The 72,089-nt window shown below is 41.6% G+C and overlaps 1 protein-coding gene across 2 annotated transcripts; it reads left to right on the top strand.

Moving 5' to 3' along the window:
• Positions 1-27,759: 27,759 nt before the first annotated feature.
• Positions 27,760-71,537, top strand: LOC139554861 (CMP-N-acetylneuraminate-beta-galactosamide-alpha-2,3-sialyltransferase 1-like). 2 transcript variants are annotated; one of them, XM_071368075.1, is made up of 8 exons: positions 27,760-28,038; positions 47,330-47,478; positions 47,648-48,154; positions 50,882-51,075; positions 61,948-62,127; positions 63,793-63,838; positions 64,057-64,176; positions 69,380-71,537. In XM_071368075.1, exons 3-8 carry the CDS (start codon positions 47,864-47,866, stop codon positions 69,551-69,553), a joined length of 1,005 nt encoding a protein of 334 aa, XP_071224176.1. In that variant the 5' UTR covers positions 27,760-28,038; positions 47,330-47,478; positions 47,648-47,863; the 3' UTR covers positions 69,554-71,537. The 2 variants fall into 2 exon arrangements, with proteins under 2 accessions (XP_071224176.1, XP_071224175.1); XM_071368074.1 differs by having other exon boundaries at positions 47,330-48,154.
• Positions 71,538-72,089: the final 552 nt, after the last annotated feature.

The following is a 72,089-nucleotide window of genomic DNA, read 5'->3' as shown; positions in this document are numbered from 1 at the left end:
TTGCCTGTGAATTAATTACTTATTCATTTGTGTAATCTTATATTCAAGTATTCTTCATACATCCTACCTCCACTCATATCTAAAAATAAAAAAAACATATTGAGCTTTCACAGTGAATTTCACACAGTGGATGCCCATTGTGAAAGCACCATGAAATGTAGAAAGAGGGGATTGAAAAGAAAATGCTTGAATAGACAAGGATGAAGTAAAGACAAGATTTAGAGAACGCTGCTCGCTGGTAGACTGAGAATCCGTCTCAAATAGGGTTTCTAAAGTAGGGTTTCATTTTGGGACATAAACTAACAGATTGAAAGCCCTATGGTCTGCTGGCTACCCATGTATTGTGAAAGTAGTGGAGGTGAAGTGGAGGTGGTCATGGAAGGTTACCTTTTCAACATTCACCACAGCTCAGAAAGACACGACAACCAAGTAATCACAGAGTCAAATATATTCCACACATCACACATAAAACCAAACAGTGCAAATACTGTAGGCTACAATACATTTTTAGTTATACTAAAAATACTATAGAACTGCTCATTAAAACATACAATAATCAAATTTCTTATGCAAAAAAACATGACTCAATATGTGAAGCCTACAAACCCTATAACTAGCAGGAAGTGTGTCTGTACCGCAGCAGTCATCCTTACAGAGTAACCTACATTCAACCCTGTCTCATCCTACATTATACAGAGCTGTTGTGACAGACAGCGATGACACATATTTAATTCAAACAGGCCGTGTAAGAGCGAAGTGGAGTGCTTGCTCCTTTGAATGTTAATGGTGTAGAAACACCTTAACCAGTATTTGTGCATTAGGGAGCGGTCGACATTTAGTCAATTGTTACCCGGAGGAAAATGGGGGAGGGTCATACTTTTTCAATTTCAGTCAGGGGGAGGGTTTAGTATATTTTTATTTAGTTCAGGGAGGGTAATGTAATTAGTAATTCATGAAATGTCTATACTGCTTAGTGTTTGATAATTAGTTGCCTATTATATCTCAATGTGTGCCCGACGCTGCCCCTCATTCCTGATTCTCTGCTGGGCGTGCAATATCAAGTGCGCTTGTAGCGGTCTCAGTAAAATTATCCCTTATAGGCGTAGGCTATACGAAGCGCATGCTCGCAGAAGCACAGCGCAAAGTTATATTTCAAAAATGTTTTACTTCCTTCCTTTTTGTGTTGCTCGGATGGTGTGTATATAAAACTAGGCTGAAATTGATAGGCTATCCCAATCATGAGCCCTGGCCTGCCCTGCTCTTGCTGATGTAAATGCATTTTGTGATGCCTAACCATGGCTGTGCTGTGTACGGTGACACTTCAGTAGGCGAGTCAAAGGCTTCTACCAGAATGTTTCATTTATTTGTAAAAAATATTTTTTTAAAGAGCAATATCAGTGTGCACAGATTAGGCCAACTGATGTCCTGTTCAGTTTGAGAAAGAGAGTGTGTGAAGATGAGAAGGAGGACCGAAGGTAAGCTTGCTACTGCTATAATTGATTTTAATAAAAACAATATGTTTTGTTGCCCGTAATAAATCTATTTATCATAGTTACTGACCTCACAATAAGCCATATTTGAGTAACCTACATAACTTCCATTACTATGAAGCGGCGGTAGCCGCGGAGATGGACAGCACATGGGTGCTAAAAGTATGCAAATTTGAGAAGGCCTACTTCATTTAAACAGTCTTCATTTTAATTTTAATTTAGGCAACTAACTACAAGAGGGCTTCCTGTTGGAGCCTATTTCTTCCTATTCAAGAACTAAAAGGTAGGTCTACCTGTTTGAAAGACAAAATTATAGTATTGTCAATAGATTTTGTCAGCCAATTCCTTCAGTCACCGTGCACTCCTTAAATAGCTCAGTGTCAGTGAAGGGCTTGGTGTGTTAAGTTAAAACCGGGGCTTGAATTGAATGAGTATGTGAGGGTATTGTGGCTTTCGTTAAAGAAAACAGCTAAACATGTTATCAAACAACATTCTAACTCAGTCAAGAGAAAGCCAGTAGCCTAAGAAGGATCAAAAATGAAGTATTTAGGCTATGAAATAATAATAATAATAATGCCATTTAAGAAATACATTGTGAAGCATGTGTGACACGCTACAGTCAACAACAGCACTTCATCAACATGCCTATACATTCCACATTTAGGCTGTATAAAATCTAATAAAAATACAAATTAATTCTTAGAGTCATATAATAACTAAACGATGCCTTATTAGGCTATACAATCATTCTACAGTGCCTTTGAATTCACTTTTAGAAATGTGTGTGGCCAGTCTTTGGTTTAAGGATCTTGTGGTGAGCTATGCATGCCTAGTTTTTTAAATTTTGCCTAATATATGCTCTTATATTCCCATGTCGTCATCACAGTCAACACATCTATTTTGCAACAACAAAATAATTTTATTAAATAGAATAAATTAGAAAATGATAGTATCCCAAATGAAAAAAAGTTGCAAGTGCATTCGGAAAGTATTCAGACCCCTTGACATATTACAGCCTTATTTTAAAATTGATTAAATAGTACTTTTTCCTCATAAATCTACACACAATACCCCATAATGACAAAGCAAATAAAAGGTTTTCTATTTTTTTTCCAAAGTTATTCAAAATAAAAAAACATATCACATTTACATAAGTATTCAGATGCTTTACTCAGTACTTTTCTGAAGCACCTTTGTCAGCGATTACAGCTTCGATTCTTCATAGATTTGATGCTAAAAACTTGGCATACCTTTATTTTGGGAATGTCTCCCATTCTTCTCTGTAGATCCTCTCAAGCTCTGTCAGGTTAGATGGGGAGCTTCACTGCACAGCTATTTTCAGGTCTCTGCAGAGATGTTCGATCGGGTTCAAGTCCGGGCTCTAGCTGGGCCACTCAAGGACATTCAGAGACTTGTCCCAAGCCACTCCTGCGTTGCCTTGGCTGTGTGCTTAGGGTCATGGTCCTGTTGTTAGGTGAACCTTCGCACCCAGTCTGAGGTCCTGAGCACTATGGAGCAGGTTTTCATCAAGGATCTCTCTGTACTTTGCTCCGTTCATCTTTCCCTCGATCCTAACTAGTCTCCCAGTCCTTGCCGCTGAAAAATATCCCCACAGCATGATGCTGCCACCCATTCTTCACCATAGGGATGGTGCCATGTTTCCTACGAACATGACAGTTGGCATTCAGGCCAACAAATTCTATCTTGGTTTCATCAGACCAGAGAATCTTGTTTCTCATGGTCTGAGAGTCCTTTAGGTGCCTTTTGGCAAACTCCAAACGGGCTGTCATGTGCCTTTTACTGAGGAGCAACTTCCATCTGGCCACTCTACCATAAAGACCTGATTGGTGGAGTGCTGCAGAGATGGTTGTCCTTCTGGGAGGTTCTCCCATCTCCACAGAGGAACTCTGGAGCTCTGTCATAGTGACCATCGGGTTCTTGGTCACCTCCCTGGTGTGGGCGGCCCACTATAGGAAGAGTCTTGGCTGTTCCAAATTTCTTCCATTTAAGAATGATGGAGGTTTTTTAGGGGACCTTCAATGCTGCAGAAATGTTTTGATACCCTTCCCCAGATCTGTGCTTTGACACAATCCTGTCTTGGAGCTCTACGGAAAATTTCTTCGACCTCATGGCTTTTGCATTGACATGCACTGTCAACTGTGGGACCTTATATAGACAGGTGTGTGCCTTTCCAAATCATGTCTAATTGAATTTACCACAGATGGACTCCAATCAAGTTGTAGAAACATCTCAAGGATGATCAATGAAACAGGATGCACCTGAGCTCAATTTCAAGTCTCATAGCAAAGGGTCTGAATACTTATGTAAATACGTTTTTTTATATATTTTTTTATGTGCAACAATTTAAAAAAAATCTGTTTTCACTTTGTCATATGGGGTATTGTGTACTATAGATTGATAAGGACAATTATTTATTCAATCCATTTTAGAATAAGGCTGTAACCTAACAAAATGTGGAAAAAGTAAAGTTGTCTGAATACTTTCCGAATGCACTGTAGGCCTATTATATGTGGTTGCTGTGTTAAAAAACGAATGGCTTTTTCTCTAATTCATTGATGATCAGATACTTCAGTTGTAGCTGATTCTGTTGTAATCCATTTTGACAGTTGATAGACAACTTTAGCACTGTTTCAAACTTAGTCTACCGTAAAACTTGAATTAAGCGCAGTCTCAAATAGCCGCCTGTCCCTTTTAACAGCACACATTTCAGCAAATAAACACCTGTTTCAAATAAATGCCAGGTCGAAAAAAAATGTTTTGGGAGGTTACAATGAATCACCATGAATTGTTTAGAAAGTTTAATGTTCGATTTGTCATTCGTTTTTATATCCAGTACGAGACTGCTAGCCATTGTCTGCTAACAGCTGAGAACTGCTAGCTAACTGGCAAGCATAAAATCAGTCAACAACTTAGGGAGTACAGACCCCTAGAAATCAACCGATCACCTTCTAGTGGCAAAAGTAAGAATTGCCGGGGACCTCCTGAGTGGTGCAGCAGTCTAAGGTACTGCATCGCAGTGCTAGTTGCATCACTACAGATCCTGGTTTGATCCCAGGCTATGTCGCAGCTGGCCGTGACCAGGAGACCCATGAGGCGGCGCACGATTGGCCCAGCCGGTTTGGCCGGGTTGTCCTTTTCCCATTGTGCGCTAGCGACTCCTGTGGCGGGACTCTAACTACCAAATGGATATCACGAAATTTAGGAGAAAAGGGGTAAAAAAATGCAGTCAAAGAGGAGAATATTTTTTCTGTCAAGGACGTTTAAAAATAAATTGAGTCATACTAAGACAAAAGAAACATGACACAGTGTGTAAATGATAACACATTAGGGCAAGAAATGAAGAAATTGATTAAAATGCTGGAGTTGAATGCTGGAATTAAACAATTAACTGTGCAAATGAGCAAAAGCCATGTGCATTAAAGAAATAGATGCCTGGCTCAAATAGAAGCCTGTCTTTAATAAGCGCCTGATGTGTTCAGTGATTTAAGCAAATAAATGCCCGGGTTATTAATTGAAATTTTACAGTATCCTCCTATTTAACAATAGCCTGTATAGAAATCAAAACGTCTCTGGTGCTGCAGCATGCGCTCGTTCGTTGTCATGCTCTGTTGTCTCCAATCATGTCAAATTACAGAGAATTGCATGAAATGCATTTATAAAAATGCATTTTTTTTCTCTGACCCGCAAAGAAGATGATAATATAATGGAGATATTTTCATGCCTACCCTAGTCTACGGTAATCTGCGAATCCACAACCTTCTGGCTACTTTGCCATGTACAAAACGAAGAACAGTTTCTGAAACTGCATATCTAAGGCTCTGGTCTGTCATAGGAGTGAAGGGAAACGGTAGGCATGTTCTCTGCTATCCACATTATGTTTGACTTTTGAAAAAATTTCTAGCATTCTGGGAGGGTCAGGTAAAAATTGATTTTACTGAAGGGAGGGCCGTCCTTTTTCATTTCAGAGAGGTCTGATTTTCTCTAGGTATCCCTCATCATAATTTAACTTACAGTCCCTTAGGGACCTCAAACGCCCAGGAAGCGCAGCTTCAATTCCCATTCATCAGTTCTGCAAGTGTTATAATTTATAAATATCTTCATTTACTCCCATTACGGCCGGTATGTACTTCCAAAAAAGGTATAAATAAAAGTTTACAACCCACTGAAAGAAATAACTCTTTGGCACCAATTTAAATGACTAATTACTGCCATGCGTAGGTCGGAAGTCTACAGTGCTTTCAGAAAGTATTCACACCCCTGGACTTTTTCCACATTTTGTTGTGTTACAGCCTGAACTTAAAATGTATTAAATAGAGATTTTGTGTCACTGGCCTACACACAATACCCCATAATGTCAAAGTGGAATTATGGTTTTAGAAAAGTTTACAAATGAATTAAAAATGAAAAGCTGAAATGTCTTGAGTCAATAAGTATTCGACCCCTTTGTTATGGCAAGCCTAAATCAGTTCAGTAGTACAAATGTCCTTAACAAGTCGCATAATAAGTTGCATGGACTCTGTGTACAATAATAGTGTTTAAAATTATTTTTAAATGACTACCCCATCTCTGCACCCCACACATACAATTATCTCTAAGATCCCTCAGTCAAGCAGGGAATTTCAAACACAGATTCCACCTCAAAGACCAGGGGAGTTTTCCAATGCCTCGCAAAGAAGGGTACATATGGTTAGAAGGTGAGAAGGTTTTTAGAAGGTTTTTAAAAAGCAGACATTGAATATCCCTTTGAGCATGGGGAAGTTATTCATTTTACTTTGGATGGTGTATCAATACACCCAGTCACTCCAAAGATACAGACATCCTTCCTAACTCAGTTGCAGGAGAGGAAAGAAACAGCTCAGGGATTTCCCCATTAGGCCAATGGTGACTTTAAAACAGTTACAGAGTTCAAAAGCTGTGATAGGAGAAAACTGAGGATGGATCAACAACATTGTAGTTACTCCACAATACTAAACTAATTGACAGAGTGAAAAGAAGGAAGCTTGTACAAAATAAAAAATATTCCAAAACATGCATCCTGTTTGCAACAAGGTACTAAGTAATACTGCAAAAGATATGGCATAGAAATGAACTGTATGTCTTGAATACAATGTGTTATGTTTGGGGCTTATCCAACACATCACATAACTGGGTACCAATCAAGCGTGGTGGTGGCTTGTCAAAACCTGGTTCAGACGTGGCCCGCTACCAAAGACTGTGGGCTCTCTTTCTCCTTGGCCGACGTGAGTAAAACATTTAAACGTGTTAACCCTCGCAAGGCTGCCGGCCTTGACGGCATCCCTAGCCGCGTCCTCAGAGCATGCGCAGACCAGCTGGCTGGTGTGTTGACGGACATATTCAATCAATCCCTATCCCAGTCTGCTGTCCCCACATGCTTCAACATAGCCACCAATGTTTCTGTTCCCAAGAACGCAAAGGTAAGTGAACTAAATGACTATCACCCCGTAACACTCACTTCTGTCATCATGAAGTGCTTTGAGAGACTAGTCAAGCATCATATCACCTCCACCCTACCTGTCACCCTAGACCCACTTCAATTTGCTGACCCTCAATACTGGGGTCCCACAAGGGTGCGTTCTCAGCCCTCTCCTGTACTCCCTTTCACCCACGACTGTGTGGCCATGCACGCCTCCAACTCAATCATCAAATTTGCAGATGACATAACAGTGATAGGCTTGATTACCAACAACGACGAGACAGCCTTCAGGGAGGAGGTGAGGGCCCTCGGAGTGTGGTGTCAGGAAAATAACCTCTCACTCAATGTCAGCAAAACAAAAGAGATGATCATGGACTTCAAGAAACAGCAAAGGGAGCACCCCCCTATCCACATCGACGGGACAGCAGTGGAGAAGGTGGAAAGTTTTAAGTTCCTCTGTGTACATATCACGGACAAACTGAAATGGTCCACGCACACAGACAGTGTGGTGAAGAAGGCGCAACAGCACCTCTTCAACCTCAGGAGGCTGAAAAAATGTGGCTTGTCACCAAAAAGCCTCACTAATCTTTACAGGTGCACAATTGAGAGCATCCTGTCGGGCTGTATCACCACCTGGTACGGCAACTGCACCGCCTCGAACAGCAAGGCTCTCCAGAGGGTGGTGCGGTCTGCACAACGCATCACCGGGGGCAAACTACCTGACCTCCAGGACACCTACAACACCCGATGTCACAGGAAGTCAAAAAAGCTCATCAAGGACAATAACCACCCGAGCCACTGCCTGTTCACCCTGCTTCCATACAGAAGGCGAGGTCAGTACAGGTGCATCAAGGCTGGGACAGATAGATTGAAAAACAGCGTCTATCTCAAGGCCATCAGACTGTTAAACAGCCATCACTAACATAGAGAGGCGGCTGCCTACCTACAGACTTGATATCATAGTCCACTTTAATAAATGGAACACTAGTCACTTTAATAATGCCACTTTAAGAATGTTTACATATCTCGCATTTCTCATCTCATATTTACATACTGTATCCTTCACTATCTATTCTTTACTATCTATTGCATCTTAGCCACTCTGTCACTGCTCATCCATATATTTTTAACTTATATATTCTTATCCCATTCCTTTATAGATTGTGTGTATTAGGTTTTGTTGTGGAATTGTTAGATATTACCTGTTAGATACTGCTGCACTGTCAGATCTAGAAGCATAAGCATTTAGCTACACTCGCAATAACATCTGCTCACCATGTGTATGTGACCAATACAATTTGATTTGATTTCCAACAGACATTGGGAGACAATGTACCTTTCAGTATGTCAATAACCTAAAACACAAGGCCAAATATTCACTGTTGCTTACTAAGATCAAATCAAATGTATTTATAGAGCCCTTCTTACATCAGCTGATATCTCAAAGTGCTGTTCAGAAACCCAGCCTAAAACCCCAAACAGCAAGCAATGCAGGTGTAGAAGCACAGTGGCTAGGAAAAACTCCCTAGAAAGGCAAAAACCTAGGAAGAAACCTAGAGAGGAACCAAGCTATGAGGGGTGGACAGTCCTCTCATGGCTGTGCCGGGTGGAGATTATAACAGAACATGGCCAAGATTTTCAAATGTTCATAAATTACCAGCATGGTCAAGTAATAGTAATCACAGTGAACAGGTCAGGGTTCCATAGCCGAGGGCAGAACAGTTGAAACTGGAGCAGCAGCACGGCCAGGTGGACTGGGGACAACAAGGAGTCATCATGCCAGGTAATCCTGAGGCATGGTCCTAGGGCTTAGAGAGAGAGAGAAAGAAAGAAAGAGAGAATTAGAGAGAGCATACTTAAATTCACACAGGACACCCGATAAGACAGGAGAAATACTCCAGATATAACAGACTGACCCTAGCCCCCCGAAACATAAACTACTGCAGCATAAATACTGGAGGCTGAGACAGGAGGGATCAGGAGACACTGTGGCCCCGTCCGATGACATTGAATCCTCCTGAGTGGCCTAGTTACAGTTCAAACTTAAATCGACTTGGAAGTCTATGTCAAGATCTATGGTAATCAACATATATTAGTGTTTTATTTTTCATAACGTTAGAATTGTTCTTCCACTTTGACGTTACTGTCACGCCCTGGCCTTAGTTATCTTTGTTTTCTGTATTATTTTAGTTAGGTCAGGGTGTGACATGGGGGATGTGTGTGTGTATTTGTCTCGTCTTGGGTGGTTGTATTGTATAGGGGGTTTTGTAGAGTGTATGGGGTTGTGTTCAGTGTAGGTGTTTAGGAAAGTCTATGGTTGCCTGGTTTGGTTCTCAATCAGAGACAGCTGTCTATTGTTGTCTCTGATTGGGAGCCATATTTAAGGCAGCCATAGGCATTAGGCTGGTTGTGGGTAATTGTCTATGTGATGTTGCATGTTTGCACTCAGTATTATAGCGGTCACGTTCGTTTTGTATTGTGTGTTAAGTGTTCTTTGTTATTAAAAAGAAGAATGTATTTCTCTCACGCTGCGCCTTGGTCCACTCCTTTAAACGGCTGTGACAGTTACAGTGTATTTTGTATAGATTGTGGAAAAATGACAATGAAATCCATTTTAATCCCACCTTGTAAGACAACAAAATGTGGAAAAAGTAAAGAGGTGTGGATACTTTCTGAAGGCATACAATACATTGGAGGTGCTACAGAGTCATTTTAAAAATTCCTTGTACATTTTTATTTAGACCTTTTTGGCATTACATGCTGGCCATAACAGGAGTAAATGAAGATAGTTGCTCAGCGAAACTCCATATTTGGTGATCAACGAACATGTTTTGACATTATAATGCTTGCAGAGCCGGTGAATGGGAGTTTGAATCTGAGTTTCCTGGGAGTTAGCTAGTTCTCTAACGCACAGATACTGGTTCAATAAACACCCAGCTCTGTTATTGTTGCGGGCCAGTCCTCAGGTCTCTGTGTGAAACTACTAGCGGGCCAGTCCTCAGGTCTCTGTGTGAAGCTACTAACGGGCCAGTCCTCAGGTCTCTGTGTGAAGCTACTAACGGGCCAGGCCTCAGGTCTCTGTGTGAAGCTACTAGCGGGCCAATCCTCAGGTCTCTGTGTGAAGCTACTAGCGGGCCAATCCTCAGGTCTCTGTGTGAAGCTACTAGCGGGCCAGTCCTCAGGTCTCTGTGTGAAGCTACTAGCGGGCCAGTCCTCAGGTCTCTGTGTGAAGCTACTAGCGGGCCAGTCCTCAGGTCTCTGTGTGAAGCTACTAGCGGGCCAATCCTCAGGTCTCTGTGTGAAGCTACTAGCGGGCCAGTCCTCAGGTCTCTGTGTGAAGCTACTAGCGGGCCAATCCTCAGGTCTCTGTGTGAAGCTACTAGCGGGCCAGTCCTCGGGTATCTGTGTGAAGCTACTAGCGCCTAGCCTAGCATACTGCCTCCTTCCCTTCTTACCAGGGACTCCCTCCTTCCCAGGTGTACACGTCAAACACACTTTGATGTTCTCACCCATCTGGTGAAAGAACATTTTAGGAATTACTGCTGCTGCACTTCCAGTAGTCTCTTTTTTTTTTTTTTTTTAGAAAGTTGAGAGAGATGGTCTTGAAAAAGAAAGAGACTCCTGGCTGGTGCTCCTTTGAGAGGAGAACAGTTCTTAGAGGAGGAGGAGGAGAGGGGGAGGAGGATGGGAAGGGAGGGAGAAGAGTGGGGGAGAAGGAGGAGGGGTTGGTGCTTATGTTCTCTGATGTTATGTGAAAGATGCTGCTGTCGAGGGAATAGATCTGTTAAGAAGCGTTTATATCCTCAGTCCTGTCAAGACAATTCTGGTCTCCTCACAATCGTGACAATCTTGACAGCTCCACTGCAACTCTCCATTTTAATAATAGATGATGAGCTTTAGTGCAGCTTACCATTGTAATAACACATGCTGAACTTGCACTGTCTATTATACTGTGCTATCCACCAAAACTAAATCCTGGTTTCAAACCCGTCATAAAACACATCATTACAATAATAATACCCCTTACTCATATTGTTCAGTTACTGCATTTTTTTTATTCCTCATTCATTATATAGAATGGTAAAACAGATGAGGATCACGTTGTGGCAGTGATTATATAGAATAGTAAAGAGCTACTGAACAGATGGAGCCTAGTTAACGATGAGAATTGTTAGGATTATTACTGATTTGTCTCCATGAGAGTAATTATCTCGTATTTCCACATATATTCAACCTTCCATTCACAGGAACCTCACAGAGAATGCCTTGGCTGTAGGTAACACTCAACATACTGTATAAGGTACAAAGTCCACATATTAGTCCACATTGTTGTTGCTTGTTAGAGGTAGTTACTATCAAGGCACAAGTCGAGACCCAGATGCAGACACAGGAGGCAGATGGTTGGAGTCTTACAATGTTTATTAATCCAAAAAGGGTTAGGCAAGAGAATGGTCGTGTACAAGCAACGTACAGTCCAATAGGTACCGAAGGGCAGGCAGATTCAAGGTCAGGACAGGCAGGATGATCAGGCAGGCGGGAAAGTAGTCCAGAGTCAGGCAGTGGTCAGAACCGGGAGGACTATAAAAAGAGAATAGAAAAGGAGTACGGGGAAAAACACACTGCTTAACTTGACTAAACATACAAGACGAACTGGCACAGAGAGACAGGAAACACAGGGATAAATACACTGAGGGGAAAAAGCAACACTTGGAGGGGGTGGAGACAATCACAGGGACAGGAAACAGATCAGGGCGTGACAGTTACAGACTGGTAATTTTGTAAAACAGCCACCATTCTCCCAGTAACAAATAGCATAATAAACTTAAACTGGAGGTCTCATAAATGTCCATTAAAAACAGTACGCAATATTCACAATGCTGTTGTAACGAAGGTGGTTCAATGAAGACTTGCGTTAGCTCCCCGAGCCAATGCCTATAGACTTTTGCTCAGTGGCCGAACACCGTGTCGTTACACAGCAGGTCTCTTGACAGAACCACCTGCACTCTGTTCCACTGTGTCAGATCAGACAGAGCATACAAATGAATCTCCTTTAATAATGGGAAAAAAATGTAATTGCCTCAATCCTAATCCTGGCTGAGGCTCTCCTCTCCACAGAGATTCTGTTCCTGGCGCAAACATCAAAGGAGGGAGATACACACACGCTCACTCACGCTCACTCACCAGACGTGTGTCTGAACCCAAGGTTTTATCTGGGGTGTAGACACGTTCCCCCGTGGTCTGAATGCTGTTGTTTAGGATGCTGTAGTAGCACCTGGTCCTCAGCAGAGGAACAAATCACAGTGTTTGGTGTCTGTTCCTCCCTGGAGGCTCGTCCTTCTCTCATCATGTCTCCTCAGAGACAAGAGGGAGCTTTCTTCATTGGTTTTCACGAAGGATTTGTGTTGTACATTAAATGCTACTTTTAAATTCATCTTTCCTCTCCCTCTTCCCTTCTCTCCCCCCTCTCTCTTTCTTTCCTACAAGTGGAATATAATTGGACAAAGATTTCAAATAACGGCACATCCCAGTGGATAGCTAGCTTTTCTCCTGGCAGCCAGCGGTGAATTGATGATCTGCTCTTTTAAAGACTTCTGTGGTCTCCTCTCTTCGCTCATCTGCCTCTCCTCTCTCATCATGGGGCTCAGCGCCAGGCTGGCTGAGACGTTTTCAGGGCCGCAGCCGCCTAGATCTCACGCTGTCTAATCCTAATGACAAAGTCGCCAGAAAACATGGCCACAAAACAACAGCGTGTAAACACATGATTAGAGACTTTACACTCTGAATTCTGTATCTTTGTCCTCCGTAACAGAATGGAGTCCTCTGGGATTTCCTTACAGCGGGTTGTTACAGAATGTAGGAGATACAGTTCAAGTGTGACTGACTAGACGAGAGAGTAATCCTTGAGTTCTCGGTCAGGAAGCAGCCTACAGACAGACTCATAAAAACAAGACAAACTTCACCTCAACAATCTCTCTAGTCGCTGGTGAACATTGCCATTTCAATGCTCTCTGATATACAGTATCATCTCATCCAAGAGATGTTTTAGAATATTACTTTAAGTAGAACCAGCACCTGGTTTGAGGGACAGCACAGAGGCCACAGTACAGGACCAAAGTGGAGAAGAGAGGAGAAACCAGCCAACAATATTCATCCATCTGAAGGAAGTGTTAACTTAAAGCACAGTGATAAGGATGAAGGGGAGGAATAGGAGGCACTCATGAAGAGAGGCTTGGCACAATACTGTTAATCCTTCAGCATTGTGATGAGATGAGAAGAGAGATGCCAGTTCGCCAGATGACCTTGGTGCTCAGTGAAAAGGGTATTGCCAAAGGGCTGTAGGCTACATGCTGCTTGGTGCTAAGTAGTTAAACCAGAGGCCTGTATGCTACACACTGGGAAACAGAGTTTTGGTTCACATCCTTCTCTCTCTCTCACACACACACATACACACACACACACACACACACACACACACACACACACACGTTTGTTTTACTATCATTGTGGGGAACAAACAAATGATTCCCATTCAAAATCCTATTTACCTTAACCCCTAACCCTTACAGCCAATTTATGCTTGATCCAAAAATGTGGTCGGAGGCGCCTTATGGATGGTGTGACATAACAGCGGAGTCTCTGGAGTCATGCTCAGTACCTCATCGCTGTGCGCCTCTCAAATGTTTTAACAATGCGTAGGGCTCCATATAGCTCCACATTGACATGATTGGTTGAAGAGGAAGGTCCCAAAAATTGTCAAAGACTCCAGTTACTCAAGTCATAGACTGTTCTCTCTGCTACCGCATGGCAAGTGGTACCGGAGCGCAAAGTCTAGGTCCAAAAGGCTCCTTAACAGCTTCTACCCCTAAGCCATAAGACTGCTGAACAATTAATCAAATGGCCACCCGGACTATTTACATTGCATTTGATTTCATTTGAAGGTAGGTAGGTGCGGTATGTCCTGTATAACACAAACTCACTTTCTTGAAAACTTCCTTCACAACAGCTCTGCGCTGCTCTGCGGAGCGCAAGAAGTATGTATGCCCTGACTTCTGCAGAGGCTGTGTCATCATAAATGCTGCATGGCCAATGCAGACGGAATGACCATGCAGCGAGTTTTACTCTTAACCTAACCCTTACTCTTAACCTTTACCCTAAACCTAAGCCTAAAACAGCCTTTTTCCTTGTGGGGACCAGCGAAATGTCTCCACTTGTCCAAATGTTCCTTGTTTTACAGTCCTTGTGAGGACTACTGATCCTCACAAGGACAGTAAAACCAAAACCACACACACACACTGCTGCTATAACTGCGTCAATCTCCTTCACTTTCTCATACAGCCTTTCCGTACAAAGAGCCATGGACAAATATGCCAGTGTTGTAACTTTATCAGAAGTAACCTATCATGTCGACCTATAATGCACTTTATCAGGGCTGAATAACAATGCACTCTTTCATGAGAATGAGCTGCAATGCCGAAGTTTGAAAGAAGACACGTTTCCTCTGCTCAGATGTTGCTGACGCCTGCCAGATCTTACAACACCTGAATGTTTTGACTATGTTAAGCAAAGTTTATGATTTCTTTGTAAAAGATGAATACATCATAAAAGTAATTGTTAAAATCTACACAATCGATTACAAATAAAAATACATGATAGATTAAGAATATCAAAGATGAAGACATGATAGGTAAATTAATATTATTACAATCCATTTCAATCATTATTTTAAAAGATTTGAGACACCTTTAAGAGAAAGAAAATTATGCCTGATGTCAAACACCTTCCTGGTTATCTGAATGACATGTTATTGTGTCTGGGCTATCATAAGATGGGTGAGTCCTATTAACTGGGCCAGTCCTGTTAACTGTCATCTCTAATCAGAAAAACCAATACATGGTTCACATCATCCAGAATGTTGCCAAAGGTCGGGTTTCCAAGACTGACCTTTGAGTAGCTTGCCAATTCTGAATTTACATGTATTTCTCACTTGTTCCAATGCAGACTGTCATAAACAATCTCACCAGTATCATAAACAAATCTCACAAATCTCCCAGTATACTATCCAATCAAAGCCACTTTGATATTATCCCACCACAGGTTAGCCAGAATTGGCTTAAATAGCCAAAAGTAACACAATATCCAGTGGTGTAGTGGTGCCTGGAAAAGTGGGTATACTCAAATTTTGCGACCATTTCCCAAATAACCCACCCAGCGAAGCCCTGTGTGAAAAAGTAAATGTTTTCCTATAGCTTGTTCAGGTTTTCACTCTCAAAATCCCACTTTTTAAAAAAAGAAGTCCAGAACAATGCTTAAACTACACCTGGAGAACATTTCTGAGGTCTGGGAAAAATCTAAAAATATATTTTTGCTGTGGGGTGTAGCTGTTCTTTAATTCAATTGCACCTAGCATGAGACGATTTGGTTAGCAGTGTTTCTGTACTGTACAATATTGGCCTACACAGGCCCGGTTCCAGGAAGACATGCCTGAGGGGGCACAACTAGAGCCCTAATAAAACAAGGTAGATTGGTCCTACTACTGATCAAACGTACAACAAGGCATCTGAAATGTAGCCGTACACATCAACAACCATCACTTTCTATAGTAACACAAGAAAGACATGGGCCCCACTAGGATATGTGTATCTGAAATGCAGCAGTCACTACAACATACAGCTCGATCAGCTCGACAGGATGAGCACCACTAGCTAATCTAAGATTCTTACAGGCTTCATTGCCTAAACTTCAATCGTTAGAACTATAGGAATTTGTGACACTAAGACGCCACGTCTCCAGGTGCGCAATATTTTCTGTGTTGGGGAGTGTTGATGTGACATTTCCTACATGACAGTAGCTCATTTGAATCTGCTGCGAATAAAAGTAAATGCCCGTTCCGAGAGCAACACACACACACACTATAGCAAGAGAGCAGAGGGTGCGCAAAAGTAAGCTGTGTCGTTTTCATAGTATTGACATCATTTTTACAGTAGCCTATCACACAATGACTGTGTAATGCAAATGAATGACAGGAGTGAAAGTTTGCCTACTTGTTTTAGTAGGCTACACATGGTATTGGTCTTACAAACAATATATACAAAAATGTAGGACTATCTGAAATGGAGCCATATTGACAATAACTGTCATTTTGCACACAAGAACGCACGCAATGTTGAAGAGAAGCCCCATGAAGACTGGTAGCCCCAGATGCGCTCATTAACGGCACACACCATAGCCATCGATTCAGGACCATGGACAGAAGGCTACTGCCAGTCAGCGTCACCTCAGTGTCCCTAAACCTGTCTAATAAGGAAAAGCTGTATATCTGTCAATAGAAATTAGACCCGCAAAAGCAAGCAACGCCATCAAGAATGAACGCAAAGGACGAAAATAAAAGCCAATGCCTAAACTATACATTAGATTTAAAAAATGTGCCAAACAACCTGTAGGCTTACATGCGAGAAAACCAATGAATTAATACATCTGGCACGGCGGCCAGGGCCATAAAGGTTGTAGCTTACTATTTAGATGAGTTGCAGCCTCATCCATGCTGTGTCGAACCTCATGAGAAGTTTCTGATTCCACTCTCCTTCCTGGCAAAATGTACTTGTCAGGTCCCTCTCAAATGCCAGCTCAAATGCCAGCTGCGCATTGCAAATATTCAACCAAGACTTCGGACTAAACTTTTTCAATACCTGGTTTGCATATCCATTGTTGACTTAAGCATTTACTGGTACCGGGCTACCGATGTCAATATTCTGCAGCTGCTCCACTTGACAACCAGTAGAGAGCTATTCCACTCAAACTAGGCTATGTGTAGTGCGTATTTGAATATTTCATGTGCTTTGCGATTGTGTAGGCTACTTTGTGCATGATTTCTCTACTGTACTACATAACTGATACCTCCACTACATTACTTTGATACTCATCAGTGGGAAAAGATGTGTATAGGCTAATCAATGCCCACGGAAAAAGTGGGTATACCTGCGTATAGGCACCACTACACCACCACAATATCTGCCAATTAATTTCCAGCAATATTGCCCCAGTCTGTCTGGGTGGTGTGCGCATTTGTCTATCACTTCATGTAGCCAGTTAGCAAAAACCATCTTGTGGGTAGACAGAGACTTTCATCAAAACCTTCTCAGTTAAAGGTTAACTGCAGATTATGCTTACCTTGTCCCACCCTGACCATAGAGAGACCTTGTTTCTCTATGGTGTAGTAGGTCAGGGCGTGACTAGGGGGTATTCTAGTTTATAATTTCTATGGTGTGTTCTAGTTTATATTTTCTATGTTGGTGTTTTGTATGATTCCCAATTAGAGGCAGCTGGTAATCGTTGTCTCTAATTGGGGATCATATTTAAGTATATATTTCTCCCACCTGTGTTTGTGGAATATTATTTTGTGTTTGTGCATCACATAGTCACGTTTAGTTGTTCGTTTATTGATTTATTGTTTTTTTCTTTAAGTTTCACTTTGCAATAAATATGTGGAACTCAACATCCGCTGCGCCTTGGTCCCGTTCTTACGACAATCGTGACATACCTGGCAGAATTATATCTTGATTATTGTACCAATTAGCTGGGCATTTGTTTCGCTAACTCTGCAATGACACTAGATGCACAATTAAAAGGGTATTAGGCCTACTCTCAAAATATTTGTTATTTTATTTATTATTTTAATCTAAAGTGGTCTTCTGATGTGATTTATGCATTTACATTGACTTAGGAATGGATAAAAATGTACAGAATGTTTACCTGGAGGAAAATTGCGGAAAGTCATGATTTTTCCATTTCAGTCAAGGCGAGGGTTTAGTATTTTTTAAATCTAGTCCAGGGGAGGGTCATGTAATTTGTAATTTATGAAATGTCTATATTTCTTAGTGTTTTAGAATTAGTTGCTTATTAGGCTTTATATCGATGTGATGCCGCCCCTCATCTCTGATTCTCCGCTGTGTGCGCAATAACAAGTGTGCCTATAGGCTATTTAGTGTGGTCTCAATCAAAAGATCCATAGCATATAGGCTACGAAGTGCATGTTTGGAGAAGCACAGAGCAAAGTTGCATTTCAAAGATAGGTGTTGGAATGGTGTAAATAAACTAGGCTGCATTACACACCACAGTGGATATTCCAACCCTGACCCCCAGCCTGCTTTGCCCTTGATGATCACATTTGTGTGTGCTAACTAACCAATGGCTGTGCTCTGTAGGCCTAAGGTGGCAGGTCAGTCAAAATCATTTTGGACTAGGCCTATTCCCAAAGAATTCATCATCTTGCTCGTGGACTAGCCTATAGCCTATGTTCTGTTCCGTTTGAAAAGGAGTGTGAAGATGAGGAGGAGCAGAGGTCAACTTTGATAGTTTGCTACTACTGTAATTGATTTTATTCAAAACAATATGCTTCTTGCCCATTATGTATTTATCAGAGTTATTGACCTCACAATAAGCCAGATTTGAATAACTTACATTGTGGTGCTGAAAAAGGTGAAAGGATCTGATCGTAGACTACAGGAAAAGGAGGGCTTAAAGTTCCTTGGTGTCCACATCACTAAGGACCTATCATGGTCCAAACACACAAACACAGTAGTGAAGAGGGCACAACAATGCCTATTCCCCCTCAGGAGGCTGAAATTTGGCATGGGACCTCAGATCCTCAAAAAGTTTTACAGCTGCACCATCGAGAGCATCCTGACTGGATTCATCACCGCTTAGTATGGCAACTGCTCGGCATCCGACCATAGCTCTACAGAGGCTAGTGCATACAACCCATTACGTCACTGGGGCCGAGCTTCCTGCCATCCAGGACCTCTATACCAGGCGGTATCAAAGGAAGGCTGTAGAAATAGTCATAGACTGTTCTCTCTGCTACCGCACGGGAAGCGGTACCGGAGCGCCAAGTCTGGAACCAAAAGGCTCCTTAACAGCTTCTAAAGGCTCGATGTACACTCATTGGATCACACACTCATGACATACTACACTGACACTCCAACACACACACACTCACACACACGGACACACACACAAAACACACACATGCATATTGACACCACACACACATACAGTACATTCATATTTATTCACACTCTTCACATACGCGGCTGTTACTCTCTACATACCTATCTACAGTTAATATCACATTTCAGGTAAGACCCAGATGCAGACAATGTCGAATTAACAACAGTTTATTAATCGAACAGGGGCAGGCAAAAAGCAGGTCAAGGGCAGGCAGAAGTCGGTAATCCAGATAGGTGGGGCAAAGGTACTGGACGGCAGGCTCAGGGTCAGGGCAGGCAAAAGTCAGTTATCCAGAAAGGTGGGGCAAAGGTACAGGACGGCAGACAGGCTCCGGATCAGGGCAGTCAGAATGGTCAACAGTGGGAAAATTAGAGCTAGGTAATTTTGAGCTAGGTTAGCTAAGGAAACATGCAGCAATTCAACGTTGGCTAGCAATAAATATGCTTATAAACAAAGCAAGGTACCTACCCAGCAGCTGCTTAAACTAGTCTTCCACTTCACAGCCGCTTCAAGAAGATATTTACTAAAATAGACTGAGCTTCATGTGTCTCACCTGACAGCATAAGTTTGGCGCCTGAAACAAATCATTTGAATCTACAGTAGGCATAAGCTATTACTGTAAATAAATACAGTATGTTAGTCATTTTTACAGGAGGCTTCTGAATTCCAATTAATAACAGTATTTTTTCAGCTTTTTACCCATAATGCAGTGCAATCTACAGCATGAATGCTGTAAAACACATGTATGGTATTATGCAGTGCATCCTACAGTGTTTACTGTTGAAATTACAGAAAAGTCTTACAGTGTAGGCCTACCTGTTTGACAGACAAAATTTGGCAGTTACTGTATAGCTTTGTCAATCAATTCCTTCACCCACCATGCACTCTTTAGATTGCCTACCTCCATGTCAGTGAAGCCCTGTTAAGTTCAAACCAAAACTCGAATTGAAGGGTTTTGACAGGGTATGCCATAGGTCTACCTTTTATTAAAGAAAATGGAAAAAAGCACAGGCCTACCCTTCGTTAGTTTAAGATTTTGAAGAAAATAAAGCGGATCCTGTTATATAAAGTGATCTATAACAGCGCTTTGGTCCGCAATGCTTTCTACTAGAAACAACCTGTAAAATACCCAGGAATGACGTGACTCTGATGTATATGGAATATCATTGTTTTGTTTCTTTGACATTCAGAGGCTGAGCTACAACCTTCTGTAGCCGAGGAGACAAAAAAAAGTACTTTGATTGGAAAGCAATCTAATTCTGTCACTATCAATTGATAAAGCCTCTCTTGAAAAAGCCAAACCTTGACCCAGAAAATATAAAAAACTATCGGCCTATATCAAATCTTCCATTCCTCTCAAAAATTTTAGAAAGAGCTGTTGCGCAACAACTCACTGCCTTCCTGAAGACAAACAATGTATACGAAATGCTTCAGTCTGGTTTTAGACCCCATCATAGCACTGAGACTGCACTTGTGAAGGTGGTAAATGACCTTTTAATGTTGTCAGACCGAGGCTCTACATCTGTCCTCGTGCTACTAGACCTTAGTGCTGCCTTTGATACCATCGATCACCACATTCTTTTGGAGAGATTGGAAACCCAAATTGGTCTACACAGACAAGTTCTGGCCTGGTTTAGATCTTATCTGTCGGAAAGATATCAGTTTGTCTCTGTGAATGGTTTGTCCTCTGACAAATCAACTGTACATTTCGGTGTTCCTCAAGGTTCCGTTTTAGGACCACTATTGTTTTCACTATATATTTTACCTCTTGGGGATGTCATTCGAAAACATAAATGTTAACTTTCACTGCTATGCGGACGACACACAGCTGTACATTTCAATGAAACATGGTGAAGCCCCAAAATTGCCCTCGCTAGAAGCCTGTGTTTCAGACATAAGAAAGTGGATGGCTGAAAACGTTCTACTTTTAAACTCGGACAAAACAGAGATGCTTGTTCTAGGTCCCAAGAAACAAAGAGATCTTCTGTTGAATCTGACAATTAATCTTGATGGTTGTAAAGTCGTCTCAAATAAAATTGTGAAGGACCTCGGCGTTACTCTGGACCCTGATCTCTCTTTTGACGAACATATCAAGACTGTTTCAAGGACAGCTTTTTTCCATCTACGTAACATTGCAAAAATCAGAAATTTTCTGTCCAAAAATGATGCAGAAAAATTTATCCATGCTTTTGTTACTTCTAGGTTAGACTACTGCAATGCTCTACTTTCCGGCTACCCGGATAAAGCACTAAATAAACTTCAGTTAGTGCTAAATACGGCTGCTAGAATCCTGACTAGAACCAAAAAAACTGTTAACTTCTCACGAGTCACCAACCCTGATCCGGACACCAGAAGACACCAGATGAAAGATACAGGTCTTGTGAATAAAGCCACCATTTCAGATTTTTAAAATGTTTTACAGGGAAGACACAATATGTAAATCTATTAGCTAACCACGTTAGCAAAGGACACGATTTTTTTACTCCCAACAGCTTTTTCCTGCGTCAGTAGCTATCACTAATTCGACTAAATAAAAATATACAGTGGGGAGAACAAGTATTTGATACACTGCCGATTTTGCAGGTTTTCCTACTTACAAAGCATGTAGAGGTCTGTAATTTTTATCATAGGTACACTTCAACTGTGAGAGACGGAATCTAAAACAAAAATCCAGAAAATCACATTGTATGATTTTTAAGTAATTCATTTGCATTTTATTGCATGACATAAGTATTTGATCACCTACCAACCAGTAAGAATTCCGGCTCTCACAGACCTGTTAGTTTTTCTTTAAGAAGCCCTCCTGTTCTCCACTCATTACCTGTATTAACTGCACCTGTTTGAACTCGTTACCTGTATAAAAGACACCTGTCCACACACTCAATCAAACAGACTCCAACCTCTCCACAATGGCCAAGACCAGAGAGCTGTGTAAGGACATCAGGGATAAAATTGTAGACCTGCACAAGGCTGGGATGGGCTACAGGACAATAGGCAAGCAGCTTGGTGAGAAGGCAACAACTGTTGGCGCAATTATTAGAAAATAGAAGAAAATAGAAGAGGTTCAAGATGATGGTCAATCACCCTCGGTCTGGGGCTCCATGCAAGATCTCACCTCGTGGGGCATCAATGATCATGAGGAAGGTGAGGGATCAGCCCAGAACTACACGGCAGGACCTGGTCAATGACCTGAAGAGAGCTGGGACCACAGTCTCAAAGAAAACCATTAGTAACACACTACGCCGTCATGGATTAAAATCCTGCAGCGCACACAAGGTCCCCCTGCTCAAGCAGGCGCATGTCCAGGCCCGTCTGAAGTTTGCCAATGACCATCTGGATGATCCAGAGGAGGAATGGGAGAAGGTCATGTGGTCTGATGATTCAAAAATAAAGCTTTTTGGTCTAAACTCCACTCGCCGTGTTTGGAGGAAGAAGAAGGATGAGTACAACCCCAAGAACACCATCCCAACCGTGAAGCATGGAGGTGGAAACATCATTCTTTGGGGATGCTTTTCTGCAAAGGGGACAGGACGACTGCACCGTATTGAGGGGAGGATGGATGGGGCCATTTATTGCGAGATCTTAGCCAACAACCTCCTTCCCTCAGTAAGAGCATTGATGATGGGTCGTGGCTGGGTCTTCCAGCATGACAACGACCCGAAACACACAGCCAGGGCAACTAAGGAGTGGCTCCGTAAGAAGTATCTCAAGGTCCTGGAGTGGCCTAGCCAGTCTCCAGACCTGAACCCAATTGAAAATCTTTGGAGGGAGCTGAAAGTCCGTATTGCCCAGCGACAGCCCCGAAACCTGAAGGATCTGGAGAAGGTCTGTATGGAGGAGTGGGCCAAAATCCCTGCTGCAGTGTGTGCAAACCTGGTCAAGAACTACAGGAAACGTATGATCTCTGTAATTGCAAACAAAGGATTCTGTACCAAATATTAAGTTCTGCTTTTCTGATGTATCAAATACTTATGTCATGCAATAAAATGCTAATTAATTACTTAAAAATCATACAATGTGATTTTCGGGATTTTTGTTTTAGATTCCGTCTCTCACAGTTGAAGTGTACCTATGATAAAAATTACAGACCTCTACATGCTTTGTAAGTAGGAAAATCGGCAAAATCGGCAGTGTATCAAATACTTGTTCTCCCCACTGTATATAGCCACTAACCAAGAAACAACTTCATAAGATGACAGTCTGATAACATATTTATGGTATAGCATAGTTTTTTTTTTGAAAAATGTGCATTTTTCAGGTATAAATCACAGTTCTACATTGCAGCTGCAATCTGAAATAGTGCTGACCCAGCCAGAACAATTACAGAGACCAACGTCATATAACGAATTACTCATCTTAAAACATTTCAGAAAAATACACAGCGTACAGATATTGAAAGCCCAACATCTGGTGAATCCAAACAATATTTCAGATTTATTAAATGTTTTATAACGAAAACAAAATGTAGCGCTAAATTAGCATAGCTATACCAGGCAGATTCGGCTAGGCGCCCACGGCCAGTTCACATGCACAACAGATATGATATAACATCGTAAATTGGGTCTTACTATGGCTGATCTTTCATCAGAATGTTGATCAAAGTGTCCTTTGTCAAGATGAGTCGTTGGTTCCGTTCAGAATTGTTCCTTTCCCACTCCATTTAGCACAGGTACTGGTCGAGTGGCACGGATCTCTCAAACGTAAATAAAATCAGACAACGGAACACCACAAAACTCCCGAAAAAATTCAAATAATCTGATTAAACTATATTGAAAAAACATACATTACGATGATCTGGTCACATGTATCAAACAAACTTCGAGACGGAGATAGTTTTCATCCATAATGGCCGCACAACAGAAGACAATCGCAGCTACAAGTCGCACGATTTAGACAACCGGAAGTTGTCGGTCACGCCAAAGAATTAGCTCTCATTTCACGTCAGTCCCAGATAAACAAGATATTTTTCCTCTGACGTCCTCTTGACACCCAGAGGAAGGCCAATGAGGTGTGTTTCGGGTCATAGGGGGCACGACCATATATAGGCAGAGCGTTGAAGCTGGCATACACATCTTGCTTTTTTCTTCTTGGTCATGGAAAGTGCTGTCAAATGACTTCTGTATCACTCAGAGACAAAATTGAAACGGTTTTAGAAACTAGAGATTGTTTTCTTTCCAATGGTATTATTTATATGCATATAGTAAGAGCAATAATTGAATAAGAGGCAGTTTAATCTGTAGAGCAAATTATGCTAATGGGAAAATAGCACCCCCTGTATTCTCAAGAAGTTAACCTACAACGCGTTACATGGGCTTGCTCCTACCCATCTTTCCGAGTTGGTCCTGCCGTACATACCTACACGTACGCTACGGTCACAAGACGCAGAACTCCTAATTGTCCCTAGAATTTCTAAGCAAACAGCTGGAGGCAGGGCTTTCTCCTATAGATCTCAATGTTTATGGAATGGTCTGCCTACCCATGTGAGAGACGTAGACTCGGTCTCAACCTTTAAGTCTTTACTGAAGACTTATCTCTTCAGTGGGTCATATGATTGAGTGTAGTCTGGCCCAGGAGTGTGGAGGTGAACGGAAAGGCTCTGGAGCAACGAACCGCCCTTGCTGTCTCTGCCTGGCCGGTTCCCCTCTCTCCACTGGGATTCTCTGCCTCTAACCCTATTACAGGGGCTGAGTCACTGGCCTACTGGTGCTCTTCCATGCCGTCCCTAGGAGGAGTGTGTCACTTGAGTGGGTTGAGTCACTGACGTGGTCTTCCTGTCTGGGTTGGCGGCCCCCTTGGGTTGTGCCGTGGGGGAGATCTTTGTGGGCTATACTCGGCCTTGTCTCAGGATGGTAAGTTGGTGGTTGAAGATATCCCTCTACATTTACATTTACATTTAAGTCATTTAGCAGACGCTCTTATCCAGAGCGACTTACAAATTGGTGCATTCACCTAATGACATCCAGTGGAACAGCCACTTTACAATAGTGCATCTAAATCAAGTGGTGTGGGGGCTGTGGTGTGGGGGCTGTGCTTTGGCAAAGTGGGTGGGGTTATATCTGCCTGTTTGGCCCTGTCCGGGGGTATCATCGAATGGGGCCACAGTGTCTCCTGACCCCTCCTGTCTCAGCCTCCAGTATTTATGCTGCAGTAGTTTATGTGTCGGGGGGCTAGGGTCAGTTTGTTATATCTGGAGTACTTCTCCTGTCTTATCCGGTGTCCTGTGTGAATTTAAGTATGCTTTCTCTAATTCTCTCTTTCTCTCTTTCTTTCTCTCTCTCGGAGGACCTGAGCCCTAGGACCATGCCTCTGGACGACCTGGCATGATGACTCCTTTACATTTACATTTAAGTCATTTAGCAGACGCTCTTATCCAGAGCGACTTACAAATTGGAAAGTTCATACATATTCATCCTGGTCCCCCCGTGGGGAATGAACCCACAACCCTGGCGTTGCAAGCGCCATGCTCTACCAACTGAGCCACACGGGACTCTCTCCCTCCTTGCTGTCCCCAGTCCACCTGGCCGTGCTGCTGCTCCAGTTTCAACTGTTCTGCCTGCGGCTATGGAACCCTGACCTGTTCACCGGACGTGCTACCTGTCCCAGACCTGCTGTTTTCAACTCTCTAGAGACCGCAGGAGCGGTAGAGATACTCTTAATGATCGGCTATGAAAAGCCAACTGACATTTACTCCTGAGGTGCTGACTTGCTGCACCCTCGACAACTACTGTGATTATTATTATTTGACCATGCTGGTCATTTATGAACATTTGAACATCTTGGCCATGTTCTGTTATAATCTCCACCCGGCACAGCCAGAAGAGGACTGGCCACCCCTCATAGCCTGGTTCCTCTCTAGGTTTCTTCCTAGGTTTTGGCCTTTCTAGGGAGTTTTTCCTAGCCACCGTGCTTCTACACCTGCATTGCTTGCTGTTTGGGGTTTTAGGCTGGGTTTCTGTACAGCACTTTGAGATATCAGCTGATGTACGAAGGGCTATATAAATAAATTAGATTTTAAATTTGACTTGATTCACTTTCTGTACAATATAAGATGTTTAAACCAAGACAGCTTTTAGGGAAACACCTGTGACCAAGCCATGAAAGAAGAATAGCCAGCAGTAAATGCTTCAATTTTTCTGTGTCGGTAGGCCTATTCTGTCTGGGGTGGAAAGGTAGTTGTAACTTTGAAAGTACCATGATCAGCAACCTATTTTCAGAGCATTTTATATTATTCTTTATGTAAATCCGAGACACTCCATTTCGTATGATATGTTACGTTTCGTATGGTATGTATTAATTTGTGGATGTCCATCACCCATTTCATATGATATGTCACAAATTACAATTTGTATTATATGTTACGAATTGGAAAAACGTACGTGTTACGAATTTGCGAAATTTGTTAGGAATTGCAAAACGTACAATATGTTACGAATTTGCAAAACGTATGATATGTTACAGATTCTAGCTAGGTGGCTAACCTTAGCTAGCTCACTAACGTAGCTAGGCTAGGGATTAGGGGTTGTTTAAGGCAAGTGTTGGCTAAAAGGGTTAGGGTTAGCTCACATGCTAAGTAGTTGCAAAGTAGCTAAAAATAGTAAGTAGTTGAAAATTTACTAATTAGCTCAAATTGTCTGTGATGAAATTCAAACTCAAAACCTTTGGGTTGCTAGAAGTTTGCATTATATAAAGATTGTGCTAATTATGTAAATTGATTGAATTGTTTGTAAAAACGTATGTTTTTCTTGGACTTGCGAATACAATGATAGATTCATGCAATGCTTTTACTATAAAGGATAACTTTCCACCTCTACTCTTGTCCACGGTGGTCTGCGAACCCACAACCTTCTGGCCCCCAGCCCTGTGTGCTATCAAAATAATAAAACAAATAACCGTTTCTAAAACTGCATTTATAAGCCTCTGGTCTGTCTAAGAAGTGAGAGTAAATGGTAGACATGTTTTCTGCTATCCACTTTTTCATTTTTTTTATTGAATTGCTGCTTATCCCGCACACCTGTCACCATCGTCTCGCGCACCTGCGACTCATGACACTCACCTGGACTTCATCACCTCCTTGATTATCTTCCCTATATCTGTCACTCCCCTTGGTTTTTCCTCAGGTGTTATTGACTCTGTTTTCATGTCGGTGCGTTGTTTGTGGTTCGTGTTCATTTTATTTTATTTATTAAAACACTCACTCCCTGAACTTGCTTCCCGACTCTCAGCGCACTCGTTACTGTAGGTTACACCATGTGGCTGCCAGTCCACCCATTCGTCACATTCCACGGGGCACAGAGGTCGTTTCAAACTCTAGTTTTGATTTACTTTTGGATTAGGTCTCAAATAATATGAAATCAACAATAAAATCGCCATGTCATTGGAAAAAAAAGTTGCGTGAAAAAGATACGAATGCCCTTACGTTGAGGACTTTTTGCAAATCTTTTTGCAAATCCAATCAGTTTTCCACGTTGATTTAACGTAATTTTTGTTGTTGAAATGACGTGGAAACATGATTTAAATAGATTTTGCCCAGGGGCATAACTAGAATTAGAGAAACCTTTTCTATGATTTGAGTTTTTCAAATACATAGTTATATCATTACTGGAAATTAAAAAGTTGCCTAGGCCTACTCCTTTCATTTGTTTATTTCAATGTTTCCAACACATCCTATGCAGGCAACCCCATTATTACACCTCTGTCCAAACCGCTATACCTAGTCAGGATTAAAAGGGGCGTGGCGTTGCCCTGTTGTGCCTCGCCAATCCACATGGCCGCAAAACCGCTTGATCGCCACCAGTAGGAGAATAGCGGTCCACTAGCTGCTCCATGCGTCGGGGAGGTGTCGCCTAATAATAACGGACTGGCCGCTTCCAGCCATCCACTCGCAGATATACCTTTTAGTAGCTTAAGGGTGTGAACATTTCGACGTTCACTGCTCGGTTTTATAAACTAGGCTACTGTATTCGATGAATATCGGGATGATTTCCCTCAGCAGCTCCCTGCTTGGATAACCTTATCGCTGTGCTGTGTGGATGCTCCGGATAACGGGTCTCCCTACCATTCCCGACCAGAGCTGTCTTGGAAATGAAAGTAAGTAGCCTATCCAGCCATTGAAGCGTTTTGCATGATCAAATCTGCATTTTGTGGTTCTTTGATTTGATATGATTAGTCACATTATCACGGGACAAATAATATATGTTTTTATCTACAGCTTGGGCTACTCAGTGTACTGCAAGGGTATTGGGCAACTCTCCTATTCGTAGTAAGCTACAGTATTTCAAACCAACGTTCAAACTTCAATATTGAAACTTTTTTTTTCATCTGATAGAAAGTCTATTGAAAAAAACGATCAAATGCTGTCACCTTTTAAACTGTACCCAGGCTAGATAGGCGTTTAGCCTAACCATACAGCCATAACTCGAGGAGTACTGATTAGGTGAAATTGATGCAACAATGTATTTATTTCCTAAAGGCAATGTAGCCTATACATTTCTGTGAGAGTAGTGCTCCCACCCCAAATGTAGTTATGTTGAGGAGTCATCAGAAGTGCAAGCTGTATGAACATTTCTACTGCCTCAGTGCTATCTTTTCAAGAACCTCGTGTTCTTGGGCTAGAGGCAAAACATTTTTAAAAATTAGGCTTTCAGACATACATCTTTACTAGTATAGAGGCCAGCTGTAATGCTGCATGGCTTAATATCTCTGTAATATCTCTGACAATTTACTCTTAACTGCTCAATGGCACGGTAATGACAGTGAGAACAGACCAACATCTGTTGACTGTATTATCACTAATGTAGTAGGGTATAATGCTGCTCTCTCTGCATTCAGTCCAGACAATAGTACAGAACATCAGACATTATGCTGTCACCCGAAATGGCACCCTATACCCTATATAGTGCACTACTTTTGACCATGGCCGATGCTCTGGTCAAAAGTAGTGCACTATATAGGGAATATTTCGGATTCACTCTAAATGCTGCCATTATAGACCTCTATGCCTTACTGGGATTAAAACCCAGGGTGGCTATGTGTTCTAGAAATTAATTTGAAATTGCATCTAAATTATTAATTGTGTTTCCCATTCTCTTTGGAGTAATGACTGAGGTCCTTTATGTATACTAATGATAGTGTGTCAGTTATAAGGGTTACCTTTTCATTCAATCACCATTTAAAAGTAATAAGCAAGTACAATGTCATTGCCAATATATTGTATATCAAATCACATTTTATTTGTCACATGCGCCGAATACAACAGATGTAGACCTTACTGTGAAATGCTTACTTACAAGCTCTTAACCAATAATGCAGTTCAAGAAATAGAGATAAGAAAATATTTACTAAATAAACTAATGTAAAAAATACAATTAAAAGTAACAAGGCTATACACAGGGGGTACCGGTAGAGAACAGTCTATGACTTCAGTGGCTGCAGTCTTTTACAATTTTTTGGGCCTTCCTCTGACACCGCCTGCCTGGTATAGAGGTCCTGGATGGCAGGAAGATTGGCCCCAGGGATATTGCTCTCCGTCTGTGATGTGATTGGCTGCGGAGTGACCTTGGGGGACCAGTGTGTGCTCAGAGAGATGGAATTGGAGGCCAGGTGTCATTTCATATTAAGGAATAGTACAGCTAGGCCGTACACTGTAATTACAGTAGGCCCTATGTAACTGGTGGTAAAAACAATTCTGAATTTTACTGATGTTGGAGAAACTTGGTACAATAACCCTCACCAACTGTTGATCACTCGTGCGGCTCAGTTGGTAGAGCACGGAACGCCAGGGTTGTGAATTTGTTTCCCCATGGAGGACCAGTATGAAAAATGTATGCACTGGATAAGAGCGCCTGCTAAATGAATGAAATGTCAAATGTAACCAGAGAAAAAGTCAAGCTGTCTGATGAGCATAAGAGTTAGATGTACAGTAGTTGCCATACAGTTAGACACAAAGCTATAATTACACATTTAGGTACTGGACTAAAAACTTTTTCCAAGATACTATAATTTATTCATTTGATAAAACCACTATGTTCCGAGACTACTGTAGGCTAAGCCAGACTCAGTACAGTTATGCTGATAAAAGTACTGTAGTCATAAGTCACATTGTCATCTAGTCAGCACTGTAGTCATAAGAGCCAACTCATGTGGTCCATGCAGCTCAGCATCCTAAACTGTGGAGACGCCATGCTTTAACCACAGTCTTTCAGAGCGTTTCAGCACATCATTATATTGTACTGTAACTGCACGGTCTGGTCTGGGCACCAACCCTGCTGCAAAGGAGACGGAAAAAGAGAGAAACCCATCCTGTAAACAGTCAGACCTCATAGCTGTGGTTCCTGGATGTGGTTATCTGAAGTGAAAACAGACAGCTTGTGAGATGGTATATTTCCCTAGTAACCAGAAACTGCGTCCCAAATGGCACCATATTCCCTATATAGGAATATATATTCCATAAGGTCGCCTAGGCAGAGAGCTCCTGTACATTTTGTAAATGTGTTTAATTATTTGTTCTTTGAATCTTTTAACTGAATTTTTTGTTTTGAATAGCCAAATGTGTATGGATTACATCTATTTGTTTCCTGACCGTGAATTCATGGCAAATCAGCATTATCATGATAGCCAGCTAGCTATGCTACCAAGCTAGCTAGCTAGTGTATTTAGATTTGAATACACCAGCCTATTTTTGTTATTACTACGGCCTCCTGACACAATGAGGAGTAGTTCAATGCATGCCAAGCTGACAGTGGCGATTGCATCGCTAAGGAGGTTTCCTCCGAAGTTATGAGCGGGCTATAACCGTCCACATTATCTAAAAACAAACTTAATTTTGTTCTGCAAGACCAAAGAGAGTCAGCGGCTACAGAGAAGTCGTAGCCAGACGTCGGGGACGGCAAGGTGCCGGTGAAAGGGAACTGTGCTGCTGGCTTCCGGAGGACCTGCTCATCTCCCGGCGTTTACCACCTCCTCCCTTTGCTCAAGACATGTGGTTCCCTCTTGACTGTCACTCCATCTTTTGGGGGCTTGTTTTGCTTTTTCAAGCGCTTTCAGAATCAGACTAGATTTTCCTTTATGAAAAATGTGTCAACCGCTACAAAGACGTCCAATAATTATAATCCATATAATCACATTTCCTGTTGCTGCAGGATTATTTTCCTGCTATAGCAAAATGGCTCAAATTCAGATCCTATATCTATAGGGAATATGGTGCCATTTGGGACGCACAAGAGTCTCCCTCCAGACAGCATAACCAGAGTTGTCTCCATTCTAACCACTCAGAGCGGTCACAGACACTATTTTCCCTCCACACAGTTTCTCTCAAGAGGAATTCTCTCCGGGCTTTTGGTTCACCCTCTGTTTACATTTACAGTCTTGGCTCTTTGCCAAACACACATTTAAAGCACAGCGTCCTGCGTGGCACACTTTACATACCAGTACAACGCTTTTTACTGCTGGCTGACGTCATAAAAAAAGACATATTTACGTATCATTGTCCTCTTTCCCAGACGTCATGGCATGACACATGCAATTAATTGTATTGTCTCCTTTTTGAATATTTTAATAAGCGGTTATAAACTGCTGTTGTGTTGAGAGAATGACCAAATGTCTGTTTTCCTTGGCACTAACCACTGTTTCTTGGAAGTGTTTTACCAATGCAATCAAAGTGAACCACGTCTCTCAATTAAGTCTTAATACTACACAACTTCTGTCTCCAAATAAACAAATGCGGTGCCCATTTGATCACACTAGCAGACAGGCAGCTGTTTAAAGGAGAGAACGTGTTTAAAAGGCTTCCTACAGTTGCTCTGTTTCAGGATGTATGGATGCATTATGTAGAACTGTAGATACCACCAGATGTTGTATTCTTTTGATGCCCTCACATCACATTTCATAGATTGCTGCGAGAGATGAGACTGATGTTTTTCTCCTCTCGTTTAGGTGGACAGATGTTCTGTCCTTGACTTGTATCAGGCTGTGTCTCCATCTCAAATGTCACCCTATTCCCTTTATAATACCTTACTTTTGACCAGAACCCTATGTGCACTAGGTTGCCATTTGGGAAGCACCCACTGTCAGGCGTAGCCATTCTCGTGTCATTATTTCACCGTGTGTGGTAGGTCTTGTGAATAGGCCAAAGCTTACATAAAGCTTCTTCCTGAACTTTTTATTCTTATATAAAGTCATGTTGAAAAGGTCACACATACCCGGACCCTGTCTGTCAGATAAAAGGAAATACATTTATACTTCCTATTATAGACTGACTCCATTTAATAGCACACATTCTGCCTGACGAAGATCTTTAAGTGGAAACATTGCACAATCAACTATAGCAGCATTCCTCAGTTTGTGGGAATGTCTTTATTTCACTCGTTTAAAAAAATAAATAAAATGGGTATAGGACAGATTGATATTGAACACTTTCTGATCACCTTCACCTGAGGGCAATAGTTACATTGCCTTTGTTTGATTCTAATACTGTACATAGAATTGTCACACATGACATACTGTACAGTACAATGTAAGGTCAATAAACGCATCATTTAAAAATATGTGCATAGAAATACTGTAGGCCTCCACTAATCTTAAATAAATTATGCCTTTCCTGTCAGCATGAATCATTCCATTTACTTTGTCATGTGTGAACATACATTTATAAACATAAGATCTCTGTGGCCTGATCACCGACGGCGATGAGACAGCATACAGGGAGGAGGTAAGAGAACTGGCAGTGTGTGTGTGTGGGGTGGGGGGTCAATAGCTAAGTTCATCGGTGTCCACATCACTGAGGACTTAACATGGTCCTCTCACACCAGAACAGTCATGAAGAACGCATGGCAAAGCTTTTTCTCTCTCAGGAGTCTGAAATGATTTGGCATGGCCACTCAGATCCTCAGGAACTTTTACAGCTACACCATTGAGAGCATCCTGACTAGTTGTATCACCGTCTGGTATGGAAACTGCACCACCCGTGACCGGAGGACCCGACAGAGGGTGGTGCCAACGGCCCAGCGCATCACTGGGGACGAGCTCCTAGCCATCAAGGACAACAGTGCCTTCGCAAAGTATTCAGACCACTTGATTGTTTCCACATTTTATGTTTTTGCCTTTTTCTAAAATTGATATTTTTTTAAGTTCCTCAGCAATCTACACACAATACCATATAATGACAAAGCGAAAACAGGTTTAGCAATTTTATTAATAATAAAAATAGCTTTCATAAGTATTCAGACTCTTTGCTATGAGACTCTAATATTGAGCTCAGGTGCATCCTGTTTCCATTGATCATCCTTGAGATGTTTCTACAACTTGATTGGAGTCCACCTGTGGTAAATTCAATTGATTGGACATGATTTGGAAAGGCACACACCTGTCTATATAAGCTCCCAAAGTTGACAGTGCATGTCAGATCAAAAACCAAGCCATGAAGTTGAAGGAATTGTCTGTAGAGCTCCGAGACCGGATTGTGTCTAGGCACAGATGTGGGGAAGGGTACCAAAAAAATTCTGACCAAGCCCCTTCTCCCCCGATTACTCAGTTTGGCTGGGCGGCCAGCTCTAGCAAGAGTCTTGGTGGTTCCAAACTTCTTCCATTTAAGAATGATGGAGGCCATTGTGTTCTTGGGGACCTTCAATGCTGCAGAAATGTTTTTGGTACCCTTCCCCAGATCTGTGCCTTGACACAATCTGGTCTCGGAGCTCTACGAACAATTCCTTCGACCTCATGGCTTGGTTTTTGCTCTGACATGCACTGTCAACTGTGGGACCTTATCCAAATCATGTCCAATCAATTGAATTTACCACAGGTGGACTCCAATCAAGTTGTATAAACATCTCAAGGATGATCAATGGAAACAGGATGCACCTGAGCTCAATTTCAAGTCTCATAGGAAAGGGTCTGAATACTTATGTAAATAAGGTGTTTCTGTTTTTTATTTTTAATAAATTAGAAAAAAAATCTAAAAACCTGTTTTTGTTTTGTAATTTTGGGGTAATGTGCGTAGATTGCTGAGGATTTGTATTTATTTAATATATTTTAAAATAATGCTGTAACGTAACAAAATGTGGAAAAAGTCAAGGGGTCTGAATACTTTGAAGGCACTGTATGTCCTGGTGCTCCCCAATGTGTCCGTCTTCCACCTCTCTGTGCTTTCTGTTTGTCATGCCTCGGAGGTGTATTGTTAATTAGGAGTTATCCCTCTCAGCTCCCAGCTCTTCATATGGTCACAACTTTAATTGACAGTCAAAGCTGAGCACCACCTGTCCTCCCCTTTAAAACCCATGGTTCAGCCAGATGTTCCCCCTCAACACCCCAGCCCCAGGTGCTTCCCCAGACCTTAAGGTTCCAAGCAGATGCTGTTTTTTTATATAAGGACAAATTATTAAACAGGAAATGCCATATCTGCCAACTGCCTCAGAAAGGTGATACAAACATGGTTGTTTCACACTGCGTCTCTAAACCATGCTGCCTGTGTACAAACCATACTGCTGTTTGTGTACAAACCATACTGCTGCTTGTGTATCTGTCTAAACCAGGAGTGGTGTGAAGCTGATGGAACAACCATTGCTGTTTGAGAGATCAGTGTAATCCTATTGGTTACACACATCATCAAATACCTCTTCTGTGATCTGCTATTGGTTACACACGTCATCAAATACCTATTCTGTGATCTGCTATTGGTTACACACATCATCAAACCCCTAGTCTGGGGCAGCAGGTAGCCTAGTGGTTAGAGTGTTGGGCCAGTAACCGAAAGGTTGCTGGATTGAATCCCCGAGCTGACAAGGTAAAAATCAGTAGTTCTGCCCCTGAAGGCAGTTAACCCACTGTTCCCCGGTAGGCCGTCATTGTAAATAAGAATTTGTGCTTAACTGACTTAGTTAAAGGTTCAATAAAAAAATTAAATAAACAAAAAGTCTGTCAGCACTCATAAAGTAAATTTTGTTTTGTGAGACTAGTTCAACTCACATGGCTGTTACGTGTTTTCTAAATGGGGTGGTGACACCGATCATAAGAACATCTATATTACGAGTCTCTAGGCTACAAGCATGACATCCATCTGATCTGAATATTGGGTGTGTTGTCTACAGCAGGCTGCAAGCATAACCCGTCCGTTTGTGTTTGGAAGATCTGCCATTGTTTGGTTTTGTGTGGAAGAAAACAGAGCAAATGTTGAAGGATTTGGTATAATGATATTGCGGCATTGTTGTCTTTGTTCTCTATGACAAAGGACTTTTTGTATTTTCACCCCAAAAAAACTCAATAGGGTGCTTTGTGTCTGGGTCTGAATCCAGTGGCTTGGATCAGCAGCATCACAACGTATAGGCCCCTAGGTCCTGGTCAAGGAGTGTACACTATACAAGGAATAGGGTACCATTTGGGACAGAACCCTAATGATTTCTCATCTCTCTTGCCTCTGGCCTTAGTTCTTTCCTCTTACTGTATAAATCATACATGGCTAACTGAAGTTTTAGGTTTGAAAAAGTAGAGACATTCAAGTAGGCTAGTTTAACTTGACACCTAGTTTTAGTTTTACACTAGAACTATATTATAATTGATTAAATGTGTTTGGCAGAGCCCCATTTCTGAAGCTCTGACTATTGGGGAGAAAGGATTTCAGAAGTCAGACCAAGGAAGCTGATGGTGGAATCCCTATGGGTGAAATAAAGGCAACCTCCTGAACGGATTGGTCCATTGCTGTTGCCAAGGGCCTTAGTGTTGTTGTAGATTTCCCCTGTTAAGCTGGGCTACAGCTGTGTTGGGCCCCATGGTTTGGCCCCTGGGCTGGACTACCATGTGTTTTCTCCATCTCAGACCACATACAGAGAACAAACATTCTTACCCATTAGGAGGTTTTTGTCCCAAATGGCACTCTATTCTCTATATAGTGCACTACTTTGATTATAGCCCGAACAAAAGCAGTGCACTATATAGGACATAAAGTGAATAAAGGAAGCAACCTAGGAGAGCAGAGGGTTCACTCCTTTTCATAGAAGGAGAAGAGAATGCCAACTCAGCACAGTACTTCTACTGCGCTGCCATGGAGGGGAGGTTGATGTTAACATGACTTGCTTTACAACATTTACAAGATGTACTTTGCAACATTACAAACCAATTACACGAACAACAAATGCTGAAATAAGAAAAAGAGTTCACAAGAAAGGCATTTCACTGTACTCTTTGGTATGATTCACCCGGGGATCAAACACCCAACATTACAATCTCAGGGCAGACACTCTAATCACAAGACGACTGAGTTGGTGCATGTTATATTATACGTCCCATATAATATGGGAACATGTTTGTTTTTTTGGAGGTAGGAATGTATAGACCTATGTGAAACAAAGTATGAATAACAATGTCAGCAACAGCATAACATACTGTACACTCTACAACCCACCAACAAAACAAAACACAGTTGGTCTTCAAAATGGATAATAGTAATATAAGCCGTTTAGCAGACGCCTTTATTCAAAGCGACTTACAGTCATGCGTGCTACAGAGGACCGCTGTAGTAAGTCAGACTAAAACAAAACAATTACAACGGTAAATCGATTCAAAACAAAATGAATACAGGCCGTTTACTGCAGGGTAGAGGGGAATTGTAGCGTCTGTACATAATTGAAGAAAGGCTGACACATATGGTGGAATTTCCTATATAGTAAACTACTTTTGACCAGAAGCCTATGGAGAATATGGGGGATATTTGGGACACGCATAGATACATCAGTTACTCATTATGTACAGTCTCATGGTTTCACATCCTGATTAAGACTCATATTTTTAGTTAATCAGTGGACAAACTACATGACTTTATACTAACGTAATGGAATACTAGCATGCTAAACTCCCACAAACATGACACTACATACCTTTTGTTTTTGCAACCCTCTGGGGACAATTAAGTTAGACATTTCTGTTGTTACCTAAATGCCTGTTATTAAGCAGTTAATGTATAATACGTCTTAACTTGCTGCTCTTCTTCGTTGGTTTTTGTATGGTAGCCTATCCATTGTGAACCGCAAACTTGGTTGAAAAAAATAAATAAAGCAACACCACCCGGCTTAACGTAAACCTCTCCCCCATGTGACCTACTTGTTGTGTGTATGTACTGACATGTAGATTACCCGTCAAATGTTTGGACACACCTACTCATTCAAAGGTTTTTCTTTATTTTACTATTTTCTACAATGTAGAATAATAGTGAAGCGTTCAAAACTATGAAATAACACATATGGAATCATGTAGTGACCAAAAAAGTGTTAAACAAATCAAAATATTCTGCTCTTTCACATCGATTACTTGTTCTATATGAACTTGCTCTAAACACCTCCTGCTGTTGCACACTCAAACAAGCTGCACCTGAACCGGGGTGAGTCATTTGATTATCTGTCATAGCTGTATTAGCTGTGAGGGGTGAGTGAGTGAGTAAATGTAATCTGTTATAATCAAATCATATCAAATTTGATTGGTCACATACACATATTTAGCAGATGTTATTGCGGGTGTAGCAGATGCATGTGTTCCTAGCTCCAACAGTGCAGTAGTATGTAACAATTCACAACAATACACACATCTAAAAGTAAAGAAATGGAATTAAGAATTATATAATTATTAGGATGAGCAATGTCGGAGTGGCATTGACAATAATACAGTAGAATAGAATACAGTATATACATATGAGATGAGTAAAGCAGTATGTAAACATTATTAAAGTGACAAGTGATTCGATGTCTATGTATATAAGGCAGCAGCCTCTAAGGTGCAGGGTTGAGTAGCCGGGTGGTAGCCGGTTAGTGATGGCTATTTAAAAGTCTGATGGCCTTGAGATAGAAGCTGTTTTTCAGTCTCTCGGTCCCAGCTTTGATGCACCTGTACTGACCTTGCCTTCTGGATGGTAGCGGGGTGAACAGGCCGCGGCTCGGGTGGTTTATGTCCTTGATGATCTTTTTGGCCTTCCTGTGACATCGGATGCTGTAGGTGTCCTGGAGTGCAGACAGTGTGCCCCCAGTGATGCTTTGGGCAGTTACTAGGTACCTGTCCTAAATTGTAACCAGTAGCATATCTTTTGGATTTCCCAAACCCAGTAGCGTAATCAGATTACTTTGTTACTTTTTACTTTCCCCTTAAGAGGGATTAGAAAATAGAGTATTACCAATTGTCAACATCCATTGCAAGATACATCTATGTCAGATTTACATAGCTGGCCTTAAATGGACGTTGCATTTACATTTTAAATGTTTTATTTCACCTTTATTTAACCAGGTAGGCAAGTTGAGAACAAGTTCCCATTTACAACTGCGACCTGGCCGAGATAAAGCAAAGCAGTGCGACAAAAACAACAGCACAGAGTCACACATGGGATAAACAAACGTACAGTCAATAACACAATAGAAGAATCTATGTACAGTGTGTGTAAATGTAGTAAGGTTAGGGAGGTAAGGCAATAAATAGGCCATAGTGGTGAAATAATTACAATTTAGCATTAACACTGGAGTGATAGATGTGCAGATGATGATGTGCAAGTAGAGATACTGGGGTGCAAAAGAGCAACAACAAAAAAATAACTGTATGGGTATGAGTTAGTTGGGTGTGCTATTTACAGATGGTCTGTGTACAGGTACATTGATCGGTAAGCTGCTTTGACAGCTGATGCTTAAAGTTAGTGAGGGAGATATGAGTCTCCGGCTTCAGTAATTTTTGCAATTCGTTCCAGTCATTGGCAGCAGAGAACTGGAAGGAAAGGCGGCCAAAGGAGGTGTTGGCTTTGGGGGTGACCAGTGAAATATACCTGCTGGAGCGCGTGCTACAGGTAGGTGTTGCTATGGTGACCAGTGAGCTGAGATAAGGCGGGGCTTTACCTAGCAAAGATTTATAGATGACCTGGAGCCAGTGGGTTTGGCGACATATATGAAGAGAGGGCCAGCCAACGAGAGCATACAGGTCGCAGTGGTGGGTAGTATATGGGGCTTTGGTGATAAAACGGATGGCACTGTGATAGACTACATCCAATTTGCTGAGTGGAGTGTTGGAGGCTATTTTGTAAATGACATCGCCGAAGTCAAGGATCGGTAGGATAGTCAGTTTTACGAGGGTATGTTTGGCAGCATGAGTGAAGGAGGCTTTGTTGCGAAATAGGAAGCCGATTCTAGATTTAATTTTGGATTTGAGATGCTTAATGTGAGTCTGTAAGGAGAGTTTACAGTCTAACCAGACACCTAGGTATTTGTAGTTGTCCACATATTCTAGGTCAGAACCGTCCAGAGTAGTGATGCTAGGCGGGCGGGCAGGTGTGGGCAGCAATCGGTTGAAGAGCATGCATTTAGTTTTACTTGCATTTAAGAGCAGTTGGAAGCCACAGAAGGAGTGTTGTATGGCATTGAAGCTCGTTTGGAGGTTTGTTAACAGTGTCCAAGGAAGGGTCAGATGTATACAGAATGGTGTTGTCTGCGTAGAGGTGGATCAGAGAATCACCAGCAGCAAGAGCGACATCATTGATATATACAGAGAAAAGAGTCGGCCGGAGAATTGAATCCTGTGGCACCCCCATAGAGACTGCCAGAGGTCCGGACACCAGGCCCTCCGATTTGACACACTGAACTCTATCTGAGAAGTAGTTGGTGAACCAGGCGAGGCAGTCATTTGAGAAACCAAGGCTGTTGAGTCTGCCGATAAGAATGCGATGATTGACAGAGTCGAAAGCCTTGGCCAAGTCGATGAAAACGGCTGCACAGTACTGTCTTTTATCTATGGCAGTTATGATATTGTTTATGACCTTGAATGTGGCTGAGGTGCACCCATGACCAGATCAGAAACCAGATTGCATAGTGGAGAAGGTATGGTGGGATTCGAAATGGTCGGTGATCTGTTTGTTAATTTGGTTTTAGACAGGCAGGGCAGGATGGATATGGGTCTGTAACAGTTTGGGGATGACCGCGGCAGCTTTCCAATCTTTAGGGATCTCAGATGATACGAAAGAGAGGTTGAACATGCTAGTAATGGGGGTTGCAACAATTTCGGTGGATAATTTTAGAAAGAGAGGGTCCAGATTGTCTAGCCCAGCTGATTTGTAGGGATCCAGATTTTGCAACTCTTTCAGAACATCAGCTATCTGGATTTGGGTGAAGGAGAAATGGGGGAGGCTTGGGCAAGTTGCTGTGGGGGGTGCAGAGCTGTTGGCCGGGGTAGGGGTAGCCAGGTGGAAAGCATGGCCAGCCGTAGAAAAATGCTTACTGAAATTCTCGATTATCGTAGATTTATCGTTGGTGACTGTGTTTCCTAGCCTCAGTGCAGTTGGCAGCTGGGAAGAGGTGCTCTTATTCTCCATGGACTTTACAGTGTCCCAGAACTTTTTGGAATTACTGATGCAGGGTGCACATTTCTGTTTGAAAAAGCTAGCCTTAGCTTTCCTAACTGACTGTGTATATTGGTTCGTGACTTCCCTGAAAAGTTGCATATCGATTGCATTAATAGGTCATGTAGGCTTCTAACCCATTATTTTCTACTTCAATATGGATAATAAAACGAGTAGGCTATATATTTACATTAAACTGTCAGATTTCCAGTCATTCCAATTAATTAAATGCCCCTTGATCTTCAAGAATATGACTTGGAAATATGGAAATGTAGATCATTGTAATTGTTAATACCTGAAAATAACCCCAAAACTAAGGATTTATTAGCTTATGTTTTTGTCATGGAAGAATGATTGGGCTCATTGCTTCAAAACATGGTTGAAAAAGAAATGCTGCTCTCATGGATTGGCATTTTTTGAGCGCTACTGAAAAGTGCTATTTGCATGACCTGAAAAATGAATGCATATGCTGCATTTAGGCCTATTGTTTACGTTTTTGTTGGTGACACCATAGAATTAGGAATTAGAATGCCTAATATAATAGGATCTCTATGGTTGATACTTTGATATCTCAATAATATGCAGATGTTGAAGTCTATCAAAAGTGCGTATGTATGGAGCACAGTACCAAAGAGGAGTTTACAACATTTACATTACAAGTGCTAGTGTTAGTTAACAAAAAAGCAATCTTTATTAAAATATTTTTTACCTGGGAGGAACTCCCTCAAACTTTTATTCCATAGGCTGGGATCTGCACTATGCAGCTTTTGCAAGAGCGCATTTTTCACTGGGTGTCCACGGGTCATAAAAACAATGATTGATTGGCAACTTAGCCTACGCTTCTTCAATTCAACCATTATTGGAGTAAAATACACCTATACATTTGTGAACAGTGGTTGAAATTCTACCTTTAACTAATAACGAGGAGAGACAAAATCAATCAATCAATCAAGGTATTACTTTTATTAAAAACGTATTATAATAAGGAGGCTGGTCGCCCCACCCACGCAGGTGAGATGGAGTGAGAGCCTCATGTACAGAGAGTACAGGATCATTTATATAGTCAAGCGACCCAATGCAAGCATCTGCAAAACATGTGACACTATGTATCTGTATGTTTGAAAAGGTGAAAAGGTTGCCTCAGTCTGTCACAACTGAGTGAAGACAATAGGGGCCAGAATAACAGGAAATCACTCAAGACATACTTCCTCTAACAGTAGATCAAGTTGGGCAAGGAAGTGCCTTTGACTGTCGGCCCAGATTATGTATGGTTGTACTGGTCACACACACACACACATACACACAAGGTGGTGTGTGTGTGATGTGGTTCACCATCCCAGCTATGTCAAGTTCTGCCAACACCAAGCATACTCCCCCTTTCCGGGCAAAAACCTGATGAAACCTCAAATCAACATCTAATTTTGAGTTGTCAGCAAATGTAATTTCAACATGATTTAAACTAACCTTTTAAATGATGTTGACCTGGGGTTTAAATCTGGTTAAAGTGACAAATAAACTGTGTACATTGGAGGTTAACGCCAGTCTGATGAAAATAACATTTATTTTTTCCCTGTAGGAAAAGACTGTTGACTACCAGTCTCTAAAATGAGAGGTGTTCTCTACTCCCCTCCCTCCCAAAGATTAATCGGAAACATCCATCTTATCCTGTGTCTAAGCTGCGTCTCAAATGGCACCATATTCCCGATATAGTGCACTACTTTTGACCAGGGCCCATAGTGGTGCACAATTAGGAATAGGGTGCCATTGGGAATGCAAGCCTAGATAACATGTTTGGAAGGCAGCCATCTTGCTTGGTCTAAAAGCTTTAACTTTGGGAAATGCTTATCATTCCTCAAACTGACCAAATTTGAATTTGCTATCAAAGTAACATTTTCATGGGATGTAAAAACAACCTGATCAAAGTCTTGTAAATGACTGTAAGAGAAACTCATAAATCTGAATGTAATTTCCATGAGTGCGGAAACTCACTACATAGTATGTAATGTGTTTAATAGCTTTATGTTTTGGTGGGGGTTATTCTTTTAATCTTGAATGTTCTGTACACTACAGATGTGCTGTCAGACAAGTAATAAAAAAGGGATTCAAGGGCTCATCTCTGCAGAAGTTTGAGAGCTGAAATTGCTCACAGGAAGCAGGAGAGAAAAACTATCTCTCAAAACACAATCTAGAGCACTTTTCTGTTGCTCCATCCTGTAAAGTTGATGACTTGTATAAGCCTGAGATTAGAGAGAGAACCTCTAGAACTCCTCAGCCTTCACAGCTTTCCCTCTCTCTCTCTCCCTCCCTCCCTCCCTCCCTCTCTCCCCCCCCCCTCTCTCTCTCCCCCTCTCTCTCTCCATCTTTCTATCCCTCTCTCTCCCTCCCCCTCCCTCCCTCCATCTCCCCCTCTCTCCCTTCCTTCCTCCCTCCCCCCTCTCTACCTTCCTCCTTCTTGCTCTGAAGTTTACACCACAACAGAGCTGTTGTTTCAGCTTTGGGAACTTTGATCAATCCAAAGCTGCCAACCTCCAGCAGGACAAGGTCAGGAAACTAGACGACACACACCATTGTCAAACACAGCCAGCCACCATCTGTTATAGCATACAGTCTGTTCAGTCTGTCATCTCCGGTACCTGGCCTTATGTTTCCAAGGACTCCCTGAGTTTAATACACCACCTCTCACATTAATGTGTCCATTAACCCCACCAAACACACACACACAGACACACACAGACACAGACACAGACACACACAGACACAGACACAGACACACACACACACACACACACACACACACACACACACACACACACACACACACACACACACACACACACACACACACACACACACACACACACACACACACATTAACACACACATATTTCCTACAAAGCCTCAGTGTAGCGGTAGCATGAGAGGCCTACCGTTTAATCCTTAGTTGGATATGCGCTGAGGCCTGCAGTTCAGCTGTGATTGTCAAATCCAATTTTATTGGTCGCATACACATGTTAAGCAGATGTTATTGCGGGTGTAGGAACACAAGCATTTCGCTATCTCCAACAGTGCAGTAATATCTAACAATACACAACAAAACCTAAAAGTAAAATAATGGAATTAAGAAATAATAAGGACGAGCTATTTCAGAGTCCGTATTATAAATATATAGTATATACACACAGTATACAGTATATATGTGATGGAATGTATAGACATTATGAACAGTATGTAGATAGAATATATACTATACCTGAAGATTACATAGGCTAGAATAGTACATGCACAGCAACAGTTGAATAGGATGGCATTGACTAGAATACAGTATAAACCTATGAAATTAGTAAAACAGTATGTAAACATTATTCAAGTGACCAGTGTTCCATTATTAAATTGACCAGTGATTCCATGTCAATGTACATAGGACAGCAGCATCTAAGGTTCAGGGTTGAGTGACCGGGTGGTAGCTGGCTAGTGACAGTGACTAAGTTCAGGGCAGGGTACTGGGTGGAGGCCGGCTAGTGATGGCTATTTAATATTCTGATGGCCTTGAGATAGAAGCTGTTTTTCAGTCTCTCGGCCCCAACTTTGATGCACCTGTACTGACCTCACCTTCTGGATGATAGCGGGGTGAACAGGCCATGGCTCGGGTGGCTGAGGTATTTGATGATCTTCCTGTGACACTGGGTACTGTAGATGTCCTTCAGGGCGGGCAGTGTGCTCCCGGTGATGCGATGCGTTGGGCTGACTGCACCATCCTCTGGAGAGCCCTGCGGTTGCCGACGGTGCAGTTGCCGTACCAGGTGGTGATACAGGCTGACAGGATGCTCTCAATGGTGTAAAAATTTGTGAGGGTCTTAGGGGCCAAGCCAAATTTCTTCAGCCTCCTGAGGTTGAAGAGGCGCTGTTGCGGTTTCTTCACCACACTGTCTGTGTGGGTGGACCATTTCAGATTGTCAGTGATTTGTACGCCGAGGAACTTGAAGCTTTTCACCTTCTCCACTGCAGCCCTGTCAATGTGGATGGGGGCATTCTCCCCCTGCTGTCTCCTGAAGTCAGCTCCTGTTTTGTTGAGGAAGAGGTTATTTTCCTGGCACCACTCCACCAGGGCCATCACCTCTTCCATGTATGTTGTCTCGTCGTTGTTGGTAATAAGGCCTACTACTGTTGTATCATCTGCAAACTTGATGATTGAGATGGTGGTGTGTGTGGCAACACAGTCATGGGTGCACAGGGAGTACAGGAGGGGGCTCAGCACGCACTCTTGTGGAGCCCCTGTGTTGAGGATCAGCGTAGTGGAGGTTTGGTTTCTTACCTTCACCCCCTGGGGGGGGCGGCCCATCAGGAAGTCCAGGACACAGTTGCACAGGGATGGGTTCAGACCCAGGTCCCCGAGCTTAATGATGAGCTTGGAGGGTACTATGGTGTTGAAGGCTGAACTGTAGTCAATGAACATCATTCTTACATAGGTATTCCTCTTGTCCAGATGGGATAGGGCAGTGTACATTGCGATGGCAAATGCATAATCCGTGGATCTGTTGGGGCTGTATGCAAATTGCAGTGGGTCTAGGGTGTCGGGTAAGGTGGAGGTGACTAGCCTCTCAAAGCACTTCATGATGACAGAAGTGAGTGCTACGTCGCGATAGTCATTTAGTTCAGTTACCTTATGAGAGGGTGATGTTTTTCTCAGACTAACCCATCCACAGAGCAATCACGATCCCTCCCACACAGCCTCAGACATCCCTCCCCTCACCCACCATCCTCTACGTCATCTCTCCCAGTGTCACGACTCTCACCGAAGTCGGCTCCTCTCCTTGTTCGGGCGGCGCTCGGCGTCACCGGTCTTCTAGCCATCGCCGCTCCACCTTTCATTTTCCATTTGTTTTGTCTTGTTTTCCCACACACCTGGTTTACATCCCCTCATCACTCTACGTGTATATTATCCTCTGTTCCCCCCATGTCTTTGTGTGTAATTGTTCGTTACGTTTATTTGTGTGACGCGTCAGGCAGTTTTTTTTGAACGCGTGGTATTGTTTTGAACGCGTGGTATTGTATTGTTGTACATTATTTTATGTGACTAAGTACGCTATTCGCTTTTGCCTTTGGCTGGAGTGTTGTGACGCTGTTGCATCCGACTGTTTTACTTCTGCCAATTAAAGTGTGCCTGTTCACTCATCTCTGCTCCCCTGCACCTGACTCCAGTTGACCAGTTGCGCACACAGCCTGACACCCAGACACCCTTCACCACCGTCTCTCCCTGCAGGGCAGACCCAGGGTTTCCTGGTCGATTCCTCATTTCACGAGTTTAAGGACCAGACATGAAATGGGTTTAGAATGGGATTAGAATATTTATTAAGGAAATGGAATGGATGTGAGAATGAGGATTCAGTGGGGAAATTAAAATGAACTGGATGAAGCCGAGGGCTGCAGATGAAGGATCCAGAGGGGCTGACTCTGTAGGGTTTGGCTTGGAGTCTCAGGTAGACATCACTGTCAGGCCGTGGTAGTTAGGCTGGTGTGGTAAAGGCAACATAAGTAAAAGGAGAAAGGAGGTGGGGAAAGGGAAAGGGAGGAGAAGGGATGTGACACAAAACAGGAGGAATGACTCGTCAGATTTAAGTAGGATGGTAGTGGTGATTAATTCTTAAAAGGCTAAGCCGTTGGGGGGGGGGGGGCTTTACTACTATATGGCCTGAACTGCAATAGCCCAGAGAAACGCATTGAACAACACATTCATAAATGACAGAAGTCTGTCAAAAAATGTATCATAAGAAACAAGGTTTTGAAGTGTCTGCCCTATATCTAGGAGATATAAGAAAGTTCAGGAAATGTTTCCTTTTTTTACATATATTTAACCCCTTTTTGGGGTTGGCACAAAACTACCTTCATACTTCCGTACCGGTTACTTTCAGATGAGTCCCGTGACACTTGTGGGGGTTGTAGAGCATCTCCGTGTCCATAGAGTAGTCATAATAGTTTGTAGGTCAACCTGTATGGACGCTACAGACTTTTTTGTGAGAAGACTGATTTTGGGGACATCTCATGGTCTGACAAACACCGGTCTAGCTCTGCTAGATATCTCTAGCTTAACTTGACGGATTTTGATGGGGATTTTTTTATTATGTTACTTAGATTCAAATCAAATCAAAATGTATTTGTCAAATGCGCCGAATGCAACAGGTATAGACCTTACCATGAAATGCTTACTTACAAGCTCTTAACCAATGGGGTGGTCAATGTAAATAGTCCGGGTGGCCATTTGATAAATTGTTCAGCAGTCTTATGGTTTGGGGGTAGAAGATTGCACCAGTGTGACAATCGACTCTAGGGGCTTAAGGAAAGTGAGAATAGGTATTGAGGCTGATTAGTAGTTAGTAGCAGCTTTAACTTGTTTGAGGAGTTACGTTCAAGACAACTAGTTAAGTGTTGCAAACAGTCTTTGAGGCTGATTGGCAATAGTTAGCAGCTACTGCTTGTTAAATTGCTAGGAAGCTGCATTCAAGACAACTAGTTAAGTGTTACATTCAAGTCTGTTCCTTTCTCTTAAATTTTTGTTAATTCTTGACACCATCAAAAAAACACCCCCAACCTCTGGTGTCTGTGTCCTTTTGTAGATCTGTGCTAAATTGACATGCCACAGATTGTAAAGAGCAAAAAGGTGAAGTTAGTATGTTTGTGTCCAAATCCTCATTTTATCACCTTGGTCTATAATTTGACAAGAGCGTTTTCGGTGTGGAGAATGGCCATTGACTTGCCTTGGCTGAATGTGAACAATACTGTGAAATGTTCTGTGTGTCTATGCATTTAACAGTAAACCCAGGACTTTCTGCTGGATGGTGGAGCTCTGATGTCCTTTCATGTAGAAATAGATCCCAGGGGGTCTTCCTGCTTTTCTGTTTTTAGTATAAAGCTAGAGTTGGTTCTGGGAATACTGAAAGTTGAAAGCTGTTGAAGGGAAGTGTTTTATCACATATGATCATTCATTTACTCAGCGGTGTTTGTATTTTTATTCATGTCGTCTGTTTGTTTGCTGTCTAGGTAAATGATTGACTGGACAGGCAGTGAATGCTAGACGCACAAGTCACTGACCTCACACTGTCAACCACAGAAGAGCAGCTGGATGTAGTTACCTGGCCATCGTTAAGTTGACAGGACCATCCTGGATTGTGTACCACCGTTCAACTACGGTATTATTGTTCAGCAGACGTGTCCTGGACATACACAAGGATTCCTCATCTATGTGATTTTTGTCTGACCAAACATTTTTCTACAGAATGCCAAGGCTTTCCCTTCAAAATATAAGGAACTAGTATTCTGGTCAGCTTTTTACTCTGAGATGTTGTTGTTTTCCAACAGAGTGAAGAGGAGCCTGTAATTGTGATGAGGAAGACAGGGACTGTTTCTGTTCATCAGAGGAACCTGGCGTTCAGCCTGTTAGAGCCACGAAATCTCCAAGGGAGGAAATATTCTCAGACATCACTTGGAAATTGGAATTTTCAATAAGTGGCTTCTCTCTGTTTTTCCCTTCCTTCCACCTCCGAGACAACTGAGTTTTTAATCTACCACTGCACCATGTCTCTATCGAAGTGGAGGAAGATCAGGGCATTTACTGTGTTTTCATGCATTGTAACTTTCACCACATTCCTCTTCAGTTACACGTTGAGAGATCCCTCTCTGTACTTCTTCAAATACGCCATCCGCAAGTCGGACAGCTTCTTCTCTAAGGGCCAGTGTGGCTGTCGACAGTGTATGACCGAGCTGGAGGACGACCCCTGGTTCACTGAGAGGTTCAACCTGTCTGTCCACCCTCTGATGTCTAGGAGGAACAGCCTGCTGACTGACGACACATACCGCTGGTGGCAGGTGAGATGTTACCACTGCTAGGGTTAGGATTGAACTGGCATGTGGACATGAAGCTAGGGTTAGGGCTGAACCAGGATGTGGACATGAAGCTAGGGTTAGTTTGAATCAGGATGTGGACATGAAGCTAGGGTTAGGGCTGAACCCGGATGTGGACATGAAGCTAAGGTTAGAGCTGAACCAGGATGTGGACATGAAGCTAAGGTTAGGGCTGAACCAGGATGTGGACATGAAGCTAAGGTTAGAGCTGAATCAGGATGTGGACATGAAGCTAAGGTTAGGGCTGAACCAGGATGTGGACATGAAGCTAAGGTTAGAGCTGAATCAGGATGTGGACATGAAGCTAAGGTTAGGGCTGAACCAGGATGTGGACATAAAGCTAGGGTTGGGGCTGAACCAGGATATGGACATGAAGCTAGGGTTGGGGCTGAACCAGGATGTGGACATGAAGCTAGGGTTAGGGCTGAATCAGGATGTGGACATGAAGCTAAGGTTAGAGCTGAACCAGGATGTGGACATAAAGCTAGGGTTAGTTTGAACCAGGATGTGGACATAAAGCTAGGGTTAGTTTGAACCAGGATGTGGACATAAAGCTAAGGTTAGAGCTGAACCAGGATGTGGACATAAAGCTAGGGTTAGTTTGAACCAGGATGTGGACATGAAGATAGGGTTAGTTTGAACCAGGATGTGGACATAAAGCTAGGGTTAGTTTGAACCAGGATGTGGACATGAAGATAGGGTTAGTTTGAACCAGGATGTGGACATGAAGATAGGGTTAGGGCTGAACCAGGATGTGGACATGAAGCTAGGGTTGAGGTTAGGGTTAAACTGGGATGTGGACATGAAGCAGATTTAGGGTTGAGGGTTAGGGTTAAACCAGGATGTAGACATGAAGCAAGGGTTAGGGTTGAGGGTTAGGCTTGAACCGGGATGTGGACATGAAGCTAGGGTTGAGGTTAGGGTTAAACCCCGATGTGGACATGAAGCTAGGGTTGAGGTTAGGGTTCAACCGGGATGTGGACATGAAGCAAGGGTTAGAGAGTTTGGATTAGTACACCCTCTGATGACCTGGAGGAACAGTCTGCTGGCTGATGACACGTACAGGTGATGTCAGGTTCTGAGACTTACAGGTGAATAACCACACAGGTGAGTTTGGTTCAGTCACATCAGGCTAACCGTCCTAATGATAATCAGGACAAGGAAGAAAACATTGTGTCCATGACAAGGTTATTAATGATACTGTACGTACCAATGCCCATGAACGATACCATCTCCTAGTCAGCTATACTTTGAGGTGGCTAATTTCTAAGATTCCACCAGATAGAACTGAATGGCTACTTAATAAATACCATTCAACACTGCTAGAGAAGTCTAGATCCAATAAACTGAGAAATAAAAACGTTACACTTCCTGTTTCTCAGTATTTCAGAGACAAGAGATATTCTATTTTTGAACCTAATCCGTGGCCATATTGAGTTCAAAGCGTAGGCCGATGGTATACTGAGCTCTAAATTATTCTTGCCTCAACCCTGCATCACAGTTTGTCAGTTTATTCTTGGTTTTTCTAAAGCAAGGTCATGTACAATGAAAGAGCTGCCGATCACTTAGGAACAGCCCGGTTACAACGTCTAACAGTCAAATGGTACGGCGTTGTTCGTTTTAATTCAAACATCAAAAGTCCATTCACCCTTCTTAGAAGTCAGTTAGGAACACTTTCTTGTAAATTAGAATTGATCCTGGGGCTATTACCAGTGGCTGCCACCATCGTGACTCCATTAAATTAAATCAGGAGATACACGTTGGAGGTGGACGGATCACATGCCCTGAGACGTGACAGGATCACATGCCCTGAGAGGGTTCTATGGAGATGAGGTCACATTCACCTTGACCAATTAGATGTAAGAGTAGATGGAATATTAACTAGAAGGTAACCTCCTGTTACTCATAACTTGTTTCATAAGAGGTGAGGCTTGATGAGAATTGTCTTGGGCCATCTACTGGCTCTGTTAAAAAAAGTGTCTTGGTGTGTGCTAGGGTTGAATGGTGGTAACCCAGTTACTGAGATTTACCGGGATTTACTCCCAAAACCACACCCCTTTTCCAGGATAAATAACTGTTTTGAAAGCCAATACTAACTAACATTAGCGCAATGACTGGAGGTCTTTGGGTATCTGCTAGCATGTTAGCCGACTTCCAGTCATTGTGTTAACGCTAGATAGAAATTGCGCTAATGCTATTTAGCAACTTACTTCAAACTGCACGCAGACATAAAATGGTATCTTTAAGTTCATCTGACTCTGGGGAAGTAGATAAAGGGCCTCATTGCCGAAATCCAAATGTGTCCCTTTAACAAGATAAAGAGTTTTTTTTATGCTGAGAACTGAAAGTATGTTTTTAAATAACATCCTTAGAATGTTCTTTAAACATTACTAATGTTTTGAAAACCTACTTTAAATAGAACCATGAGGAAACCTGTAGGAAACGTTATGGGAAGGTTGTATGCAAAATAACCATATGACAATCATTCTCTCACCAAGCTCTAAGAAACATGGTTCTCAGATAATGATGTACTGGCTGGCCTATCTCTGCTGTGTCTCTACCTCTTCCCTATCTCTGCTGTGTCTCTACCTCTTCCCTGCCTCTGCTGTGTCCCTACCTCTACTGTCTCTGCTCTGTCCCGAGTGGTTAAAGACCGAGCTGAAAGGCTTGAAGGTCTCCCTCTCTCTCCAGTGGTTGCAGGCAGAGCAAGAGCCGGCCAACTTCAGCGAGGTGGTGGAGAAGTTGTTCCAGGTCATCCCTGATGCTGACCTTTACATGGATGCGGGCCCTGAGCGCTGTAGGACCTGTGCTGTGGTGGGGAACTCTGGGAACCTTAAGGGCTCCCGCTACGGAGCCCTCATCGACTCCAGTGATGTCATCATCAGGTGACTCATCGAGCTTGTTTTTGGTTTATGAGTTACATATAATATTATGTTAGGAATGGAACTGCAAAGCCAGATAAGAGTGATTTTGTTCTGTATAGCATTCATGCCTGACCAATATCTAGGCTTTGATGTTATTTAGAAGTGTAATTATTGTAGTCCAGTTTCTTGATTCCCACCCCTACCTTTGATAAGATTACACCTGAGCCGGGATACACACGGTTTTGTTCTATGAAGGCGTTTATAGCCTACAATTATCATCACAATAGCTCATGAAAGGTTATATTGGAACAAACACAAGTTTGTTCCATCGAGGTGCTTGTATAGGCTATGAATAGCATCTCACCTGTTTAATTATACTGTGATCTGATCATTGTAGACGCCCCATTTGGTTTGATGTCAATATGATTTCACCCTAGCATAGACCGTTCCTCCCATCCATGTCACACCTGTCAGCTGCCCTACCTGTTGTTCCCATGTCAGTTTGTCTCATAGAAGTCAAAGCCACTTGGCCTCAACCTGTTTTAGCATGATGTGTCATGCGATTTAGGGCTTTCGCTATTTTGTAGTAGTCAACTGGGTGGGACTTGATATAGGTTAGTGCCAATTAGTCCCTCCAGGATTTTGCTGGGATTTTTTTTAATATTTGAGGGCTAAAATGCTTGATTTTTACATGGCAATATGCAATGATTTTGGCCAATTTGTTGCGAAAATGCGCTGATGAGGGAAAAAGTTTGCTTGTGTGGCTTGATTTAACCATATTATGTGGAAAATGTGCAGTGATTGGTTTAAATTGCAAGCCCTCTTTTTGTACGACGTTGATGGGTCAGTTTAATGCGATACCTAAGATGATTTGACTGTTTTATGCTGAAATAGTGCAGTGATTGGTCAAATTTGCAAGCCCTCACATTATATGCGATCGCAGAATTACAGAATCTTAGAGGGACCTGCCAATACACTCTGAAAAGAAGAAATAGGGTTAGGGTTAGGGTTAGAGCAGTAAGGCTAATGAAGCCGACTGTAGACGAAGGTCGGAGAGTGAAACCGGGGGAGGTGCATCTGCGACAGCCGAAAGTTGAACACTGGTGATTTTCCAACAGCAAGGCTCAGATCAATTTGGCAGTGTCAACATATACTACATGACCAAAGGTATGTGTACACCTGCTCCTCCTTATTCCAAAATCATGGCTATTAATATGGAGTTGGTCCCCTCCTTTGCTGCTATAACAGCCTCCACTCTTCTGGGAAGGCTTTCCACTAGATGTTGGAACATTGCTGCGGGGACTTGCTTCCATTCAGCCACAAGAGCATTAGTGAGGTTGGGCACTGATGTTGGGCGATTTAGGTCTGGCTTGCAATCGGCGTTCCAATTCATCCCAAAGTCGTTCGATGGGGTTGAGGTCAGGGTTCTGTGGAGGCCAGTCAAGTTCTTCCATACCGATCTCAACAAAGCATTTCTATATGGACCTCGCTGTGTGCACGGGGGCATTGTCATGCTGAAACAGGAAAGGACCTTCCCTAAACTGTTACCACAAAGTTTGTCTAGAATGTCATTGTATGCTGTAGCGTTAGGATTTTCCTTCACTGGAACTAAGGGGCCTAGCCCGAACCATGAAAAACAGCCCCAGCCCATTATTCCTCCTCCACCAAACTTTAAGGTTGGCACTATCCATTGGGGCAGGTAGCGTTCGCCTGGCATCCGTCAAAGGGTGATTCATCACTCCAGAGAATGAGTTTCCACTGCTCCAGAGTCCAATGGCAGCGAGCTTTACACCATTCCAACCGACGCTTGGCATTGTGCATGGTGATCTTAGGCTTGTGTGTGGCTGCTCAGCCATGGAAACCCATTTCATGAAGCTCCCGACGAACAATTCTTGTGCTGATGTTGCTTCGAGGCAGTTTGGAACTCTGTAGTGAGTGCTACAACCGAGGACAGGCAATTTTTAAGGAGTTACGTGCTTCAGCACTAGGCGGTCTCGTTCTGTGAGGTTGTTTGGCCTACCACTTCGCGGCTGAGCAGTTGTTGCTCCTAGACGTTTCCACTTCACTATAATAGTACTTAGAGTTGACCGGGGAAACTCCAGCAGGGCAGAAATATGACAAACTGACTTGTTGGAAAGGTGGCATCCTCTGAAGGTGCCACACTGAAAGTCACTGAGCTCTTCAGTACGGGCCATTCTACTGCCAATGTTTGTCTATGGAGATTCCATGGCTGTGTGCTCAATTTTATACACCTGTCAGCAACGAGTGTGGCTGAAATAGCCAAATCCAATCATTTCAAGGGGTGTCCACATACTTTTGTGTGTGTGTGTATGTGATCTCAGCAAAAAAAAAGAAACATCCCTCTTTCAGGACCCTGTCTTTCAAAGATAATTCGGAAGAATCTAAATAACTTCACAGATCATTGTAAAAGGGTTTAAACACTGTTTCCCATGCTTGTTCAGTGAACCATAAACAATTAATGAACATGCACCTGTGGAACGGTCGTTAAGACACTAACAGATGGTAGGCAATTAAGGTAACAGTTATGAAAACTTAGGACACTAAAGAGGTCTTTCTACTGACTCTGAAAAACACCAAAAGAAAGATGCCCAGGTTCCCTGCTCATCTGCATGAACGTGCCTTAGGCATGCTGCAAGGAGGCATAAGGACTGCAGATGTGGCCAGGGCAATAAATTTCAATGTCCGTACTGTGAGACGCCTAAGACAGCGCTACAGGGAAACAGGACGGACAGCTGATTGTCCTCGCAAAGGCAGACCACGTGTAACAACACCTGCACAGGATCGGTACATCCGAACATCACACCTGCGGGACAGGTACAGGATGGCAATAACAACTGCCCGAGTTACACCAGGAACGCACAATCCCTCCATCAGTGCTCAGACTGTCCGCAATAGGTTGAGAGAGGCTAGACTGAGGGCTTGTAGGCCTGTTGTAAGGCAGGTCCTCACCAGACATCACCGGCAACAACGCCGCCTATGGGCACAAACCCACCGTCGCTGGACCAGATAGGACTGGCAAAAAGTGCTCCTCACTGACGAGTCGCAGTTTTGTCTCACCAGGGGTGATGGTCAGATTTGTGTTTATCGTCAAAGGAATGAGCATTACACCGAGGCCTGTACTCTGGAGTGGGATCGATTTGGAGGTGGAGGGTCCGTCATGGTCTGGGGCAGTGTGTCACAGCATCATCGGTCTGAGCTTGTTGTCATTGCAGGCAATCTCAACGCTGTGCATTACAGGGAAGACATCCTCCTCCCTCATGTGGTACCCTTCCTGCAGGCTCATCCTGACATGACCCTCCAGCATGACAATGCCACGACCCATACTGCTCGTTCTGTGCGTGATTTCCTGCCAGACAGGAATGTCAGTGTTCTGCCATGGCCAGCGAATAGCCCGGATGTCAATCCCATTGAGCACATCTGGGACGTGTTGGATCGGAGGGGGAGGGCTAGGGCCATTCTCTCCAGAAATGTCCAGGAACTTGGTGGTGCCTTGGTGGAAGAATGCGGTAACATCTCACAGCAAGAACTGCCAAATCTGGTGCAGTCCATGAGGAGGAGATGCACTGCAGTACTTAATGCAGCTGGTGGCCACACCAGATACTGACTGTTACTTTTGATTTTGACCCCCCTTTTGTTCAGGGACACATTATTCAATTTCTGTTAGTCACACGTCTGTGGAACTTGTTCAGTTTATGTCTCAGTTGTTGAATCTTGTTATGTTCATACAAATATTTGCACATGTTAAGTTTGCTGAAAATAAACGCAGTTGACAGTAAGTTCTCCAACTGTCCACATGGCTGGCTGAATTTTGCTACCATCGGCAACTTCGGGAAGATTGCCCATTATTTTGTTTTTCTAAGGACCCAGAAAACGGCAGTGTGAGAACCTATTCAAGTAAGTAAATATTTTTTGAAAATGGTTGTGTTTTTAGCTAGCTTGCTACAGAAACTTAAGTGTGCAGGCTGACTCAAATTAGCTGCTAATGTAATGTTCTCTATACAGCAAACTGTATAGCTAGCTAAGTTAATTAAATATCACCAGCTTGCTAACTTCATATTAGCTAGTTAGCTAGCTATCTTGATGTATTTATCATTTTAACTAAATACATTTGTAGCTAGCTAACAGCCATGGAAGAGGGTGAAAGGATTAGCTATCAATTCAAGCTGTCAGAGAAGGGAGAGTAGGTTACTCTAGATAGGAAAGGTACCTTTTGCGGGAGGACATTTTTGAAAATATTCTCCAGTTCTAGTCAATAGCGAGGAAAAACTTAGAACAGAGAGATATAGTGACATAATATTCAGTGCTGTCTAATTTGAGAATAATGCAGCCTGTTTCTTTAGAATGTTTTCTGTTCTCGGGTACAGAGAGCTGTGAAACCCTGTCTGCAGATGAAGAGGTCCCAGTGAATGTCCCAAGAGAATAAGGAATAAGAATCCTTGTATACCAAATGTGTACCTATGTTGGCACATGTTGTGAACAGAAATACAGTTTAAAAGTCACACACAATGTTTAAACCTATTACAACTGGAGCAGGCCAACTCTGCTGGGTGTGCAGGTTTCTGTTCCAGCCCAGCACTAACACACCTGATTCAATGTATCAAAATGAATTAGTTAATAATCAAGTGTGCTGATTGGCCAGATCTGATATGGACTTTCTTTTGTTCACCTGAAATTATGCTTTAGTAATAATAGCCTACTTGTTATAAAAATGTCTAACCCTTACATATGAGTTAGCTTACTTGTACACTTTGAAATGATATGAAATAGTGTTGATTCTTTGAAGTTTAGTGTTTAAACTTGTTTTAATTGTAAACTGGCCTACAGTATGATCGCGTTAGCCTTATGGGCATTTGCAAAAGACTCCTTGACAATGTGCATCTGAAGCAGAGAATAGCTTAACTCACACATTGTTTACATATTGTTAAGCTCTAGGTTCTCAATTTAAAAACAATAACAGTAGACAATGTATGAGGCTAATCATTATACTAGACTTTTGTACATGCCTTGTGCTGACATGAAATTGTTTAGTGCAAATCCAACCCTTGTAATCTAGGTGGTGAAATGTCTGGAAACAGGAGATGATGGGGGTCCTTCTCTTCAAACATACACACAACTACTACCACCAAGTTCAATGCCGGATGCATTTATCCCAGAAGGTCTGAGTGTCACTTAGTCGGGCTACTGTGATAATGAAGATGGTTTGCCTAAACCTACCACAACAATTACGTTATCTATGCTAAATGTGTTTAAACTGTAAAAGAAAGAATACTAGTTGGGCTATAAGAAATACTTTTTATTCAATGGGGCTAGGCAAAGCAGAGATGACAATACTTTTAATTTCACCCAGACAACAATATAGCGTATTATCTACAGTATGTTTACAATATCATAAACAGTAGTATTTTACACGTTCCAAATTACGTTTAATATATTCATATGGTTTAAGGGGGCACTTTTGTCATGACGGCAAGGTTCTCTCTACTCAAATTGCACAACAGAATCATTGATTGACCAAAGCACAGCATATGACAACCATCTCGTATGACTAAGGAATGTCTCCTTTCATATCTGGAAAAGGACAAAGTAGGATTGTAGAAACTGATGCTGCTGCAGCATTGCTCATCTTCACATTGGGAATCCAGTCGACATGGGTGTCTTGACAGAGGTCAGCTGGTGAACCTACAGTAGTACATAAACAAATGAAAAGCACACCTGATGTTTGAATAGCACTTCTTTAGGTCACTTATACCATCAGGGCTCTTCATTGTTTGGTTGTTTAATTCATTCAGGTGTTTTAATGTCATATAAAGATTAAATCTATTGTTGGGCTGGAACAACCAATAGTCAACACAGCAGGTTGACCTATCCTTTGGAGGCCTTTGTCCTATGCTGTAATATCCATACATTTTCCCTCTTATGAATGAAGCTCTCAACAAATTATCAATGGGTTATCATGAATATACAGTGGGGAGAACAAGTATTTGATACACTGCCAATCTTGCAGGTTTTCCTACTTACAAAGCATGTAGAGGTCTATCATAGGTACACTTCAACTGTGAGAGACAGAATCAAAAAGAAAAATTCTGAAAATCACATTGTATGATTTTTAAGTAATTAATTTGCATTTTATTGCATGACATAAGTATTTGATCACCTACCAACCAGTAAGAATTCCGGCTCTCACAGACCTGTTAGTTTTTCTTTAAGAAGCCCTGCTGTTCTCCACTCATTACCTGTATTAACTGCACCTGTTTGAACTCGTTACCTGTATAAAAGACACCTGTCCACACACTCAATCAAACAGACTCCAACCTCTCCACAATGGCCAAGACCAGAGAGCTGTGTAAGGACATCAGGGATAAAATTGTAGACCTGCACAAGGCTGGGATGGGCTACAGGACAATAGGCAAGCAGCTTGGTAAGAAGGCAACAACTGTTGGCGCAATTATTAGAAAATGGAAGAAGTTCAAGATGATGGTCAATCACCCTCGGTCTGGGGCTCCATGCAAGATCTCACCTCATGGGGCATCAATGATCATGAGGAAGGTAAGGGATCAGCCCAGAACTACACAGCAGGACCTGGTCAATGACCTGAAGAGAGCTGGGACCACAGTCTCAAAGAAAACCATTAGTAACACACTACGCCGTCATGGATTAAAATCCTGCAGCGCACGCAAGGTCCCCCTGTTCAAGCCAGCGCATGTCCAGGCCCGTCTGAAGTTTGCCAATGACCATCTGGATGACCCAGAGGAGGAATGGGAGAAGGTCATGTGGTCTGATGAGACAAAAATAGAGCTTTTTGGTCTAAACTCCACTCGCCGTGTTTGGAGGAAGAAGAAGGATGAGTACAACCCCAAGAACACCATCCCAACCGTGACGCATGGAGGTGGAAACATCATTCTTTGGGGATGCTTTTCTGCAAAGGGGACAGGACGACTGCACCGTATTGAGGGGAGGATGGATGGGGCCATGTATCGCAAGATCTTGGCCAACAACCTCCTTCCCTCAGTAAGAGCATTGAAGATGGGTCGTGGCTGGGTCTTCCAGCATGACAACCACCCGAAACACACAGCCAGGGCAACTAAGGAGTGGCTCCGTAAGAAGCATCTCAAGGTCCTGGAGTGGCCTAGCCAGTCTCCAGACCTGAACCCAATAGAAAATCTTTGGAGGGAGCTGAAAGTCCGTATTGCCCAGCGACAGCCCCGAAACCTGAAGGATCTGGAGAAGGTCTGTATGGAGGAGTGGGCCAACATCCCTGCTGCAGTGTGTGCAAACCTGGTCAAGAACTACAGGAAACGTATGATCTCTGTAATTGCAAACAAAGGTTTCTGTACCAAATATTAAGTTCTGCTTTTCTGATGTATCAAATACTTATGTCATGCAATAAAATGCAAATTAATTACTTAAAAATCATACAATGTGATTTTCTGGATTTTTGTTTTAGAGTCCGTCTCTCACAGTTGAAGTGTACCTATGATAAAAATGACAGACCTCTACATGCTTTGTAAGTAGGAAAACCTGCAAAATCGGCAGTGTATCAAATACTTGTTCTCCCCACTGTATAATAACCACTGGAGTTTTGTTCCCCAGGCTATATGGATGTCATATTGTATAATTTGCGCCTCCCCTTTTCATGGTCATGGCCTTTCCAGTTTTTGTCAAATGAATGTCATATTCTAGATTTGCATTCAAGACAAGGTCGTTTTTATTGATCTGTTGTCAGTGTCAGTAGGACTAGGCTACCATCGTATTAGAAAATATTCTGCTAATGTCTCCTTTCATATAAAGTGTAGTAGAATTGCATCAAATGTTTATCAAAGGCCACATTTTTCCTGTGCAAAGGAAAGAAATCTCTCTGATATAGCCTATAAACCTCTGCCAGTATGCGCTTATTAATAACCAAAATGATCGTTTCCAATCTGCTCATCACATAAGGAATAGTAGGCTTACATTAGTCTGCAAATGCGATGATCGAGGCATGCAGTCATTTGTTATAAAGGTGCCATTTTATGGTGAAAGATTTGCTCGACATATGCTAATAGCTAGACTACAATCTAGCTAGCTAATTTAGTGTTAACACCTGTTTAGCATAACAGATAAACTTAACTCGAAATCGATCAGACTTGACTTACCAGTTATGAAATGATCATAGCAGACCCTGTACTGACAGCTGTCTGGGTTCAGGTCTTGACAGGCAAAAAGGTTTACTTGCTTTTCTGACAGTTCTCGAAGTTTCTCTCATTGGTGTCATCAATGGTGTTTCATGATTGCGGGGAATCTGTAAACATATCCACAGAAAATGACCTTGGTGATGAATCAACTAGTTTTAGACACTGTTATCATGCAGTTTGGGGCAGAAACTCGTCTGTTGTTGAAAGAAGAAGTAATGCAGTGGTCTTCCAACATGGCCGCCAGGCGGTGTCGTACGTCAACTGCAAGCCCTCTATACCCCTATATCACACAAACTCACAAACTGGAAACATAACATGTGTAGACTAAAATTTGGCTACACAGAGGACTCAAATATCACTTTCATTTTTATCCCCTGTAGCTTTAGAATCACAGCAACGTTGGTTCCTGTTTCAGTCACTTCTTTGGCTATGTTCGCTTGGGTCAACCAAAAGCAGCCTAATGATTGGTTGACAAATAGTGCATCCCACAATGCAGGTAATGGCTGCATCGTACAGTTTGTGAGAAGCAACTACAGCGACTTGAAGGCGACTTAATAAAAAACTGCATTACCTTTGCTTACAAGGTTTTTGTAAAGTTCATGCAGTTGACGTGTAGGTGCAGGTTTTATCCCCATAATGCAACACACTGTATCTGCTCGAAGGTGCCCATTGACTACTTTAAAATGGAGATAGCCCTCAATGGTGCTGGCCATGCTGTCACAGAAGCATGGAAAAACAGGAGATGAGCTCTCTGGTACATCTCCGGGTGGCAGGTAGCCTAGCGGTTAAGAAAGTTGGGCCAGTAACCGAAAGGTTGCTGGTACGAATCTCTGCGGTGACTAGGTGAAATATATGTTGATGGGCAATGCACTTAACCCTAATTGCTCCTGTAAGTCACTCTGGATATGAACTCAAATGTAAATGTATGGTTTTTCTCCACTCACCAGCAGTTCTGTACAAATCTTCTTCAATGTAAAGCTGTATTACTGCACTTATCTTCTACAACATCCCATGCTGTGGAGCAGCATGCTTGCTGATTTAATTACGCAGAGACTGGGACAAGAGACGCAAGACGTATTGCTTGTCTTTTAACACAATCTTTCTCTGCAGTACAGGCTTACAAGCACAGGAATTATGTACAGTTCATATCACCCTGCATCCCCTGTGGGCCCTGGTCAAAAGTAGTGCACTATAAAGGTAATACCGTGCCATTTAGGATGGAGCCCATGTGCTGCTACTACAGTGACTTAGATGAACACTCGATTGCCAGACCCGACACTGCAAATGAAAAACATGTTGTATGTGCTCTGCTTCAAAATTATACTACCCATCCCGTTCCATGTAATGAAAATAAATATTTACCAGCAAAATCCATCTCTTTTTTGTTGTTGTTAAAAACCTATTTATTCTGGTTCTATGAGAGCTGCTATATCACAGGTGTCAAGGAAGCACCGGGATATTTTATTAAAACATGATTAGCTTGTCTGGATAATAAGACGCTGACAGCATTGACCCACTGCCAAGCGCATAGCCCAAGATAATGTAAAATTATAGTACCCATCCCCTTTCATGTAATGATAAATATTTACTGGCAAAACCCCTCACACTTAAAAAAAAAAGAGCCTATTTATTCAGGTTCTATGAGAGCTGCTATATCACAGGTGTCAAAGGTGTACCGGGTTCTTTTATTCAAACATAATTAGCTTGTCTGGAGTAGAAGACGCTGACAGCGTTGGATCAGCGGTGGATTAATCATCAATCAACTTCTGATCCGTGTATGATGGGGTAAAGCCTCAGCAAGTAACTTCATTAGGTTGGATCCTAGAGCCCAACAGATGTAGTGATAGCTATGCACCTCACACCTGTGAGTGAAAAGCCCAGTTTTAGATTGGATTTCTGCGCTGTGTTTTTCAATGAGGAGCCAGACCAACTATCAGTGTGTAAATTAGGAGGAAAGTCCTTGGCTGAAATTGATTATACTGCTCACCCCACACTCACTTAACTCACACACACACAAAGATCTCCCCTTGGAAGAACGAACTAACTATATTAATTAAACAGGCAGAATCACAGCTATAGCTTTCCCCTCAATGCACTCACTGTAACTGGGACACAAATATGAACTGGATGATGTGGAGAAGCAGGAATTCCACAAACTGTCACATGCCATGGCACAACTAGGATGTGGGTATTCAGTAGATATTTACAGGAATGTCATGAAGACGGTTAATCCCAGAGCCTGATGTTGAGGATATACAGTAAGCCTCTGGTTCATCACCACATTCAAGTTCCAAATGACACAAATGTTATTTAGATACAATTTACAGTTTTGTACCTCCAGGCATCCCACCTTCAACAAAGCAGATATATTGATTAGTACGTGAAAGCATTGTCATCCATATGTTATATTTAAGCAGTAAGGCACAGGGGGGCGGGGTACATGGCTGAGGGCTGTTCTTAGGTACAGCCCTCAGCCGTGGTATATTGGCCATATACCACAAACCCCAGAGGTGCATTATTGCTATTATAAACTGGTTACCAACGTAATTAGAACAATAAGAAATACATGTTTTGTCATACCCGGGATATGCGGTACGATATACCACGGCTGTCAGCCAATCAGCATTCAGGGCTCGAACCACCCAGTTTTTATAATGCAGTACCACCCACTTTGACTCTAACCGTAACCTTGCTCCTGTAGAATGAACATGGCTCCTACCTCTGGCTATGAGGAGGATGTTGGGAGCCGGACCACACATCACGTCATGTACCCAGAGAGCGCCATAGATCTGGACAACACCACCAGTCTTCTGCTCATCCCCTTCAAGACTCTGGACTTGCAGTGGATCACCAGTGCCTTGACTACAGGCTCCATCAAACAGTGAGTGATCAATGACCACGCACCACACAGTCACTACACGTTCATCAAGTTCACCTAAGGAAGTGTAGTAAGTGCACCTTAGCAATCCTTCAATACAAACTGTAGTTAATGCCTGTGGAATTGTTTGTAATGAATGGAAAGATGAAACCGCAAACAACGTTCTCATCCCCGTGAGGTCTGGTATCCTTTATGCTGTGTAAACAGTCTTTGTAAAAGTGCACCCGGTGCCTCCTTCAGGGCTGTTTGTCATAACCACAAGTATCCACATGTTGGCACATACTGATATAGACCTCTTCCAGCGCCACAAGGTCGATGTTCTCAAGCTCTGTGTTAGACAATTATTACACCTGAATCATCTCAATTAATCATCTCATTATTACCACAAGTTAAGCTTCTAAGCATGTGGATTCTTAGCGTGTGGATATGTAACACTCTCCTTCAACTGGGTCATAAATATGGCTTCAGCTGGAACGCTTTTGCCAGTTACATCCTTATGGTGATGTTCCTGTGTTAATGATCGAATGACTGCTGAGGATGAGTGGGATGTTAGGAGGAAGAGGAACGGGAGGAGGAGAATGAGGAGGTTGTGGAAGTGCTTAGCTGCCTGTAGGAATCTTTACTGGCACCTTGAGTATCAGCAGGGGTGGCCTGGCCCATTTTTTGCCCAGTGGGCTTGTCTAACTTGGGTTTTCTGCACAAAATCATCATTATCTTTGTAATAACGGGGGCCTCAAGTAAGAACTGGGCCAGTGTGGGGGCCTCGAGGGGAAAAAATGGACTGGTTTGGGGATCTCAAAGTAAAAAATGGGCCAGTGTGTTAGAAATGCCAGGGCCGATTTCTGGTCCCAGTCCTGCCCTGAGGATCAGGGTTGAACTGTAGCCTAATAATGTTATGTGTCAAATGGTCAAGAATTCTTAGCACTCTAGTTATATCACAGCACAGCTTGAATCGTGATGAAGGCAGCATAGCTGTCGAAACTTTGATATCTATTGCACTTATTTAATCTGACCTAGACTGTGCAGCTTTTCTTTTCATACAGTCTACCCTACCGGTGGTGAATAGCATACCTGTAGTACAAATCAAATCATTCCCAAATCAATATTGATTATATGACCTCACACCCAGCACATCATAATAGCGTATGACCCTTGACCTTGATGGGAAACAAGCCTCTGCTGTTTGCATCTGTATCTGTCACTGTGATCATCTGTAAAAACATAAATAATGTGACAATTACTTTGTTTGCAAACTGTTACTATACCAACATAAACATAAAAAAACAAGTATCAAAACAGTAACCAAAACAGTAACCAAAACAGTATCAGTATCACAAATACACTGTGAACTGTAACATACATTTTCTAACCTGAAATCGGGTTTCTTTTCCAGACGTGACAACCTTTTACTGAACGTATTACCGGTATAGGCTACTAGTTTGTCGTGAGGAGCTCATAGTCAGTATGGCTAATGTTAGCCAATGCTGATAGCCAACCGGATGGCCACCACAAAGTAAACAAAGATGGCGGCGCCTCTGTCAGAAATAAGGTGAATTTGATCAACGATGGTGGTTTAAACTGACAGTACCAAAGATTCTTTGGTTTCCCCTTTTATCTGTGATAATACTTTGATATTTCTTATATTATGTCTTCTTTTGCTTCTTGCAGAACGTACATTCCTGTCCAGTCCAGGATTAAGGCAAACAGGAACAGGGTGAGTGAACCCTTGGCTGCTTCAGAAATGGCGCCCTATTGTAGAGTATTACTTTTGACCAAAGCCCTATGGGTTGATCTGCTTTAGTTTACCTGGAGACAATATAATGCGGATTTTGAAGAGCTAGTGATTGGTTGGTTGGTTCATTGATTGATAACGTTCAAGATTTAAATTCTTTTCACTTCTCACAAGGTCAAAGCTGTTGTTATGTTTTGCAGGTGTTGATATACAGCCCGACCTTCTTTAAATATGTCTATGACGCATGGCTGGAGAGTCATGGCCGGTATCCCTCCACTGGCTTCCTCAGCCTATTGTTTTCCATTCATATCTGTGATAAGGTGAGCCCATCCACTTCCTTTTGTGTCTGTCCGACAAAGTTCTGTACATTATGAGAGTGTTCTGTGACTGCAAAGCATGCGTTGGGTTTGCACTGAGGCTTTACAGAGTTTAAAGCCGGAAAAAGTGTCCCAAGTGTCCAAAAAATGAAACCGCTGATGGAAATGAAGTAACCCTTTGCATCTGTGAAATGGCCACACGCTGTGCAGCACTGTGTTATCTACCCGCCACTGCTCTACAAACAAACGTTTTGGGTGGGAAAGAGGGGCAGAGCGCCGAGTGTTATGCATATTATCTGCATCTACACGGGAGGTGTGAAATGCAGGCAATTACCACGTGCCATGTGCTACACTCTTAGAAAAGAAGGTGTTCTCTAGAACCTTAAAGAGGTTGACTCTAGAAAAACAGCAATCTCCACAGTTGCCCCAAGTGATGCAGACGGCATCCCAATGTCCTATAGTTGTTACTTAGAGCTCAACCGAGTCATTTAGAAGAGAAGAAAAAGAAATCCTAGTAACTGTATAAGGACGTTTTTCTAGTAACTGTATAAGGATGTTTTTCTAGTAACTGTATAAGGATGTTTTTCTAGTAACTGTATAAGGACGTTTTTCTAGTAACTGTATAAGGACGTTTTTCTAGTAACTGTATAAGGACGTTTTTCTAGTAACTGTATAAGGATGTTTTTCTAGTAACTGTATAAGGACGTTTTTCTAGTAACTGTATAAGGACGTTTTTCTAGTAACTGTATAAGGACGTTTTTCTAGTAACTGTATAAGGATGTTTTTCTAGTAACTGTATAAGGACGTTTTTCTAGTAACTGTATAAGGACGTTTTTCTAGTAACTGTATAAGGACGTTTTTCTAGTAACTGTATAAGGACGTTTTTCTAGTAACTGTATAAGGACGTTTTTCTAGTAACTGTATAAGGACGTTTTTCTAGTAACTGTATAAGGACGTTTTTCTAGTAACTGTATAAGGACGTTTTTCTAGTAACTGTATAAGGACGTTTTTCTAGTAACTGTATAAGGACGTTTTTCTAGTAACTGTATAAGGACGTTTTTCTAGTAACTGTATAAGAACGTTTTTCTAGTAACTGTATAAGGATGTTTTTCTAGTAACTGTATAAGGACGTTTTTCTAGTAACTGTATAAGAACGTTTTTCTAGTAACTGTATAAGGACGTTTTTCTAGTAACTGTATAAGGACGTTTTTCTAGTAACTGTATAAGGACGTTTTTCTAGTAACTGTATAATGACGTTTTTCTAGTAACTGTATAAGGACGTTTTTCTAGTAACTGTATAATGATGTTTTTCTAGTAACTGTATAAGGACGTTTTTCTAGTAACTGTATAAGGACGTTTTTCTAGTAACTGTATAAGGACGTTTTTCTAGTAACTGTATAAGGACGTTTTTCTAGTAACTGTATAAGGACGTTTTTCTAGTAACTGTATAATGATGTTTTTCTAGTAACTGTATAAGGACGTTTTTCTAGTAACTGTATAAGGACGTTTTTCTAGTAACTGTATAAGGATGTTTTTCTAGTAACTGTATAAGGACGTTTTTCTAGTAACTGTATAAGGACGTTTTTCTAGTAACTGTATAAGGACGTTTTTCTAGTAACTGTATAAGGATGTTTTTCTAGTAACTGTATAAGGACGTTTTTCTAGTAACTGTATAAGGACGTTTTTCTAGTAACTGTATAAGGACGTTTTTCTAGTAACTGTATAAGGACGTTTTTCTAGTAACTGTATAAGGACGTTTTTCTAGTAACTGTATAAGGACGTTTTTCTAGTAACTGTATAAGGACGTTTTTCTAGTAACTGTATAAGGACGTTTTTCTAGTAACTGTATAAGGACGTTTTTCTAGTAACTGTATAAGGACGTTTTTCTAGTAACTGTATAAGGACGTTTTTCTAGTAACTGTATAAGAACGTTTTTCTAGTAACTGTATAAGGATGTTTTTCTAGTAACTGTATAAGGACGTTTTTCTAGTAACTGTATAAGAACGTTTTTCTAGTAACTGTATAAGGACGTTTTTCTAGTAACTGTATAAGGACGTTTTTCTAGTAACTGTATAAGGACGTTTTTCTAGTAACTGTATAATGACGTTTTTCTAGTAACTGTATAAGGACGTTTTTCTAGTAACTGTATAATGATGTTTTTCTAGTAACTGTATAAGGACGTTTTTCTAGTAACTGTATAAGGACGTTTTTCTAGTAACTGTATAAGGACGTTTTTCTAGTAACTGTATAAGGACGTTTTTCTAGTAACTGTATAAGGACGTTTTTCTAGTAACTGTATAATGATGTTTTTCTAGTAACTGTATAAGGACGTTTTTCTAGTAACTGTATAAGGACGTTTTTCTAGTAACTGTATAATGATGTTTTTCTAGTAACTGTATAAGGACGTTTTTCTAGTAACTGTATAAGGATGTTTTTCTAGTAACTGTATAAGGACGTTTTTCTAGTAACTGTATAAGGATGTTTTTCTAGTAACTGTATAAGGACGTTTTTCTAGTAACTGTATAAGGATGTTTTTCTAGTAACTGTATAAGGACGTTTTTCTAGTAACTGTATAAGGATGTTTTTCTAGTAACTGTATAAGGACGTTTTTCTAGTAACTGTATAAGGATGTTTTTCTAGTAACTGTATAAGGATGTTTTTCTAGTAACTGTATAAGGACGTTTTTCTAGTAACTGTATAAGGACGTTTTTCTAGTAACTGTATAAGGACGTTTTTCTAGTAACTGTATAAGGACGTTTTTCTAGTAACTGTATAAGGACGTTTTTCTAGTAACTGTATAAGGATGTTTTTCTAGTAACTGTATAAGGACGTTTTTCTAGTAACTGTATAAAGACAATTTTCTAGTAACTGTATAAGGACGTTTTTCTAGTAACTGTATAAGGACGTTTTTCTAGTAACTGTATAAGGACGTTTTTCTAGTAACTGTATAAGGACGTTTTTCTAGTAACTGTATAAGGACGTTTTTCTAGTAACTGTATAAGGACGTTTTTCTAGTAACTGTATAAGGATGTTTTTCTAGTAACTGTATAAGGACGTTTTTCTAGTAACTGTATAAGGACGTTTTTCTAGTAACTGTATAAGGACGTTTTTCTAGTAACTGTATAAGGACGTTTTTCTAGTAACTGTATAATGGTGTTTTTCTAGTAACTGTATAAGGACGTTTTTCTAGTAACTGTATAAGGATGTTTTTCTAGTAACTGTATAAGGACGTTTTTCTAGTAACTGTATAAGGACGTTTTTCTAGTAACTGTATAAGGACGTTTTTCTAGTAACTGTATAAGGATGTTTTTCTAGTAACTGTATAAGGACGTTTTTCTAGTAACTGTATAAGGATGTTTTTCTAGTAACTGTATAAGGACGTTTTTCTAGTAACTGTATAAGGACGTTTTTCTAGTAACTGTAGAAGGACGTTTTTCTAGTAACTGTATAAGGACGTTTTTCTAGTAACTGTATAAGGATGTTTTTCTAGTAACTGTATAAGGACGTTTTTCTAGTAACTGTATAATGGTGTTTTTCTAGTAACTGTATAAGGACGTTTTTCTAGTAACTGTATAAGGATGTTTTTCTAGTAACTGTATAAGGACGTTTTTCTAGTAACTGTATAAGGACGTTTTTCTAGTAACTGTATAAGGACGTTTTTCTAGTAACTGTATAAGGACGTTTTTCTAGTAACTGTATAAGGACGTTTTTCTAGTAACTGTATAAGGACGTTTTTCTAGTAACTGTATAAGGACGTTTTTCTAGTAACTGTATAAGGACGTTTTTCTAGTAACTGTATAAGGACGTTTTTCTAGTAACTGTATAATTACGTTTTTCTAGTAACTGTATAAGGACGTTTTTCTAGTAACTGTATAAGGACGTTTTTCTAGTAACTGTATAAGGACGTTTTTCTAGTAACTGTATAATGGTGTTTTTCTAGTAACTGTAGAAGGACGTTTTTCTAGTAACTGTATAAGGACGTTTTTCTAGTAACTGTATAAGGACGTTTTTCTAGTAACTGTATAAGGACGTTTTTCTAGTAACTGTTGAAGGACGTTTTTCTAGTAACTGTATAAGGATGTTTTTCTAGTAACTGTATAAGGACGTTTTTCTAGTAACTGTATAAGGACGTTTTTCTAGTAACTGTATAAGGACGTTTTTCTAGTAACTGTATAAGGACGTTTTTCTAGTAACTGTATAAGGACGTTTTTCTAGTAACTGTATAAGGACGTTTTTCTAGTAACTGTATAAGGACGTTTTTCTAGTAACTGTATAAGGACGTTTTTCTAGTAACTGTATAAGGACGTTTTTCTAGTAACTGTATAAGGATGTTTTTCTAGTAACTGTATAAGGACGTTTTTCTAGTAACTGTATAAGGACGTTTTTCTAGTAACTGTATAAGGACGTTTTTCTAGTAACTGTATAAGGACGTTTTTCTAGTAACTGTATAATGGTGTTTTTCTAGTAACTGTATAAGGACGTTTTTCTAGTAACTGTATAAGGACGTTTTTCTAGTAACTGTATAAGGACGTTTTTCTAGTAACTGTATAAGGATGTTTTTCTAGTAACTGTATAAGGACGTTTTTCTAGTAACTGTATAAGGATGTTTTTCTAGTAACTGTATAAGGATGTTTTTCTAGTAACTGTATAAGGACGTTTTTCTAGTAACTGTATAAGGATGTTTTTCTAGTAACTGTATAAGGACGTTTTTCTAGTAACTGTATAAGGACGTTTTTCTAGTAACTGTATAATGATGTTTTTCTAGTAACTGTAGAAGGACGTTTTTCTAGTAACTGCATACTGTCATCTAGAGTTAAAGCATCATCAATAGGCATGTTTTGTAAGTTTCACGAAAAAAATCTGCAAATGGAGAAATTAGCTCTACAAAGTCAACTGTATGTGTCAGAGTACCAGAACATCCTATCAAAGTCAACTGTATGTGTCAGAGTACCAGAACATCCTATCAAAGTCAACTGTATTTGTCAGAGTACCAGAACATCCTATCAAAGTCAACTGTATGTGTCAGAGTACCAGAACATCCTATCAACGCATCAATCAGTACAGCAACATTCCACCTCATCAGTTCTATGGCACATGGCATTAGGCCAAAGCATATAAGTACATGAATATAAGTCACATAGAAGAGTCTGGCACCAAATCCGGGGCGGACGAGTATCTCTGTATAATGGTGTGTTGTATCATTTAGGTGAGTGTGTACGGGTTCGGAGCGGATCAGTACGGGAACTGGCACCACTACTGGGAAGAGAATCACCAGGGAGGAGCATTCCGCCACACCGGGGTGCATGATGCTGACTATGAGTACAACGTCACCCTGCTTCTGGCTGACAAACACAAGATCAAGATTTTCAAAGGCTTCTGATGTCTGGAGATGTCACTGGCCTGAGACCATCAAGCCTCTTGAATGAAATTCTGTCGACTCAGAGGTTAACCACTGGGCATAAACTGGTTGAATCAACATTGTTTCAACGTAATTTGTCAACGTATTGTGACGTGGAATCTGTGTAAAATTCATTGGATTTGCAAAAAGTAATCAACTGTTGTTTTGAGGGTGAAATTTCAACCACAGGATTTTGTCATCATTGTAACCAATTTTCAACATAGACAAAGCTTTTATAAAATATGTTGAATTTGTACCTTTTGAAACAATGTCAGATCTTCAATGTTATATCCACTATCAGGAAAAAAAACTATAGCTGGCCAGCACCTCCTTCTGGAGAATTCTACAGCTATCTATAGCTATCCCTTTGGTCTCCCATCCTGGGTTTTAACACAGCCCAGCCCTGCTTAGCTTTGATATGTCACTAACAAATCCCCCCCCCCAAAAAAAGCATTTTGTGAACTAACACGCGCAATTTACTTTGTTCCCTCTTACTAGCTCTGACTTTGCTGATAGCTACTTCATTGAGGATAAATGTACTTACTATGACTGTGATATGAGGTTGTCCCACCTAGCTATCTTAAGATGAACGCACTAACTGTAAGTCGCTCTGGATAACAGTGTCTGCTAAATGACTAAAATCTAAACATGTACGAGCTAAATAGATTCACTTTTGCTATCGGAAGTCATTCCAAGGGGTAGGTTTAACAAAGCAAATGAAATGTAACCATACTTTATCAATCATATACCATCAATGATGCTATTTAGGCCTGTATAGTCATCAACAGCTATTGTTTCAATTCAACACAGGATTCAACTAAAAATAGACGACACATATAGGCATAGGGTTTAAAGCGTTGGTTGATTTTAATTGTAATCTAAAAGTTAATAATGTACTGTATATGTTGGATTCATGTCTCCATCTTAACCAAAAATCTAAGTTAAAGAATAGGACTAAATCCAACTTTATTTAAATTCCATTTACAGTTTGATTTGATTTTGTCCTGTTCTTTAAGTTTGATTTTTGGTCGAGTTGGAGAAGTGAATCCAACATCTTAATTACTATTAGATTTTTTGTACTTTTTGGGGGGGTATTTCTTTCTCATTCGATCTTGTCTCATCGCTGCAACTCCCCAACGGACTCAAGAGGCGAAGTTCGAGTCATGCGTCCTCCGAAACATGACCCGCCAAACAGCGCTTCATAACACCCGGTCGCTTAACCCGGAAGCCAGCCGCATCCATGTGTTGGAGGAAACACTGTTCAACTGACGACCGAGGTCAGCCTGCAAGCGCCCGGCCCGCCACAAGGAGTCGCTAGAGCCAGATGAGCCAAGTAAAGCCCCCCCCCCCCGGCCAAACCCTCCCTTAACCCGGACGACGCTGGGCCAATTATGTGCCGCCCTATGGGACTCCCAATCATGGTCGGTTGTGATACAGTCTGGGATCGAACCCAGGTCTGTAGTGAAGCCTCTAGCACTGCGATGCAGTGCCTCAGACAGCATAACAATTATTAATGGAATTAAAGCCCGACTAAGTCAGTGGGACATATTAAACTATTCAAGCAGTAGATTAATCTCCTGGTTAAATGCTGGTTATTTGTTGTGTTATCAACCAAACACAATTCAATGTTACTTTTGTAATACAGTAGCCTAAAGGTAAGGCTAACTTACAGACTAATGTAACAGTATTTATTCAAATGGGTAACACATCCATGGCCACATTTTGACGCTAATGTAACTATAAATGTCTTATCAATTAAAGAGTGCATGTTCAAGATCACAGGTCTGTGGAGATCTTCACAATTCTTATAATAAATGTCTATAATAAACGGCATTGATCACTTGCACCATGTACTTTTAATGTAATATATTCTCAACTGCAATCCATGTAATTTGGTTGTGCTATTAGAAGAAGAACAGGGATAACACATTAAGTTGCATAAATAAACAAAATATCTGACATTGTATTCCCATTTGTTGTGCTATTAAATGGTCTGCGGTGCAGTGATACACATTTACAGGGCCTTCAGAAAGTATTCACCCTTGACTTTTTCCACATTTTGTTGTTACAGCCTGAATTTAAAATGATTTATATTTTGTGTCACTGATCTACACACAATACCCCATAACGGCAAAGTGGAATTATGTTTTTAGAAATGTATAAAAAATGAAAAGCTGAAATGTCTTGAGTCAATAAGTAATCAACTCCTTTGTTGTGGCAAGGCTAAATAATTTCAGGAGTAAAAATGTGCTTAACAAGTCACATAAGTTGCATGGACTATCACTGTGTGCAATAATGGTGTTTAATATGAATGTTTTGGCCCGCAGCTGATTTTATTTCCCCCCCCCCACAAGTAAATAAAAAATAATTAAATTTTCTTTTAATTTGAAAGTTTTCACACACATAATAGAGATATGTGATCGTATACAAATGGAAGCAAGGTTTGAATTTATTATGTTTTAGTCAAATATATCCGTTTGGGCTTCTTACGGCCAATTTGCAGTTTCCAGATTATTTG

This window comes from Salvelinus alpinus, chromosome 26 (assembly GCF_045679555.1).
Source record: "Salvelinus alpinus chromosome 26, SLU_Salpinus.1, whole genome shotgun sequence".
Classification (NCBI taxonomy): Eukaryota; Metazoa; Chordata; class Actinopteri; order Salmoniformes; family Salmonidae; genus Salvelinus; species Salvelinus alpinus.
Note: the sequence above shows the minus strand (reverse complement) of the source record. Positions and strands in the feature narration are given on the sequence as shown.

What these genes read in the sequence shown, in the direction of transcription:
- LOC139554861 (XM_071368075.1), top strand. Translation starts at nt 47,864, where the DNA reads ATGTCTCTATCGAAGTGGAGGAAGATCAGGGCATTTACTGTGTTTTCA. An exon ending in ACTACAGGCTCCATCAAACA is followed by an intron (nt 62,128 to 63,792) that starts GTGAGTGATCAA and finishes TGCTTCTTGCAG; the next exon opens with AACGTACATTCCTGTCCAGT. An exon ending in TTAAGGCAAACAGGAACAGG is followed by an intron (nt 63,839 to 64,056) that starts GTGAGTGAACCC and finishes TATGTTTTGCAG; the next exon opens with GTGTTGATATACAGCCCGAC.